The 71,041-nt window shown below is 45.6% G+C and overlaps 2 protein-coding genes across 2 annotated transcripts; one reads left to right on the top strand and one right to left on the bottom strand.

Annotated features, from left to right (window-relative positions):
• The first annotated feature begins 11,738 nt into the window (after window positions 1-11,738).
• Window positions 11,739-50,582, top strand: smarca2 (SWI/SNF related BAF chromatin remodeling complex subunit ATPase 2). Its single transcript, XM_086169492.1, has 34 exons — window positions 11,739-11,856; window positions 13,113-13,357; window positions 14,624-14,753; window positions 15,531-16,019; window positions 17,004-17,105; window positions 19,512-19,770; window positions 21,013-21,139; window positions 21,597-21,770; window positions 22,509-22,682; window positions 23,406-23,576; window positions 23,704-23,754; window positions 25,187-25,317; window positions 27,191-27,248; window positions 27,429-27,526; window positions 28,153-28,300; window positions 31,095-31,258; window positions 31,938-32,004; window positions 32,108-32,218; window positions 33,589-33,831; window positions 37,452-37,565; window positions 38,271-38,375; window positions 39,003-39,089; window positions 39,220-39,266; window positions 40,655-40,821; window positions 41,109-41,272; window positions 42,937-43,164; window positions 43,269-43,346; window positions 44,328-44,546; window positions 44,640-44,863; window positions 46,923-47,028; window positions 48,173-48,274; window positions 48,707-48,830; window positions 49,363-49,496; window positions 50,121-50,582. The coding sequence occupies exons 2-34, from the start codon at window positions 13,124-13,126 to the stop codon at window positions 50,148-50,150; spliced, it is 4,860 nt and encodes a 1,619-aa protein (XP_086025618.1). The 5' UTR covers window positions 11,739-11,856; window positions 13,113-13,123; the 3' UTR covers window positions 50,151-50,582.
• A 3,569-nt stretch (window positions 50,583-54,151) lies between these two features.
• On the bottom strand, window positions 54,152-58,103 carry nudt12 (nudix (nucleoside diphosphate linked moiety X)-type motif 12). Its single transcript, XM_086169817.1, has 8 exons — window positions 57,856-58,103; window positions 56,932-57,138; window positions 56,330-56,633; window positions 55,596-55,863; window positions 55,242-55,409; window positions 55,053-55,166; window positions 54,677-54,876; window positions 54,152-54,591 (listed from the first exon to the last, which is right to left on the bottom strand). The coding sequence occupies exons 2-8, from the start codon at window positions 57,135-57,137 to the stop codon at window positions 54,481-54,483; spliced, it is 1,371 nt and encodes a 456-aa protein (XP_086025943.1). The 5' UTR covers window position 57,138; window positions 57,856-58,103; the 3' UTR covers window positions 54,152-54,480.
• Window positions 58,104-71,041: the final 12,938 nt, after the last annotated feature.

The raw sequence follows: 71,041 nt of genomic DNA on the forward strand, positions 1-71,041 counted from the left end.
ATCGATAAAACGATCTTTTCTTTTCTTATTTCCATAAAAACCACAGAAATGATTGCAAAAAAAAAGCGGGCAAAATAAAAAAGATTGATTTAATAACCAGAATAGCCACGATAAGCCTTGTAAACATTATACCTCCTCTTATACATGCTACCAATCAATTTTCTAATAAATTCTAGTTGCAAATTATCCCACAGTGACAAGATTTTCTTTATTTAACTCAATATTTTTAGGGTAATTTCATCAATTTCTTAATATTAATTTTCAATATTGATTCGTCATGTATTTTTTAGAGGAACAGTTCATTACAGATAAAGAATTTTATAATTTACCTCTTTACCTCCTTTACACCCAAAAAAAGGAAAAATTTGGACTTAGTGTTACTTCACGGTAATGATTTTACCGGTCCGGCCCGCTTGACTTCAAATTAGGCCGTATGTGGCCCCCGGACCAAAATTGAGTTTGACACCCCTGTTTTAGATAGAGAAAGGCAAATGAAGTTTTACCTCTTTATTTATTTTGGCATTTAAACACAGGGTTTTAAAAGTCGACTCAGGGTGCCAGAACCCAGTTGTCATCGGCACAGACTGCACTTGAACACAAAACACTGACTTCGGCGGTAAAAGCAGCTTGTGTCTGACCAACAGGAAGTAGCGCTCCATGCTAGCAGGTGACAGCAGTCAAAACAGGAAGTGTTTGTTACTCATACACCAACCAATCAGATTTCTCTTTCTTATCCGCAATCCAAAGACCCGATCGCACAAGGGAGGGACGTGAAGATCGGCCTGTTTATTGGGAGCCCGGAAACATCAAATCCAGGATCTGCGTGAGTGGAATTAAAATGGTTTTGACTCGTTCAGTCCAGAATTCCCGGCTTTTGAACGCACCGGAACTCGGAGAAGTCACGCGACATTTGTAAAAAGAATATCAGAGTATCAGCAGGCTTTTTTTTTTTTGGCTTCAATTTCCTTTCCAGACCTCGCATTGGAATCGGAGCAACGCACATGATTCATTTAGAATAATTAAACCCCCCCAACCCCGACCCGCGCCCCGCACTTGACTTTTCATCCGCGTTATGTACGACTTACCTAATGGGAACGGACTGGCTGGGTTTACAGATCCTTTGAATGTTGGTCCAGTTGCTCCGGTTTTTCCTTGCGTTGTTCCGGCTTTGTCCAGGTCAGATTGCTACACATATTCCAGGTCCAGACCTATAAATATTTTCACAACAAAAAAAAAAAAGCCTTTACTCTGTCTGAGTGTCTGAGATAGTCTCCTCAGGCGTTAGCAGGTTGCTGGAGACGGCGGCTTCAGGACCTCCCTCCGGGACACCTTTCTCAAATTCAATTTTTGGGGTCATCCAGTCCAGCAGGTGGCGCTGCTTTGCTCCGAAACCCCACGTCTGCAGATTCGAATCGACGTTGGCGCCTGAAGCCTGACGGCGAGTTCAGGCGCAAGTATTGAAAGGTTTCATTAGCATTCTCATGCTAGCGTTAGCATTCTCGTGCTAACGGAAGCTATGTTAGAAATAGCGTGCTTAGCAGAGGTTAGCTTTGGATCGGACAAGAAACATTGGACTCGTGACATACCCAGTAGATTTTAATGTAATTGCTTCAATAAAAACTCCCAGTTTTCTCCGAACCCTGGTATCCGGTTCCCGAATCCGACAGCCGAAACGGATTAGGTGATAATCTGCAAACAATCTCCAATGTATAGAATTAGGATTACATCCATACGCTTTTATTGTTTCAGTATTTATGACGCAACCCAATTTGTCTCGCTGGATCCCGCGACGGGCGGATTTGGGTTTGGTTTTTTGTTTTTGTTCCCTTCTTTTTGGCTGGTTCTTTTTAAAACCTGACTTTGCCGTATGTTTCTGGAAAACCTTCAGAGGGGAGCCGGCCTGTTTCACCTGAGGGGAAAGTTATTTATGACACTTTCCATGTCAGACGGTCAAAGCCGGAATTACGCTGCTATTCGTCTCCTGACAGTTTGCGCCGAGGATCTGGGTTGCTCGTCTGAGACGGAGAAATAATAATAAAAAAATAAAAAAAAGAATAAATAAAAAGATAGCCATTGTTCAGAGGCGTTCCGGCTGGATCTATTTTTATTCCCGTATAACGTAGGATACAGGAAGGAACATCTCCCCTGAAAAAAATGGAGGAAACAAAACCCAAACATGTCTGATGGCGTCAAAAGAGATAAGTTTTCCAGAGGTTTCCGTCGGACAGCTGGGATGAGTTTGAGTCCGTCGGTGCATCGAAAACTTACCCTTCTACCCCGGTAAAAATAAAAAAAGACGTCTGGTTTGATGACTGTCAGGAAAAAACAGCCCCACGATTAACCTTTGGTCCCTTAAGAAAAATATTGAATGGTTATTTTTATTTTTACAATATCTGGGGGTGGACCAAACCAAACCAACGGACCGAACCATCCGAACGTTATCATGCGATTGCGACAAAAACGCTAGCCTGTAGCGCTAATACCCCGGTGAAGACGACAACAAAGAAGAAGAGAACCGTCTGACGGAACGAGGAAAGGAAAATGTAATCTTAGAACCAGAACATTTAAATCCGTGGCTGAATATCGTGGATCGTTCGTTTATTTCCCGATTCCCGCGATGCGCTGCGTTTTTCGCTCCATCTCCATCCGCTCATCTGAGCCATAGGGAGACCTGGGAAAAAAAAAAAAAGAGGAATAATAATGGGATTTGAGTAGAGACACGGTGGGACTTAAGAGGAACCAGGTGGAACCCCTTGGAAGAGCAAGAGGGATAACAAGGCCCCTGTGGCTTGGCTAAGTGTGCCCTCATTTACCACGAGCGCCCACATACGTCATTAACAGGCGGTTCAGCCCAAGTTCAGCCGTCCCGTGGAAGCCCGTTCACATTTAGCTTCTTTTCTTTTTTTTTTTTTTCACCCCTTTTTCTTCTTTTTTTTTTTCTCCCTTCCAACCACACCAGAGACACTGACCAAATGTTATGGTTTACTTGTTTCACACGGCTCGCCGAGAACTATTTCCTTTCACCGGGAGGAGAAATCAAACGGGGTAGAGTTGCAAATAATGGCTTATTCTCAAGCCCGGGTGCTGACACACACACACACATGCACAAATCCCTCACTTGCAAAACGATTTAACAAGCATGACATATATTAACATTTGCAAAAAAAAAAAAAAAAAAGAAAAGGGGGCAACCCAATCCGACGATCCTCCTGCAGGCGCCGTTTTTTCTCCGCTCTGCCCCAAAATAACGATTGAGGGCTTCTATCGAATATCACTGGCGATTTTAAGTGGCTCTGTGGCGTCTCGGCGTCCCCGGAACGCCTCGCCGCCGTTCGGGGGCCAGCGGGAGGAAAGTGAGCGCGAGCGTGCGCGCTGCTAATGAGTAATAGCGGATGGTAACCATTAGACTTTTCAAAACAGTTTCCAAAGGTGAGACCGGGGGCCGCCAGATGCAGGGAGAGCTCATGATTTCAGAAATGAAATAAAATTAGAACATTTATTATGACTCCGTCATAAAAATAAGCAATAATCTATGTGAAGGCACACGAACGTAGAGGTCACAGCAAGAAAGTTCCTGGTTTGATTCCGACAGGACGACTTCCTGTGTTAAATTCCTGGAGAAACAGATCAATTGAAAGACGTGGAAAAGAAAGATGTCAAAAATTCAGACTTTTTATTTAGGTTTGGTTTACATACAGATGCATCTGTAGACGTGACACTCGTGGTTTGTCAAAAAATGACTATATAAGGGTTCTAGTGCGTCGATAGGTGAGGCTGAAGGAGCCTTCGGTATTTTATAAGCTGTTGATGCATTGGGAGCAAGAACGGATTCACTTATTTATCACTTCATGTCCAAAAATTAACTCCAAAATTGTTGTAATATATCAAATGTGAGTGGAGTGCTGTGAATTCAGCCTTAAAGAAAACCACCTTATTATATATATATATACATGTGTATACATATGTATACATATATAAACAGTATACATGGATTTTACAAAAATATAGTTCTACAGACTGTCTCAGAAAATTAGAAATGTTGATAAAGTTCTTTATCTTTTGTAATGCATTTACAAAAACCAAAATGTCATACATTCTGGATTCATTACAAATCAGCTGAAAGAGTGCAAGGTTTTTATTATTTTAATATTGCTGATTATGGCTTATATCTTAAGAATCTCAAAATATTAGAACATCAGGAAAAAGTAATTTTTGTTTTTTTAATTGCATTACAGAAGACAGTCTGAGACTATTTTTTGCATAAAAATGAATGTCTGAATAGGTAAATTAGCCATTGATTTGAAAATTATTGCAATTACTGGAGGAAATAGAAAATTCTTGAAAATACCAGAAATTAAGAAAAATAAGAAAAATCTTTCTGATTGATTTTTAAAAATTCAAAGGGGACCCGACCTTGGGAACTTTCACCACCGCCCTTGTGTTTCGAAACACGCGGCGGCTTTCCCCCCATGAGCCGCTCCTCTCACACCCCACCCTCCTTGGGTCTCGGCGGCGGCGGCGGCGGCGGCGGCGGTGGCGGGGGGGCTTCGGCGGCTTCAATTTTTACAGCCTTGGCAGTCGCCCTGAAGAATGACACCACTTTAAAAACACTACTTAAGAAGTGAAGTGCAGACTGGATTAGGAGTCGCCCTCGGCGCAACAATTACTCCTTTCAGGGATTGGCTAATCCTGAAATATGGGCCTGTGACTAATGGCGGAATTTAGCAAGAAATCAGCTCCGGTTTCAGCGGGTTTTTTATCGACGGCGAGGAGGGACGCCGATACCTGGGGCTGTGATGAACGATGGCGTGGGGCGGTCCTGTACCCTCCACTTCATCTTTCACTGTCTCTTTTGTGCAGGTGAGCATGAAGAGTGTCAGTCGAGGCCCGGCTTGTTCGCTTGTCAGAAGGCGTGTTGAAATCGTTGGCCTGATTTCCTGTGCAGGGCGCGGCGCTCTCAGAGATGTGAGTTTTGTTAAGAAAAAATAAATAAAAATGATTCTAGCGATCCTGCAGCGTCCTGTCCTCATATGAGGACTTTGGAAATCTTTAAAAAAAAAAAAATCTGAAAATATTAACTGAGCCAAATATGGAAAGCTGACCTTCCAAAAAAAAATCAACTCTTCTGTACTCATACGAGGACATCGAAAATCCCTCTAAAAAAGTAGAACAGAAACAAAATATTTAAATGTTAACAAATTATTTATGCTAAACATCTGCAAGAAGTTACTGTGAAAGAATTTATTTATGGAAGGTTTATTTCAGCCGAAGTCCCACCAACATTTAAATAATTTATGATTTATTTCTGTACCATTTATGCTTTATATCTGATATGTCTGTGGTTTCTAGTTCATGTTTAGTTTATTATTTATCTCTAAAGTAATCTATCGCCTATCTGCTGTCTATTTTTATTTTTTATTTAAGTTGATTTTTCAGAGTTTTCATCGATTTTATTGATTTGATATTGATTCAAGTTTTTTTGTATTTTGCTGATTTTAAGACAATGTCATTTTTTGCAATTTGATTTATTTAATCTTTTATATCATTTTTGTATTTATTTACCGCTGAATTGAAGGTTATTTGTTTCTGATTTAAACATACCTCGTTGTGGCTGTATCATTTGTTCTTCATGTTTTTTGACATTTATTTCTCCTTTACGGCCAAGTGGACTCATGGGCGACTGGCGTCTCCTTGGCAACGCCGCCATGACCCGGCGCACCCCTCCGAGCCCCTGGACTCGGCTGGACTTTTCCTGAAGATGAGGCGCAGATGGCGAGGACGAAACAGCTCGCACATGCTCAACAACTGTGGGTGGGGTATGCAGGTCTGAAACACACACACACACACACACACACACACACACACACACACACACACAAATACCCCCACACAACATCTCATTTGATTCAAGACTGCCAGGGCCAGCAAATGACACAACTCAATTATTAAAACCCACACACACACAAAGACACACACACACACACACAAAGACACACACACACACACACACACACACACACATACACACACACACACACACACACACACACGTAAATGCCCATTCAATGTCTCATCTGAGTCAAGCCTGCTGGGTCCAGATGATGACATAACTCAATTATTAACACACGCACAAACAAACATACACACACACACACACACACACACACACGCATCACACATGTTAACACATGTAAACACCCATACAATATGCCGGTCTAATTCCAGGCTGCTGGGTCCATGACACAACTCAGTTATTGAAACACACACACACACACACACACACACACACACACACACACACACACACACATACACACACTGAGCCTTCACATGTAAATTTAAAAAAAATTAAATCACAATTTAAGTAATGAATTGCTAAACTTGCTTTTTAAAACTAGATTACCTTAAACGGTATTAGAACTTTATGCAGTTTATCAGCGCTCTATAATCATTAATTCTTATTTTCATTATTATTGTTGTTAAGATTATTATGATTATTGATGTTGATTTTTTGAAATTATATTACATCACACTTTATGTGATGTAACTACATAACTTTATGTATTTAAATTAGATTACATTGCATTACATAACATTACTTTAAATTAGAATACATTATCCTTGTTTAGATTTAGATTAGATTAGATTAGATAAGATTTAACAATCAGCATCAAAAATTGCAATCAAGGCTTATTAAATCCAACATTTCTCTTCCAATCTTCTAACATTTCTCGCTTTCTCCCCAGCAGTCGTCCGATCGCTTTCCAAACCAGATTGTTTTCTTACCCTCCTGTCTTCCCATCCTTTATTTATCTATCAATTCTAATCGGCGTGACGCTGTCACTGAGCCGCTGCAGATGTTCTGCAACAAGAAGACATGACGCCGCGGAGCTGCGTGGCTCCTGGTGGTCACCGATCGGGGGGGGGGGGGGGGTTCGGACCCCGCCGCCCCCCCGAAGCCCTTCCCTTCCCGGGTCCCGTTGGAGCTGCTGCTGTGTCCTGATACCAAACAGCAGGCTGGAACACCTGCAACCCTGGCGACTTCAAAAGGGGCTTCCTCCTGACAGCGTTTCCTCCCCCCCAACCCCCACCCTACACCATCTTGGAAACAGATCCCGGGGCCGGTGCTGCCGACCAGACACCCAGTCCCTCGAGGGCCCTCAGACTGAGAGGGCGAGGGCGGTGTGAGTGAATGAGGAGGAGGAAGGGGGCTCGCCGCTGCACCTGCCCGTAAATCTTGCTGGACTTTTGTCTTTTAGTGGGAAGCACTTAAAGAAGAGGGCAGAAAAAACACAAACAGACGAGGGGGACGGAAAATAAATACAGAGGTAAAGTAAGGAAGGGGAAGGGCGGAGCCCACACCTGGGGAAGAAGCTGTCAAATGCATCTTTGCAAAGATGCAGATGTGAAAGAGGAGATGAAAACAGCTTATTTGTCCATCGATCTCAAACAAACAGTACAAGGATCGCCCTTATAACAAAATAATAAATGATAAAAATGTGAAAAAAAAATGCCAAAGAATCATTCAAGACCTGTATAAAATTAAAAATCTAAAAAAAAAAAAAAAACAAAAGTTGGATTAAATGTCGCCAAAAAAGTGGATGTAATTTTAAGTTATAATATAATCATATCCTTGTTATTACATAATTAGCAGGAAAACAATCAAGGAAATCAACAAATGATTTTTTAAAATTTAGCGGAGGCGCAACAGCGAAACGCACAGCATTCAGAGAAAGTTGAGATGCAACAGCAGTGTTGAAATCATTTCAAAAAGCGGGAGAAAACTTGGGGTGAAAGACAGAAAGACAGAAAGTAGCAGGGGTCGTAATGCATTTGGAGTCAGCGGTTAATGACAATAACTTTCTTGCCCTGTCGTCCATTTTAATGCAAAATGGAAACATTAATAGCGAGAAATCCAATATTTGCCACTGTTGTCTCCTCCCTGTTAATGCGTCCCCTTTGTTATTGAAACGCCGCCTCGGCACCCTTGTTTAAACAGCCTCGCCGTAGAGTCGGGCCGGCTTAGTCAAATCAAACGCTCAGATAACGCCGAGGAATCGCTCCAGAAATTAGAACACACCCTTGTTTGCGCACACCTGGATGACAACACGGTGTGTGTAAATGCGGTTGTGTGTCCGTGCTTAACACTCCATTAAATCAAACTCAGGCAGATTCAAAGGCCTGCTTTGACCCTGCAGCGGCTCATAAAAAGATAAACCTCATCCTGGTTGATTACAATGTAATTAAAAGGGGCAATCTTGCGAAATGTAGCGAGAAATGGTTTTACTCACAGTAAAATATCATTTTCTAATAAAAGATAATTTTGTTATTCAATAAAAGAAACAACTAATAAAGAGTGCTTTAAGCAAACTGATGGGAAATGGACACCCAGTTTGAATCAGAAAATTTGCCTGATATTATAATTTTTCTATAAGTATTTTAAAAATGACTGGAAAATTCATAGGAAAATGAGTTAAAACCTTGCAAAAAAAAAAAAAATCTGTAACACTGTCCAAATGTATGTGATAAATATAAAATCCATCATTATTGTGAAAAATAACAGAGCAGTGGATGGTTTTCCAGACACTGCAAACATTTCCGGGGATCAATGCGAGGGCTCTGAGTTCTTCTCCTGCACGTTCTCTTGACACGCGGCTTTTCCAGGATCCAAAATATTTCGCCTCTCTGGCTACAAATGAAGCGAAGAGGAGCGAAGAGGAGCGAAGAGGAGCCTACGGTGCATCCGAGGCCCCTCTTTGCATCCGTGACTCTTTGTTCTGTTCAGGCGGGGTTTCCACGAAAAACCCCGCCGCCGGCGATTCACCCACCGGGGCTTTTAACAGGCTTCAAGGTGAATGGAAGCCGCAACCACTAGTCCTTTCACTGCCAAATGACTGCGGCCGGGCCTCTTCCTGGCTGGGTGAACCCGGGGGGGAGGCCGGGGGGCTGCGACCGCAGGGCGACACGGGTGTGTTTGTCGGGGGCCGGGATTTACATGGGCTGCCTTTGGAGAAGCTGAGAAAGAATTGGGTGTGTTGAAGAGGGGAAGTTCAGTTCAAAGTGGAGATCGGGCCTTTTGTTTATTGATCCGAAGTGTATTCAAATGACGGGCGGCCGAGGTGGAGAGCTTTGAATGGACGGAAAGGTCACCGAAGAGCCAGTGGACGGCGGGATGGAGAGGTGGATAGATGCATCTATTCATGCATCCGTGCACGCATCTGCTCGTGCACGCATGCAGAATGCGCATGACGTCCCTCTGTGATTGACAGCCGAGCCGTCCCGGTCGGGCCCCGCCTCTCACCGCCTGCGTCAGGCAGCTTGGATTCGTTCAGGATCAGATGTTCAACGCCGTCCAAAACAACAAAATACCGTTTGCCTCAAGTTGTTTTCATTGCATAGCAGTAACAATAACATTTTGACTGGAGTTTATTAATAACTGCATAATCAGTCAGTCAGTGTTATTATTTTTTGTGCAAAATGCTTTACACATAACCTACACTTATATTACCGTTGACTATCTCATTATTGCATGTTTTTTTTTGCACAGCTTGAGGCATTTCGATCCCTCTATTAAGAAATCCAGTCACATGCACAAACCTTTCACACACACACATACATGAATAGAGATGTAATCTGCACTCATCCCTAGACTTACAGTCGTAGGGAATGGAAACGTCTGGATCCCACCTGTCCAGAATCACCTGTCAGGTGCGTCTGGTCGTTTACTGATTGAATTGCTGGCCACTGCTGTCCTCTTGTGTTCACTCCGGGAACCTCATGTGTGATGTAAAGGGTGAATGCAATGAGTTGAGTAACTAAATTCTGCTATGGGTTATTTTCGGTGCTCAAAAACAGCTCTATTTAAAGTTCTGTGCAATTTATTCGCAAATGATGGAGTGTTTCACCTTCCGCTAGGAGGTGAGAAACGTGCAACAGGATGTTCTACAACTTCTTGACACGCAACTTGTTCACATATGTTTGGAAGATGAGGAAAAAAAATAATACTGTGAGGAAAAAACTGGTAAAACACTCACACGTATACTGCGGAAGTCACATCAACAGTCAACGCTCATGTGACGTTGGACGTCAAAACAAAAATAATATTTTAAATAAATTTGATAAGGAATCGATTGCCATGCTGCGAACAATGTATCTGACTCCACCCATACCCCCCAAGGCAAAAGAGACCCACTTTGAAATTATGAATGACATCTACCCATTTAAGGAATTATTGAGGGCATGCTTTAATATTGAAGATAATATTTGTACATTTTGTGAAAACAACATTGAAACCACTGACCGTATATTTTTCTCAGGCGAAAAAGTACAGGGCTTTTGGGCTAAAACTCAAAAATGGGCTAAAGACAATTTTCCATTGTCACCAGTTTCCTCCTCAAGTGATGACATAACATTTGGTTTACTTTTAAGCAACAAAAGAGATGTACTGTGTGTCAAGGTTATTGTAGGCCTGCCCAAGTTCTTCATTCACAAAAACAGAACGCAAAAGTGTCCCCCCCGATTTTTCGTGCTTTATAAACGATTTAGAATTATATAAAAAATCTTTAAAACTTATGGAAAAATTCAAAAACCAAAAAATATACAGTTTGATGTCTGAGATTCCTTGTGAACCACCAGGTTAAATACAAGTTATATTCCCCTTGCATGTTTTTTTTTTCCTATCTATTTATCTAGTTATTTTCTTTTACTTTCTTTTTCGTCTGGTTTCTCACAAACCTCTAAGAATGTTAACTTCTGATTATATACAGAACGAAATTCCTTATGTCCTTTGCTTCCTCATCCCCAGTTGTTTCATTGATATTCGATTCTGCCTTGCCATGTTTATTTATACATATGTGTATTTGTTTATGCTATTTGTGTTCAAAAAAAAGGAAAAAAAAACACTCATGTGACGTTTATGAAACAAAACAAATTAAGCTCTTTCAGTGGTAGACTGATACCACCGAGTAGCTCCACTGAACGCCACAGGAGGTCTTTCCTACCCGAGGCTATCAGACTTTTTAATTCCTCTCCCTTCAGCCGCAGGGAATCTCAAAATCTTAAACCTTAAAAAAAAAAAAAAAAAAAAGAAAAATCTCACCCACTCACTGCAAATTGTAATAATTTATCTGTATATATATTCATAACTGATAACTGCAATATTTCATTTCATAACAGCTGCGTGTGCAATATTTTTTCATTCTCTTGTGCACTCCTTATCTTGAACCTGGTACTGAAGACCTTAAGACACTTTATAGCCTTGACTTGTTACTTGGACACTTTATAGTTATATTTGTATTTCTCACCCCCCCCTTTTTTTTTTTTACTGTTTATACAATTTTCTACTATTATTTATTATTGTTATGTTTTACTTGAAACTCCGGCACAACAAATTTCTTCAGGATAAATAAAGCTGTTCTTATTCTTATTCTTGAATAGATGAGAGAAGCCTGATGATTTATAATTTGATTGCTAAAGTCATGCAAACTAGATTCAGATCCTCCTGCAAACAACAAGATCAAGAAACCCCCTTTTTTATAGACTCCATTAACAGTGGTGCTGTTTTGCGCAGGCGCGGTTTTGTCAGTCACAAAGTTACAGCGACGCTTTCAAAGCACATAACACACCCAGGAAAAGAAAGGAGGAAAAAAAATGATTGGCGTGTCCTCCGACCAATCAACACGGACTGAGGCGGGGCCTCCTGTGACATTGACAAATCAGTAATGACGACACTCGGCAAACTTTAACATGTCAGCAAAACAACGCTGAGGGGGAGTGAACTTGTGGACTGCAGTCATATTTTGGAGAAATATTATATTAATTTCGCCTGTTTGTATGCAGTTAGACTTCAGCCGAAAGGTAAACTGACTCTCGGGGCTTTTCATTCGGTGCCCATTGGTATTTGACCTCGTACCGTGTCGCTAGCTGTCAAAACTTTCTGACGTGGCGACAGTTAGTGAATCTCGGGGAGTCTATAACCAGAACCAGCGCCACCCAGCCTAAGCTAGCAGGCTCTCGTTGCTACGCTAAGCTAGCTAACGTTAGCTAGTCGTCCGCGCTGCTGCCCGATCTGCTCTTTCTCAAAATGACCTTGTTAATATAATTACGGGACCGTATCGTTTTGAACCTCTTATACTTCTTCATCAAAGTGTTAGTAACCGAAGCCGTGCCATCAACTTGACTTTCTTTCAAAAGTATATGTTTTTTTTTGCCCGTTATGGCCACCAGTTTTTGGGGAAGCCATGATCCAATCAGAGTTGGCTGCACAATGTGACAGTTAACCGAGCTAACCTTAACAGTAACCGCAGTGGCGGCTGGAAAAAGCAACATCTTATTATTATTATTTGCATCCCTCGTAGTTAGTCCACAGCGGATTTGTGATCATGACATGTTTAGACGTCTCCCTGTCTTTACCTTATAAGGAAATTGTCAGCGTTTATTGTTGCTGCAGTGTTTCGACGATCGCTCATCCTTACTGCTTAAAACATGTACCATTTGAAAAATAAAGGACACATCGCGCCACCGTTTATGTGCACAACAGTGACTCGATGCATTTTTTCATATGAAAATTGCCACTTGAGACTTACTGTTTGACTCCCGATTTCAAGCAACTCCATATCTTTTTAGTGCAGATTTTTCTTCTATTATTTGATCATATAAATACACACGGAGTTTCAAACTGCAGACCCCCGGGGATCAATTCCAGCCCACGCACGAGAGAGCTCTCCAGAAATTGTTTTATGAATGAATAAAGTGGTTTCGCACCCATATAGATCTATACCAATTCAAGGCACATTTCAAATAAAAGCACTGTGTTGCAAAATAAAAAAATAAAAATGAAAGGGTGGAGAAAAAAAAATTAGAAGAGCTCTTATACATATGTTTATATATATTTATATTTGTTTATTTTCTACAATTCAACTTTGTGGCTCTTGAGTGCCACCACAGCTTCTCTTCAGAGAAAAGCCATCAGCAGCTCAGAGCAGGTTTGAGTTTCAGACCCCTGCTGAAAAGTCAACAACCAATGTTTGTAGTTTTTTTTTTTGGTCACTCTGGGATTAAAATCAGTCCAGATTGTTTGACATGAATAGACCTGTTTGTTGTTGTCCTTTCAGCAGTCCAGTAGATGTCCACCCCTTCAGACACGCCAGGTGGTATGTCCCATCCCGGCCCATCTCCAGGGGCAGGCTTGTCCCCGGGTCCCATCCTGGGCCCCAGCCCCGGACCTGACCCCTCACCAGGCTCCGTTCACAGCATGATGGGACCCAGCCCTGGGCCCGGGACGCCCAATGCACCTCATGGCATGCAGGGCCAGGCCCAGAGCGAGTTCTCTCAGGACAACATCTATTCTATGCACAAGGTTAGTTCGCATAAATACCAGGCTGTCTGTCTGTGAAGGAGACCGAAGGAAATATATCACACCGTCGATGGGGTGCTCAACTTTACAGGCTCTTTCCATAATCAAATAATTTAGTTAAAAAAACAAATCCAAATGGAGAACAATATGTAAAATTTACTTTGAATTTCATAATTTCATACAGTAATCAAGAAATCATCTGGCAATGTATAATGTAAAAACAAAGCATTATACATTAGGTATACTCCAATGAATTCACAAATTGTCTTGTAATGTAATTTAATAGCTGAGGGGTCCAACTCAGCCAGCATAAAGAGGCATGATATGATGTAAACATTGTAAAGTTATAAAGACAACCAAATGGGTCTTGTTTTCCTGAGTTGCACCTCGACGTGTTCACCTTGTGCCTGCAAAGATAACTGCTTTTGGGAAGCTCCCCGGTCAATATTAGCATGGAGGGTCAGGTTTGGCATGTCAAACAGAAAGGCCTCTCATTTTTGCTTTGCAAAAAAGTACAACTCGTTCAGATAAGAACGTCCTGTCCCGTCTCCGTATTAACGCTCTTTCCGTTTCCCACTCTGCGCGTTTGCACATCCAGCGTTACACGTTTCAACAGGAACGTCAGCCCCAGAGTCACAGTCTGACTCAGAAGTCAGAGCAACCTCAGCAACCCCATTGATTCCACTTGTTTCAGATATATTGATAACTCCATGGCATGCACTAACTGTTGCATCTATGTATATATTTTTCAAATGTTAATTTATGAAAGTGGAAAACCTGAAAATGAGTAAAAAACAAAAAAGGACAGCAGTGACATGTGAACCGTATAGGGGGAGCAAAAGAGCCATGCGAGCGGTGTGTTGGCCCTCTCTGGCTTTAAGATATAATCTCAGCTCAGTTTAAAACATCTGAAAACATCTGATAGAGGAAGACTTTCTACTTTCTGCAACATTTCAATATTGATTTTTTTATTGGCAGTTTTATGGCATTTTTTTCATCTTTTCCATAATTGTACAAGCAACCAGATGCTGAGGATAATTAGTATCTTGCACATTAGGTTGGAAGAAAAACATCAAAAAGGAAGCAGAGTTATAACTATTAACAATTTCCAACTCTTAATTTTTTTTCTCAGCATGACGTGACACATGGAAGATTTTGCTCCCCATCTTCTATAATTGTGGTATTTATTGTAGCGCTGCAAAGAAAAAATAAAGTTTGCGGGTGGAAATGTGTTTAGTTCACAAAAGGATTTCTTCTTACTTCCCCCAGCCCATGGAGGGAATGAATGACAAGACTATGGCAGACGCGATGCACTTTAGCCACATGAAAAGCGTGGGGATGAGGTCCCTCCACAGCGGGATGGGGCCCCCGCAGAGCCCAATGGACCAGCACAGCCAAGGTTTGGCAGTAATTTTAAATCTCATCCCCGACAACAAGTCGTGATTTCAGTTAAATATCAGGTCAATGCAGCGAGCATCACTGTGTTGCATGCATACCGATGTACCTGTGTTACTATCTATCAACCTGAAGTAATTTTCATTATTTTTCTTATATCACTACTAAAAGTACAATTCCACTGAAGAATAAGGCATTTTTCTGAACAAAATTGTTAGTGCATATATTTTTTTGTTATTGTTATGCATTGAATAGCTTTGTTCTGCATATATATGTAAAATAATTCTTTCCTTATGTATGCGTACACCCGAACCTAACCATTTTAGTGCAACAGGCCACTTTCATCTCAAATTACTTTTTTGCAAATAGAGGGAAGGTGACTGTTGCTTTAAACCCTTTTAAGTACTACTCTTGGTATTTTCTTTTAAATGCAGCTCTTTTTGCCAACACTCTGAGACCCTTCTGGTGTCTCATCTTTTCACATAAGCTCTTCAGTGACAGTTGTTGTGGGCCATTTAAGTGAGGGTTAGCTTCCTGACTTAGATGCCGAAAATCCCTTTGACCAAGTCAAGTGCAAGAGTGAAAATACTTACTTTCCCAAAAAAGAGACCCCTGCACTCCATAATTCTCTATTATTGCCCATGAGCTAATAGATGTCCAGTTTTATAACCCAAAGATTTTGAAATGTTCTCTGTCACCGGGCGCTATATTCAGATTGTAATAAACTGAATTGAACTTTTAGCGATCCGTAATTACAAACAGGCCCTCTTGTAATCCGCAGGATACATGTCCCCCCATCCGTCCCCCATGGGAGTCCACGAGCACGCTTCAAGCCCCATGTCAGGTGGTGGGGGACCCACGCCGCCCCATATGCCTCCCTCGCAGCCGGGTCCCATGATGCCCATGGACCCCCAAGGAGCCATGCCCAACATGTCTGGCATGGGTCAGCAGGGCCGGGGCCCCTCCGCTTTCAGTCAGATCCAGCTGCAGCAGCTCCGCGCTCAGATCCTGGCTTATAAGATCCTGGGCCGGGGGCAGCCGCTGCCCGAAAACCTTCAGATGGCGGTCCAGGGGAAGAGGAGCCTGCCCACCCTGCAGCAGCAGCAGCAACAGCAGCAGCAGGTGCAACAGCAACAGCAACAGCAGCAGCAGCAGCAGCAACAGCAGCAACAACAGCAACAACAGCAGCAGCAGCAGCAGCAGCAACAGCAGCAACAGCAGCAACAGCAGCAGCAGCCACCCAATGCAAGTCCTTACAACAGGCCTCAGGGTAGGAAGCCTCTCAATACTCCCTGCGACAATGCGATGTCACCCTCTTTGTATATCTGAGAGAAATGTAGAGATTCCAAAATAACCGTTCTTTGCTTACAAAATGTCAACATCAGGGCAACCATACCTACAGCTTCCTAGTGGAAGAGAATTCTTGTTAAAATCTTCTTGTCGTGGCAAGTGTTCCTGAATTTCTTCAGTCTTCCAGTGAAGGCATTAATGTCCAGGTGCCACAACAAGAAAATTTTGACAAGCTGCCATACCCTTTAATCCATTCTGTTCATGTCTTGATGACAATTGCACAAATTTGGTTTAGCAACAGGACAGGCTAAAAGCATTTCTAAACCGGTTTTCTTTGAATTTGGAGGAAACTAATATTGCCTGTTGTCAAGTGGCAGTCTTTTTATTCACTTTCAAACATCGGGGGAGTTAAAGTCAGGCACAGAATAAGTACGAGTGCAAATGTAGGAACGCGCCTGATGTTTAAACTCTCGGTTGAGGTTCTATCTGTTATTTCAGGTGCATTTTCATGGGTTCGATTTTAGTACGTGACAGCGGGGGGCCTTCAAGGTCTTACATACAGAAAAGGAGAAAGCATTTGTTTGGAGTTTACAATGGTTCCAGCAGCAGATCGTTGCAAATGTGAAACACCCAGGGTATAATTCAAGATATCTCATTATTGTGCATCCGTGCTGGAATCTGGGATTGGGAAAAGCTGAAGGAAAACAATTGAAAATCTGGGCTGGTGTGAAATGGACTCAAGCTTGCTGAAAACCAAAATCTTTTTCACGGTAAAAGTAACATCTTTTGTCGGCAGTTGGAAGCGATGGATGTGTTAAATTATTACGAAAGATGGGATTCCGGTTTTTCAGCAGATCAACAAGAATCTTCATCAAATTCTGTCTTTTAACACGGCGGTCACTGCCCGCGTCCTGAGGAGACCTGGGTATTATCTCATGTTGAGAATATCCCGTGTCATTGACAGGCATGCCTATGGCGGGCATGGGCGGGCCCCAGTCCAGCCCCTGTCCCACTCCAGCCCTGCAGGGCCTCAGTCAGAGCGCCGGACCCAAACCCTGGGCTGACGGTAAGTGAACGGGACAGTGGTTGTGTGAATGGCCGGTTGTATGAATCCGAAATCCCGCTGGCATCAGCAGTGTGAACTCATCGCCAACCCCCCCCAGACACACACATAGACACTCGGCCGTTTGATGCGCCGCCAGGGCTCCGAGGCCTTTTTCAAAGGACACTAAGGCGAATCGTCCGAAGATTTTTGGAGGAAGTGGGAGACGTTGACTGGCTTTGAAGGTGGTTGATTATTTGAAAAAAGGGGGAAGATCTACCCTGAAAAAAGGTGTTTGCGAGTACCTTCGTGACTGCATCTCATGACAGATTCGTTCCTCAAAGCCCGGAATAAAGAAGCACTTGACTTCCGGCGATGGAGGTGTGGACTTTGAAGTCTGCCGGCGTTTCAAATCGTTTTTATGTCCCATTTCTGACCTTTGCCACTGGCCGACGTACTCGGTGCGCCAACGAAGACAAAAGATGTCAACAGCTTCCTGAGAACTGCGCTTGAAGTCTGTGAGAAATTCGATTGACTTTCCGGTCTTTTCAAAACACAGCTAATGCGCATTTTTCCTCACCGTGACATTAGACATTTTTATTTTTGTCTCCTAAATCCAGCGGATTTGTTCAGCCACACCTCACCACTTAGCTTTAGCAGCAGTCCCGCCGTTAAACGCCAGTGTCGGCTGTCGAAGACCCCCCCCCCCCCACTGATCCCCTACGACCTGTTTCTCGCCTTGTCCTTGTCAATCATAATATCAGAACATTCCTCAAGGTCTTCGTTATGCCTCCCTCCCCAGCTTGATGAGAGTTTTGGCACTAAAACTAAATCCGTCACACAACGCCGCCATCAGCCTTTTGGTCAAATAGTCCTCAAAACAGCAGGATAACCGACCCGCCAGTCTTCAGAATTAGCTCAGTGACAGCAACCCCAGTAAACCCCAACCAAACCCCTCTGGTTTGGTTCGATCCCAACTGACTAAATCCATAGACAATGATTAGAGAAGTGTCAAGTGCTTTAAGTTAAAATACCGACCGCCTGGAACAGCCCATAAATAAAACCTACCTCACCCTATTCCATCCAGAATACTGATGAAATGCATAAGGAAAACAGCGCAGCTTTTAACTTTCAAAAACACAAGTTCACGCCGTTTATAACTTCTGAACAAAGAACAAATGATCAGTTGGCCAAGACTGGAACATTTTCCCGGGTGCGTTGAACCATGGAGAAAAAGAAAAGAAAGAGGGAGGGAAAAAAAAAAGGCGGTTTGAAACATTTGCTTGTCTTTTCTTCCCCGCCCCCCCCTCCACGCCTGGCCACGTTGCGCTCTGGATTGTAAGGAAATGATTATCTTTCTCCAAGCTCATCCCCGTGAGCCCGAGGGAGGCCTCTGGTTTGCGGTGACGGCGTCGCTGCTCGCCCCTTTTCCGTGTTACATAAGAGACGACGTAGGGAACGAAAAAAAGCCCGCAGTTGGATCTTGTCCTAGAAAACCCCAGAAAGGCCATACTAGGGTTAAGTGTGGGTTTTATTGACCGGCTTCAACGCCATTTGCAGCTTGAAGCCCTTCTGTTTTATCACGTCGAAGGAGGAAGCTTTACCCCCCGTCACGCCGAGTCGAGCTGACGGAGGGCATTTCAACACGCTATTCAAACTCTGAACTTTCCTCCCCCGCCCGTGTTCGCCAATGGTTCTTCCACCCGCTGGCTGCCGGGATGTTTCTGCGAGGCCGGGCCCATTAGAAGGGAGGACCCGTTTTCAAAATGTCCCCCGAGAGAAAGCTCGGAAGAACCTGACGTGAACCAAGGCTAATACGGTTTTATAATGTTTTAATGATGTGCAATTACATCCGCAGGAGCCCGCTGTCAAATCCACGGACTCAGATATTTGTTATATTCATACTTGGCATTAAAAATTCATTTTTCATGTATTTCCCCAGTTTTTCCAATAAAAATGAACTAAAAGTTGTGAAAAACAAAGGAGAGTATTGAAGAAAACACAACATCGAATGGAAGGGGGACTTTTGGAAGGGCCCTTTTGGTGGCACCGACCATTTTCATGCCGAGCGGGGCAAAAAAGAGACGTGTAAATGTTACCACCACACTTTATGGTATGGACTTTTAATGATTATTAAGTGATTACCACCCCAATATCCAGTAACTGGTCAAACACTCATCCTGCTTGCTTGTCAATCAGATCTCGGCTCGTACCTAAAACCAAAATATCTACCAAGCGACTGCTCACATCTCAAAAAAAAAAACAAAAACAAAAAAACTCATCAGTTGAGGTGTAGTAAGTCAACGTTCCACTGTATTAACATTTCACACTTGAAACGACACTGGGCTGTGTGTGTGTGTGTGTGTGTGTGTCCTCTCCCCCCCTGCAGAGAAGTGACTTTCTCTCTTCCCCTCGGTTTCTGTTCTTCAGGGCAAAGTGGTGACAATCAAGCGAATCTCCAGAAGCATCTCGCCTCTTCTGTCAGCGGCCGCCCCTCCCCCGTGCCCCCCCAGGCCGCCGCCGCCGCCGCGCTGGCCGGGCCCCTGCCGGGCGGCTCGGCCGCCACCCCGCCATCCGGGCAACAGGTGTCTCCCATGCAGCAGATGCAGCAGAAGCAGAACCGGGTCACGCCCATCCAGAAGCCCCAGGGGTTGGACCCGGTGGGGATTCTGCAGGAGAGAGAGTACAGGTACCGACCGTCCCGTTCTCGGACAACAGCCGCAATTGTGTCTCATTTATATTTATAGCGTTGATAAATTCGCTCCGAAAAGTCAGCCGTTAATCACAATGATTTGATTCAAATCACGCCTTTTTTTTTTTTTTTTTTTTTTTTTTTTTTATTCGCACGTATCGGCCTTCATGAATAGTTATAATTTTGGTGCAAACCATCCCCTGTGTTTGCACAGTCTCCCCAAGAGGGGTTGATGCAGTGCTTTCTTTTCCTGTGCTGTATTTTTTTTTTAATATAATTCCTCTTTAGCCTGGAAATAAGCCAAAGCGCGGAGGTGATATAAGTTCACATTTGGCACGCTGTGTCCTTTCGGAGATGCTGTGTATCTGGACATTGCCATCTCGGGGGGGTGCGACAGCGGGACGCCTTGAAGTACAGACGTGACGATACCGCAGCTACACGGGAACACAAATGCGGTTCAGAGAGATGAGTATTTGTGTCAGAGCAGCAAAGGGAATACAAGGTTCTGTTGGCTCGGATTTCTTTTGGACGTTCACAGAAAATACACAGCCTTTAGTCATTTTCTTCCGAGACGTGCTGCGTCGCCGGCGCGTTTCCACTCAGCAAAGGGTCAGAATTAAAGCCGGAAAGCATTTCTTTGTCGCCGGAGCCCAAGTGAAGGTGCCTTAAGAAGAAAATAAAAGACAAAACACCACTGCCACGCTGCCACTCCACTCTGCAGGCTGAGTCATCTTCTAAAGGTGCCGACCTCAATCTCGCCAGGGCCCAAGGGCTTGTTTTGCTTGTTTGCTGGACTCACAGACCTCCCCACGCAGCCCTTAACAAGCCGCGTCGGCCAGGAAAAGAAAGGAACGTCCTCTTTTTGCTCAGTTTGACAGAAAAATCAGCAAACAAGCAACATTATAATATCCATTCGGCAGAAAGTCAATATGATCAATTCTGTTCAAGTAATGTAATTGGCGTTTGAATCGCCCTCCATTACTTTGTGAAGCTCTCAAGTTTATCCAAAAAGTAATGATTCACACTCCTCCAGAAGGAGAGTTGTGAGAAGTGTAAAGGACGGCTGCTTCTTGAAGCTGTTGAATCCGACTTTATTTTAGCCCGCTGTTTCGGAACTGTATAGAAATGAGATATCGCCTCAAAACCCGGAGGTGTGTATTTCCAACTCTGCCGTTTTCACACCGACCCCAGTGTGGGCAGTATTTCGTTTTCAACAAAGCTCCCGCGCTCTTTCTCCAGACTGCAGGCTCGGATCGCGCACCGCATCCAGGAGCTGGAGAGCCTGCCGGGCTCCCTGCCACCCGACCTGAGGACGAAAGCCACCGTGGAGCTCAAAGCGCTGCGTCTGCTCAACTTCCAGCGACAGGTGAGGGCGGAAAGATCAGGCCGGGGTGAAAGTATGAGAAAATGCCGGCGGCAAAAAAAAACACATCATAAAACCTTTTTTTTCTTTCGATCCCAGCTGCGCTTTTCTTTGCCCGTTCTCTTTCGCTCTCCCGCCTGAATTAGGTAAACGGCTGACATAAACAACGATTTTGAAAAAAGATTCCCCCCGAGAGAGGATCATTATTGCAACTCTAAGAAAGAAAATTACACTCCTTGTAACAGTCGAGCAGCTTCGCATCCAGGCGACAGTCTAAACCCAAACAGGTCTGACAGCTGCTGCGGTGATGAATCACTCGCCAACTGCTTCAGGAAGTACTTAAGATGGAATTTATAATTATTATTTTTATACATGTGTCGCTGGACTCTCCCGTTAGAAGCGAAAAGATTTTTTTTTCATGAATTAACAAGCAATTTGCGCCCCCCCCCCCCCCCCCTAGCTGAGGCAGGACGTGGTGGCGTGCATGAGGCGCGACACCACCCTGGAGACGGCGCTCAACTCCAAGGCCTACAGACGGAGCAAGCGTCAGACGCTGAGGGAGGCGCGGATGACGGAGAAGTTGGAGAAGCAGCAGAAGCTCGAGCAGGAGAAGAAGCGCCGGCAGAAACATCAGGTTACGTATTTCTTTAAAATGTATTCATTCCTATATTTTTGACATGCGTTTCAAATCGAAGTTGGGGAGGAGTCGGGAGGTCAGAGGTCCCCTCCACGTGCCGAGGAATTCAAAAAAATGTATAAATGCAAATGCATAAATTCCAACTGTAAAATACATTAACATGCAAATGTTTTTTTTTTTCTGAAATCTTAACTACGCGGGATAAACACAGTCTCTCATCCCACTAGAAAGTTATTTAATCTTGCACTGGGGGCTTCACCTTACCTCACTCTTGAGTTTATAGTGAGGGATATTTAGAATAATTAAACCCCTAGGATTAAACAGTGAACTTTGTGTTCCTGTGTGTGTGTGTGTGTGTGCGTGTGCGTGTGTGTGTATGAGGGGGTGGCGGCTTTCGAAAAGGCAATTCCTTCACGGCCCTCAGAGGACAATTGAGATTAGGTTGTGGAGCGGTGTTTTTTTTTCTCCCATGTGCTGTGTGCTCTGCAAGCAAAAGGTTGACGGTAGCAAGAACAATCCAAAACAAAAGACGTCTGGGTGATAGAAAAGCATAAAAAAAAAAAGTTTTTAAAAATCGTGACTTCATTCTCCACATGTTGATTAATACCTCTGGTGTGGAGCGCCGTGTCTGGCAGCACAGGGCTTTTTTAATGAGTTGCGTATTTAGTTTCTTGGTTCTTTTCTCTTGACTTGATGTTTCCTGCTTTTATTAAATGACTGTATTTGTTTCTCCAGGAGTATCTGAACAGCATCCTCCAGCATGCCAAGGACTTCAAGGAGTACCACCGGTCCGTGTCCGGGAAAAACCAGAAGCTCACCAGGGCCATCGCCACCTGGCACACCAACACGGAGAGGGAGCAGAAAAAGGAGACGGAGAGGATCGAAAAGGAGAGGATGAGGAGGCTTATGGTGAGGAACCAACGTCGCTAGGTGTGCCGAAATCACAGTGGCTGCACCGTCCGTGGTTGGGTGCGCTCTGGACTGGTGCGTCCCGGCTAAAACACAGATTTATGTCAATTCACATTGGACACGATTTGTCCACCGACACTCCAGCAGAAAGGAAAAACTACCCATCAGTTTTTGATGTTTTAAGAGCTCGATCGGTTTCCCTATCTCTGCTTTCCGAAGAGGACGCCCGCGTTTTTGAGACGCTAATATTGAGGTACATGATGGTAAAAGGCGGTAAAAAACAATGGGTCTTACTTACACAAAACATAGAGTGACTAACAAAGTTTGTTAAAACTTTGTAAACCGACTAAACACGGGAGAGGTGCAATCGCCGATGAAATTAACGTTTCTTGGCTGTCCGACATATGAAACCTCCCCAAACTTAGGATCGTAGTTTGGCATTAGCCCCGGCTTAGGTCGCTTCCACGCTGCCCTTTCCTTTCCTTTCTTTTCCTGTTGTTACAAGTGTGTTTGTGTTGTCAGTACAACGAAGATTGGGGAAAAGTGACACGTCTCACTCTGAGCTTCTTTAGTTGGCCAGTGATTGAAACAGTGATTAGCATTACTTTACTTCCAATCTTGAAACGGCAGCAATCGGACAGCTGATAAATCAATATTGAAATATTCAGCACCCAGAAATCCAGTGTAAACGTTACTGCTATATTTGCTCCTTCCCCAAACCAGGCTGAAGACGAGGAGGGCTACCGGAAACTCATCGACCAAAAGAAAGACAAGCGTCTGGCCTATTTGCTGCAGCAGACGGACGAATACGTGGCGAACCTCACCACCCTGGTGTACGAGCACAAAGCAGCCCAGGCTGCCAAGGAGAAAAAGAGGAGGAAGAAGAAAAAGAAGGTACTGGGAGGGTGTTGGGCTAATTTTTGAGCAGTTTTTAGTGCTTTCAGTTTTCATGATTAACTTTGCTAATTTAGTCAAGAATGTTTCGAAACATTGTAAGATGCGCCTTGTGTTTGATTCCTAGAGGGCGGACGGAGACGGTGAAGGCCCCAGTGCCCTTGGACCCGATGGAGAAGTAAGTCTGACTTTTGTTCAGATGTTTGAATTGACCAAAAGGACGTTTCCTGTGCGAGCATCTACCTCTTGTTATTGGTTGTTGCTCTGTGGAGGGGAAAAAAAAAATCACCTCCTGGAACAGGAGGTCATGAACACGAACGATTCGAGTAAGAATTCGTTACCGATTGACCCTCATGGTGCGGAAGGGGTATGACCCAGGAGAGGCTGGAGAAAGCCGTGGCCCTTCTGAGGCTCAGTGGCGGTTGGTCGGCCGACGCGGCCGACGGACTCCCGCTGCAAGCACAGCTACGTCGACAGCGCGACAACCTCATAACGATCATGACGCTTTGGCGGCTGTTTACGAGTGTGCGGTGGAAACAGGAAACCGACAGCGCTATCCGATCGATCGACCCGATCGATGGGCCGGCTCCTCAGTTTCCTTTGTCGGTCGTCCACTGGTGGAGCTGCACACGTTGCTGTTGTTGTTGAGAGGATGCAGGCCTCAAACACTTCCAAAAAGCACCAAATAACAACACGCCGAGCCAATTGCGGATCATTTCTCAGAAGAGGGTTTTGAAAGAAGAGATCCTCTTTCGCCAAAGGTTTTTTTTCTTCTCTCCTGTGTCGCTCATCCCACGTGCCGAGAAAAAACATGTCTAGATCCGCAAACGATGTGATTCTGCCCCACCAGGGGGTTGAAAACAAAAAAAAAACGCAGGCGAAGACAAGGAATGAGCGTGTATGGAGTGGGAGCAAAAAAGTGTCACCTGCTGCCAAGTGGAGTGACTGCATTTAATGGTCCCGCGATTACTTCCCCCCTCCTCTTTCCCTGTAAGAAGAAGTGACAGGTAATTTTGGATGAAGCCCGATTGCTAATGTCTCTGCAGTCGCTAATCTGAAACTCGGGGGGGGGGGGGCTGATGTCCAAAACCGTTGATTGTAATGAAAGGCCCGCCGCGGGTTTTATAATTTTAAATGGATGAGTCAGTGAGGCTAGGTTAAGCTGAATTGGGGAAAAATTCGGAAAACTGCCCGGAAGCGTCGTCCGTCACCATGGCGATTCACCTCACATCAATCGTATTTTTAATTTTCACCATTTCTCCCCTGGGGATTTTTACTTCGAAATCAGCATAAACAAATCCCGATCTAAAGAATTCTTCCAGATTGCATGTCAGTTGTACTCCTTGTTCTTTTGTTTGGTTTTTGGGAGGGGATCGAAGTGAATGAAAATTTGAACAATCGACAGAACGCTGGTATTTAAAGAATCTCAATCTTGCTCTCAAATAAATAGGGTTTAATGTCATGAACAAAGTAGTTTGGACGACTTTCTTCCAAGCTAACTTTTAGCCTGAGAGAAGGGACGTTTTTTTCGAAGCGAAGCCGCTTGTGTTCTGTCGTAAATCACAGTGACAGAGCTGAACGGTTCCCCTCTCTCTCTCCCCCCCCTGCAGCCCATGGATGAAAGCAGCCAGATGAGCGAGCTGCCCGTCAAAGTGATCCAGACGGAGACCGGGAAGGTCCTGCAGGGAACGGACGCCCCCAAATCCAGCCAGCTGGAGGCCTGGCTTGAGATGAATCCTGGGTGAGGCGGCGGAGGAGGGTCGGGGGAAGATGTCGGACCTCTCTTTGGTGGTCCAATCCAGTCCGGTGCACTGCGTAGTGGCGAATAATTGGGCTGTTTCGTTTTTTGTCTTGATAAATAAGTCCGAAAAGAAGCTCAGAACTTGTTACAGGATTGGAAACATTTATTAGCGTTTACTGGGGCTACAATGTGACTGCCGTGATTGATGAGATACACCGTTTCTTCCCAGCAGAGCTTTATTAGACCCTTCCGAATGTAAGCAACATGGCCGAGTTAGCAATGGATGTTATCCTTCTCTCTTGCTCGCCGTGTCCCAAGCGGGCTGCAAGTCCTGTTGGTCAAAAGATAATTTGCTGAAAAGGATTTTCTGGAAAATTAGGTGCTCCGCTGACCCATCACTGCTCTAGAACGGTTTCTAGAACGGGGCCCGGGATTGGTCCCCGGGCAATTATTGTTTGAATATTGAGCTGTCAATCGACATAATTCTACGAGACTAGATTCCCCTCCAGTAAATACAGCGGGTCCTCGAGTTACGTCAGAGATCTGCTCCGATGGATTTCTGTAAGGTGATTTTCGACCTAAGTCGGAACAACTCACTGACCCTTTGTCATGGCGCGTTCTTCCGCCGCACTCGCAAACAAGTTTGCCAGCAATTTTTTTCTTTTTATTTTTTGCCGCTTCAAGTCAAAATTTATTTTGAATATGATTTATGGGATTATTGCTTTAAAGTCGAAACACCACAAGTTGAGGACCGCTCAGGTTGAAGACACCTGTATATAATAACGGTTAGCTAACACAGCGAACGTGACTGAATGCAGCTTAACAACCGTGATTTCAGGAGTATTGAGCGGACCTGAATATAAGCCGCACCGGCAAAAAATAACTAAATAAATATATGTGTGCATATATAGGCTGCACTTGTCCATCAGCCGCAGGCGTCCACGTTGTGACATGAGATATTTACACAGAACGATGTTTCACAGATTTACACATTTTTTTTAAGCCTTTGATTAAATATATCCCGGTAATATCCACAAAATGCTTTTTCTTCCAAACAGTGCCTGTGACACGGCTGATGGAAAAAGATTAATATTAAATAACTCAAGGAAAGTCCATCCAGTTTGTATCCCCATTTTGTCATACTCCAACTGAATGCTATCTTCCTTTTCCTCCTGCGCACTAAAACCATTTAAGTCGTCTTCCACAGTAATTTCACCGGTCCAATGTGACAAGGCTAAATGTTTTGGCGGCATGAAGCACGATAAGCCAAAAGAATCCATAAAATAGCTGCATCATTGTTTAAGCCGCTGTGTCAAAGCATGTGAGAAAAAAGTAGCGGCTCATAGTCCGGAAATTACGGTAGAACCCATCTCACACACAAAATCCACAACAAATCCCTGCTGGTATAATGCTATGCTTGTTTTTTTTTTTTTTAATTTTAATTTTTCTTTACACAGGATGGAAGCACACATACTGCATAATAAGCCCCTTCGGAATGTGATTATAGAGGGCGTCGAAGCATGACAGGTAGCACAGCAGCAGCAACCCCCCGTCTGAGGCACACATCCTTTCGTTGCCGTGCTTGTCCCGCAGAATGAGATCTTAATGACTTGCCTGTTTAAATTAATTAAAAAGACAAGCTCCCAGCTCTGTAAGGGAAGGCTGAAGTCCTCACCGGTGTTGTTGTTGTTGCCGTAACAGCGGGAGACAGACGTCTGAAACACGTGACGCAGACAGAAATAATCGGTTTCATGCTGGGCTCGAACAGGCGAGCCACAATTTCGAAAAACTAATTCCATCGTTTTTATTTTTTTTTTGTGTTTATTTTTTTAATTCATTTACTCATCTCGCTCGTTTCTCCTTTGACACGCAGGTACGAAGTCGCCCCGAGGTCAGACAGCGAGGAGAGCGGCTCAGAGTTCGAGGAGGAGGTCGGTACCTTCCTCCTAATTGGCCCCAACAGGAACATGCTGTCGATACACACAACTCAGTCCACCTTGGGGGGGGGGGGTTTCAAATTTTCAGACATGTTGTTACAGCTCGGGCGCCTCCGCTATTCCACAGTGCTTGTAGTCTTTTGTAAAGCATCCTCTCCAAATCTGCTCTGAAAGGAGGAAGAGGAGGCGGGCAAGGTGGAAACCGATGAGAAGAACTCTGGCGATCCCAAAGGAGACGGAATGGTCTCAACGGCAGCCAAGCACATCATCGAGTACGGTCTTGCTTCCTCCGTCTCCTTAACTCGTGGCACCTCTTAGCAAAACAGGCGCTTCCTTCTTTATCGCCGGTGTGCGGCAGCAGTACCGTCCAATCAGACCACAAGTCAGGCTAAAGGTCACCGTCTTCAAATGTTAGCGCATTCCTAAAGTAGTTATACGAATAAGATAATCAAAACGAATCGGACGTTGCGAAAAAAGTAATGAAACAAAAATGATTGCGGAAAGGTCAGAAAAAAGTAAATGCCAGTAATGTCAGTAAATGCAATGCTCAGAAAATGTCTACGAATCGGGGAAACGTAGCTCGCAAAATAGCGAGAAAATGTTTACGAATAAGCAGTGATGCAAATGTGATTGGGAACTCAGCGAGCAAAAAAAAAAGAAATTGCTTATTCGCAAGGCAAACTTTCACACGGATAGCATTTTATCAATCCACCTCTGTCTCAAAAGGGAATGAATGTGGAGGATTCATTAAACGTGTCATGAAAGTACTAGAAAATCAGTCGGAAACCTTTGGCAGAGGCAGCGGCGGATAGAAGTCTGCGGGTCAGATAGGTCATGTGAAGATCAGCAAAGTTTGGGTCACGGCGATTGACCTTTCCGGCGAACTCTGGTCTTCCAGGTCGGCCAAGCAGGACGTGGACGACGAGTACAGCGTCGCCTCAGGACAAACCAGTTCCCAGTCCTACTACGGCGTGGCCCATGCCGTCATCGAGAGGGTGGAGAAGCAGTCGACGTTGCTAATCAATGGCATGCTCAAGCAGTACCAGGTATACGCACACACACACACACACACACACACACATTTCCTGGCTTTTCACATCTCACATCACTGCTTTCTGCCCTCACCGTGGCTTGTTGAGGTTTGAGTCCTACAAAAATTTCACAGACAGATGGGGTAAAGAAAAAGGAATTTTACGTCTGAAAAGTTTTGTTTGTTGTTCTTTGTGTTTATTGTCAGCTGTTGGACTTTGGTCGATGGGCTGCTTTAGTCAACCAACATCCCACACACTCGGAAAACCTTTTAATTCCATTTCAATTCCAAAGCTAACCGTTGCAATGGTTCTCGATCGTAAAGTCTGCGAATGAGGAGCAAGTAAAATATCCCATGGTGAGCGACAAACGCATTAAATAACCGACCCCGAGGCCCAAGATGTCTTTGAGTCTCCGTTGGCTCATCCCCATCCGAAAGTCAGCCGGTCTTGGCCCGGATCCCGCCTCCTAACCGCTTGGATCGAAGCCCGCCGGCAGAAGGCGGGCTCGCAGCAGCACCGGCCAACGACTTTACAGCTCAGTTCTTATTTAGTCAGTTTATAAACATATACCATATGTTCTGTCAGGCCTTGTTCTTGTTTTTTTTTTTTTAGCAGTTTAACTAAATCAGACATATTGATTTGGGGTGTAGGGGCACCTTACTGGAGAAATGGAACCGGCTACGCGGCCGGCGCTAACATGTTTTTGAATGCAAATCAGGCTTCAGTCGTCACCCGGCTCTGATTAACGGCGTGCCAGGTTTCAGAGATATGGCGACGGCTCTGTGGAAGGAATCGCTAAAAAATTCCTGCGTCAAAGTAATTGGATCAGTTGTCTGCACTGCAAAGAGACACACGGTTAACTAACCTGGATTGCCAACCGCAATTTACTGAAGCTATTTTTCTTATCTAAGTGTGCTTGTTTCTTTCTGTGTGTGTGTGTGTTTGCATGCATGTGTATGGATTTGCGCACACTCAATTCTCTCCTTTTGGATCAGCCGTTATAGAAGCTCCTGCAACACTTCACTGCTTTAAAAGCTGTCAAAACATTGTTGCTTTCCATTATATGTCAAAGGCATTTCGTGATAAATAACTAGCGTTAGCGAGAGTGCGTCATTTCCCAATTTTGTATCCGGGCAGTTGTGTTTGAGGAGTTCCAGTCAACGGCCTTCTAGATTTCCTCTGGGGGTCAGGGGTCACCCGTCACAGCCAATCGTCTGCCTCCGTCTCACCTTTCCTCTGCATCCACTTTTCCCACAACAACTAACTCTGCACCCACTTTCACAGCTTTAATACAGAATTGTAAATGCCAAAAAAATAAAATTCCCCTCCACCTTGTCTCTCTCATAGAGATATGAATTTGTACGTGACCTGGCTTTATCCACCTCCTCTGCCAGCGTTAAAAAAAGTTTTGTTAATTTCCTAGGTTTTGCTGTTTCAGCTACTCTTTGATTTTTTTCACTAAAATGGGAAAGAAGAGACAGGCAGAGTATAAGAATGGTAGTCCTATTATATGCCATCCGTGTGCGTGTGTGCGTGCGTGCGTGTGTGGTTTGGAAGTTATTTTGAAAACGCCTGATTAATTTTACCATCCCGCCAGCATCTTCCTTCTCGAATCCACCGCCGTAACACATTTTAGGGAAATCACAAAGATGTCAGTAATTGGTTGTCACCCTCTCCTCCCCCCCTTTTTCGCCTCTGCCCTTTTTCTCTTTCCCACCACTGTCTGCCACTCGCTGATTACCCACCAGTCACCCGCTCAGGTTTTTTTTGTTGTTTTTTTTTTACTTGACGCTCTCCGACCACTCCGAATGCGAAATGCCAAACCCTCGACAAGATGAAAACGGCGTCTGAGAGCTCATTAGGAATCGCACCGCGGTGATTTATGCAGAAGGTTGGCCTCCACGGTAACTACCAAGATGCATTCAGGTGCTCTTATGTTTCTTTCAATGATGCAAGAAGGGGTTTCGTTTTGGAGATGTCAGCCTGCTCAGTAAACGGATAATAAATGATGTACAGTGGTCCCTCGCTATGACGCGGACTACTGTTCACGGTTTCGCTACTTCACGGATTTGCATCGCGCATTGTGTTCTGCATTCTGATTGGCTAAAAAGTCACTCCGCCTCCTCTCTACCCGTGCGTCAATAACGTTGCAGTTTTATATGTACACGTACGTAAAACCGCTTGCTAAATTTACATTACGTACGTGCGAATTCTCTTGCAATTACGAGTTTCTCTAAAACCCATAATGTTGACAGGGCAGGGCCCAAAAGGCAGCGGAAGATGCTATCTATCGCAGATAAAGTTAAACTTTTGGACATGCTAAGGGAAGGTAAAAGCTATGCGGCTGTAGGTCGGCATTACGGAATTAATGAATCTTCCGTTCCTTCCATAAAGAAGGAAGAAAAAGACATAAGGACGACCGCAGCAATAAGTTTCGCAGCAGCAATAAGGTCGCAGTGGGCGGTGCTGATCACCGCAATTTGAAGCCTTCTGTTCACATTGATGATTAAAATGATTATTTGACACTACAGTACAGAAATTATTTGTTGAAAAAAAACGTTTCTAAAGTACAGTACTTTTATTTGTGAAACAAATGATTAAGCCTGTAAAATGGTTTGTTCTTTCTTTTCAATGTATAATAGAGAATTTAATTGTATAATAATTATAAAAAAAAGATAAAGGTTTCTACTTCACGGATTTTGCCTATCAGGGGTTCTTTTTGGAACGTAACCCCCGCGGAAAAACAAGGGTAAACTGTATTTTATTTCCTCAGGCCGGGCTTCTCATTTATTTCCTCTGTCCCGTCCAGATCCAGGGGCTGGAGTGGATGGTGTCGCTGTACAACAACAACCTGAACGGCATCCTGGCGGACGAGATGGGCCTCGGCAAAACCATCCAAACCATCGCCCTCATAACCTACCTGATGGAGCACAAGCGGCTCAATGGGCCCTATCTCATCATCGTGCCCCTCTCGTGAGTACCGCCGTGCCACGACCTGCACTTCTGTGGAGGGGGATCGGTGCACGCGGGGCGGTCATTTTGAAATGTAAGGTACCATTTTAGAGGAGTTAAGATGACGAGTTGATACTTCGGCAAGAGCAAGGGAGCGGAGGGAGGTACTGTGCAAGTGGAATTAGACCCATAGTAATTACACCCTGCGAGCTAACGTCCCCAATGTTTGACAGAACAGAAGAGAAGCGCGGGAGGGTTCTTTCAAAAATCTCGTCGTGTCGCTACCTTCACCCGAAAAGATCAACGGTCTGTCAGCCTCTGTGACACTCAGAGGCACTGACAGGATTATCGCTTGTAGACCGAGAACAATGGCGGCTCTTGTCTGTGGACGCAGTTGTCAAATGTTTTTCCCTTTTATTTCCTTCTTTTAACGGACAGTGAATAAATCGCCCTCTTTCCCTCCCGGCTTTGTGTCAGGGAAATTAAAATAAACAGGGGCGGGGAGATCAATCTGCAATAGAGCCCTGTCCTCCATTTGTCTCCCTGGGCTCTATTCAGCCCTGTCAATCGCCGCTAGCGCTGCGCCACGGGGCCTTTTTCTCCTCTCAAATTATATCCAACAAATTATATCCGGATGGTTTTTTTTTTGTTTTTTTTTCCCCTCATGATCGTAATCAATTGCTTTCTTTTTTTTCCCCAGAACTTTGTCCAACTGGGTCTATGAACTGGACAAGTGGGCTCCCACCGTTGTGAAAATTGCTTACAAGGTAATAAAAAAAAAAAAAGAAAAGGAAGTCCAGTCTTCATTTTTTCTTTCTGTGGCTTTTTGACAGATCTTTCCCCCTTTTTTGTGGTTTCTGCACTCAAAAGGGCACCCCTGCTCTGCGCCGCGGCCTCGTGCCTCAGCTCCGCAGTGGAAAATTCAACGTCTTGCTGACCACTTACGAATACATCATCAAGGACAAGCACATACTGGCCAAGGTGAGCGGCATCACAGCTTTGTCCCTGCTTTGTCTTCACACACACACACACACACACGACTTCACACAATGAGTGAGAGTGTTATTTTTTTTTTTTTGTCTTCTTTCATCTGTTGTTTCTAGTAGATGACATTTCTCCCACAAACTTGTCACCTCAAACACCTTGTTTTCCCCCGGCACTCGCGATGAAATTCTTTAAAGGGGCTGATAAAGATCTCGACGGAGACCGATCTGAAGCCCGGCCCCAGATTATTTGTGCCTTAATGGAAAGAGGAGATATTGCTGATATTTGGGGGGGGTCAGAGCCCATGGTGCTAAGATATCAGCATGTACAAGGTTTTTTTCATGCGCCCCCTTGCTTTATGCCATTTAAAATTCTGCAGCGTTAGCTCTGCGCCGTAATTGGCTGATTCAGAGGACGGATCAGAGACGTAGTCGGCTGTCGTCGAAATGAAAATGAATGCAAAAGCCTCTAAAGAAGAAAGTCCGGGTCTGATTACCTTGGCGTTCCTCCGACGGAGATACATATCACGAGCATCACATATTATGTTATTGGCGTTTTGCATCACGTCTGCAGAGCCGACGGCGTTTCGCCGGTATGCCCTTGAATCGATGCAGATCCACCCACTGCTCCCCTACACAGCACTCCGTACGGAGGTGTTTCTCGGAGACTCCCCGAGTGTGGAGCGCTGCCTGACTTATCTGGCTGGAGTGCAGCCAGACGCAGCCTCTGGGTTAATAGAAGAAGGGGTGCTCATCTTTCTTGACCCTCTTCGGGTCGCCAGAGCCAACTGAGCTCCTCGTACATCAGAGTATTCCCCGGACAGAAAAGCGCCGGCCGTCCTCGGCACTCTGTCCAGGGCATGCCTCGTAAATCTGCTTTACTCAGAGATTTCTAGAGTGTGAAGCAAAGCCTCTGAAGGTAGACCCCAAACTTTTCAAGGGAGAGAGACTGTCGCACACAAACTCTGCTCACAGAGAAATGAATAATCGCCTCGGGGAAGTCAATTTACATGCATTGTAGCAGAAGAAGAGTCAAGAACCACCATCCTCTCCTTTGACCACCAGTGGCCACCAATCAGTGTCACTGATCAAGTTTGTTTTTTTCCCCAGTCTTACTGTCCGCTCTCAGATGGCCATCATTTTGGGTGTTTTTTTTCAAAATTGCAACTTGATTTGATCATGCATTCCAAGTCTGTGGTGATTTCAACAACATTCCTTGTTTGTTTTCATTCATTCTTGGTGTTTTTTGAGTCTGTCACAATTTTTGACACCCTTTACGGCATAAAGTCAGATTTATTTCGATTTACCGATATCTTGTTGGATACTGTGCGAAACGTACCAACACACTGAATTCCGTCTCCTGCGCAGATCCGCTGGAAGTACATGATTGTGGACGAGGGCCACCGCATGAAGAACCACCACTGCAAACTGACCCAGGTGCTGAACACCCACTACGTGGCCCCCCGCCGTCTCCTCCTGACTGGCACGCCGCTGCAGAACAAGCTGCCCGAGCTGTGGGCCTTGCTCAACTTCCTGCTGCCCACCATCTTCAAGAGCTGCAGCACCTTCGAGCAGTGGTTCAACGCCCCCTTTGCCATGACGGGAGAGCGGGTACGGAGAAGTATTTCAGATTCTTCTGTTTTCGGTTTAGGTCGGACATCGATCATAAAATAACACAGTAAGACCATATGCCGCAGAGTCAGAACCCCACACACTTCTGGTTAGCTTAGCATAATGAATGGAAGTGTATGGTACAGCTAGCCACCTCTCAAAGGTCGCCACATTCACCTTCCGACATCTTCATGATGCTCACGTCCACGTTATTGAAACTATTCTCAATTTCATTTTTTTAACAAGGCTATTCACCGTGGTAGTTACTCCGGTGTCCTCGGTATCGGTTTGTGATCAAGTGTTCTAAAATTTGTTCCACCAGGAGAGGTTTGTGTGATGGAGGATACGCTAACTCTTACTATGACCTGCCGACTCTTGTGCTTAGCTAACCAGCGAAAAGATGAGCTTCGGGACACGAGCGGACAGATTCATTTCTCATCGCACAGTCGGGTTCCTTACAATACCACCAATCTGTTGAAATCAACAATCTGTTGATCTGTGAAGGTTCCAAAGTGTAAGCCAACTTTCAGTTGGCCAGCGAAAAACTGCTGGTCAACACGACAAAGGCTAAGAGGGAACCGTCCACTGCCAGCGACAAACCACTCTAAAAGCTCATCTGCCACTCTAAGCTCTCCTGAATATAATTGGCAAGGAAACATTTTCAAAATATGGAATAATATAACTTTTTTTAATGAGCCTGACTGAACAAGAGCTGTAAACACACCGTCAGAGAAAATATATTGAATTTTGCCCCCCTCCCAAAAACAGAAAAAAAAATTAAAAACCTCTCAAGCCAGGGACAAATGATGTGTTTAAATGCTAAACATATTCCTTGAGTTCAGAGTTAGATTTCTTCCGTGACAAAGCCCGAATGTTGAATTAAATTTTCCCATTAAAATGAATCGAAATGCTGTTCATCCGATCCAGTGTTTTGTTATGTGTTTTTGAATAAGAAAAAAGTAATTTATAATAACGAATAATGTATCGAAAATTGTGATGCATACTAGAAGAGAATTAAAGAAATAATCTGTACTTAATGCTACAATGTATTGCTAAATTAAACTATGCTCCACTTTATTGCTAAACTTAATTTAGTGATAGAGTGACGGCTCGTGTCTCGGAAAATTCATAAGTTGATGCACTCGTAAGTCAAGGTTACATTGTATTTATCTATACATATACCGAGTCTTCTTGATATTCAAAATATGTGATGTTTAACCTTGCATTGCAGCGTGGACACATATGCTGCAACTGTTTCCTTCTTGGTATCAGCCAGATTTGGACAGTTCGCACAGTAGCTGCTGGTAGCTGGCCTCAAAACACATTTCCAGTTATCATCGGTCCTAATGGGATGGTGTTTGGATCGAGATCTCAAGACTAGCTGTGCACGACGTCAGTAGAGTGCCAAATGCAGAAGTGGGGACTAATGATGGGCTGACGGCTATTTTTTTTTTTTTAATGACACACAATCCACCAGTGGTGCGCAGAGGTCTGGTGAGGCCTGGGGCAAACCTTGTATGCCCCAAAGGCTTACATCCACTGAGAAATATTATGAGAATGGAAAACGTATATAAACACAGGGCTTTATTTTATTTGAATATGAATGAATCACATTCATTCATTTCATTTACCAAAATGATACGTCCTGACATAAAAACACCGAAAATACTTCACTTTTTACATCGTCTGTGAGAATTTGTTTTTCAAAGGATGCATAGTGGACAGTTTCTCCTGTGACATAGAAGGCCTCAGATATGTTTTTATTCGTTTTAGTGAGCTTTCACGGCTCGCGACAGAAAACGCGATCGTAACAAGTAATCTGTATGAAACGGTGTCCGTTGAAAACATCCCACACAAAGATTTTATTAAATATCAGCCAAAAATTATAGTTGCACCTAGAGCTATTCCCTTTTCCGAGTAGGTAAAAGAACCAATGTGCACAAAACAGCTGGAGAAAAAACGAGTTATGACTTCAGGAAACGCGTGAAGGAACAGCCATGGACATCTTTTGTATGCGTGTGGGAGGATGAGGATTTTTTGGGAGATCGAAAGGTCATGCCACGTTAAAGGAATAAATGGTTCACAACTGCCGCTGCTGTGCTCCTCCGATTGAACGCCCCCATCCAATGGATGCATCCAATGCACTGTCACCCCCTGCTCAGGCTACCCACGCTACCTTTACCATAGCGTATTCTGTGGCTCGCGGTTCACTTGTGTTATCATTGCACAGTTTTCTGCAAGCGGAAGAGTTTATCTTGAAAGGCAGGACAGTCACGGAGATCGACCCACGTTGCCTTTGCGATCTATATTCTGGTCACCATTGCCTTATATTTACACGATTTACGTTGGCACACTTTGATCGACTGCATGAATCAATACAACTCAATCCTTTGGGTTGGACAGTAGCTGCTGGGAAGTTTTAAGAACGGGGCGAAAGGAAATCGCCTCTCCGGATTCGGCAGAGATGAATAGGAATAATAGATTGCCTGATCATTTAAACCGAGTCCTCACAATAACATTGAAAGTTTTTGGTTTCTTACTTTGTCCTGCTCTCCCCTCACTCGTTTTCTTTTCTCTCACATCTTTAGCAGATATAAATTGGAAGGCGAAGCGGGTCACTTGGCTCGCGGTAGCTTGTGTGCCGCGTGTTTATTGAAGGGAAGAGATCTCAAGCTCGGCCAACTGTACGTCAGTCAAATGGCGAACGCAAAGTGGGAATAGATGATGGACCAACATCTTAAAAAGAATGGTTTTGAGGCACTTTTACTGGACGATTGATGCATTGCCCACCCCTGGTCCAGACTTATGTCTGTGCTTCATCTTTGGTTTTAAACCTGTTCAAGATTAGTGTTAGTCTTTTCATGGAGTTAAAGCCTAGACTCCTTACAGTGGCTCTAAAAAGTGAGAAAATAACAATGTGTGTGTGTGTTTGTGTGCGTGTGAATTCTTAGCCATGCGATTAAGACAAATGCTTTGTTATTGGTTGAGCGCTTTGGGAAGATGTTTATGCTGTTTTTTTTTTTTTCTTTTCCATTTTTATTTCTCATGCTAAACCTCATTCTAGCAGCTAATAGTGCCTTTTTCTCCTGCGCTCATTGAACACTAAGCTGTTAAGCTGTGGACGGCGTCCGCCCACGACTTATGCGAACCCATTCGTCCCATTCTGAGCAAAAAAAAAAAACGTTGTTTCCAAACATGCAAGTCAAAGCAGCTGAATTCCAAAGCCTAGTTTTAATCCCATTCCTCGGCAGAACCGATACGCTGCCTTTTGCAGGGACAGTGATGTTTGCTTCAGCCTTGCCTCTCGCCAAACCGAAGAACACAGATGATAAAATGTTCTTATTTTGAAGCAGCAAACCCAGTATTAGAATCGGATGGTTGCGAAAGGACAATGACCTGTCATGGATGAGCCATTAGCAGAAGGCAACCGTTCAGCAGTGCCATGGGAAGGGCGGCTAGGACAAGTGCTTGGACAAATATGAAATTGAAATTGGCCGTAGCATGGCGACACGCAAACGGAGCTCAGGCGTCATTTTCTCGGTTCAGAGGGCAAAGTGCTGAAAACGCCGTTGACCTCTTGACCTTCTGACCTCTGACCTCCTGACCCCGCCTTTGTCCAGGTCGACCTCAACGAGGAGGAGACCATCCTGATCATCCGCCGCCTGCACAAGGTGCTACGGCCCTTCCTGCTACGTCGACTGAAGAAGGAGGTGGAGTCCCAGCTACCGGAGAAGGTGAGATTAAACAAATAAATCAAGTTTTTTTTGTTGTTGTTGTTTGTTTTTTGCATGTAATTCTTTGCAGAAATATAAACCAACCGGGATTTAAGCGGACAGACATCTTTTTCAAAGCGGTCCAATTTCCACTGTAGTAGACGTTTTCTCCTTAGCGCAAAGCCTAGCCTTGCCACGTGCCCCCTAATAGAGACCTGAAATTAAAACCAATTTCTTGCTCGGCTCCTGCTTTTGAGCTGCTCAGCGTCTGCGTGGGTGCATTAACAGCAATCCTGGGGCCAAGCGGTCACAGCAATTCTTGATGCACTCCACAAGGTGTTCTTCACCGCGGCCTCCCTGGGTTTAAATTAATTTCAACACGAAGGCCCCCCCGCCCACCTCCACATTGGATCTCCTTACCAACTCATCTTGTTGTTTCCTGATGCCGAACGGAGTGAATCTCCCCGATTGCTGGGGACTCCCTCCTCATGCCCCCAGCCACTGGTTAGACGCCCCTGTTCGACCATCCGTCCAGCACTCCGTTTATATCCCGACATCTACCGATGCCCTTGCATCCTGACACTTGAATGTACCTTGTGGGTTAAAAAAAAAAAAAAAAAAAACATCCAGCGCTCCCTCTCTCTCTCTCCTTCTCCCTCCTCTGGTGTAAAGTCATCCCTCCTCCGAACACGCACTGAATCGTCCGCCCTTTTGTCCCCCTCTCAGGTGGAGTACGTCATAAAGTGCGACATGTCGGCCATACAGAAGGTTTTGTACCGTCACATGCAGAAGGGCATCCTCCTCACCGACGGCTCGGAGAAAGACAAGAAGGTAGACCCCGCGGTTGTTTTGTTTTTTTTTTACCCGGCGTCCTTCGAATCGGCAGGTATCGCATCGATGAATCGGGAAGGGGAGGGTGGGAAGTAGGTCAAAGACAGCCGATGGACTCCAGGCCAAAAACCGGACATTGAGCGCATTGCAGAGACTCCTGCTAGTGTGTGTGATGTGAGGCGCCGTCGGAAGAAATGTCTCCCCGTCCCAGCAGAAGTCTGCTGGAAAACAAGCTAAGCTATAATCTTAGATTAAGAAATTAGGAAAATAGGAGGAATATCGGTAAAAGAGATATTTAAAAGATTAAAGTTTTTTTTTCTTTTGATTCGAATTTGAGAAAAAAAAGACATTGGGATTCAGCATGAAATCAGTTGAAAGTATCAGCAACAGAAACTCCAAAAACATTGCGATAAAAATTGGGTTTTCTGGGAACGGATCCATCGATTTAAGCCATATCTTACCAATGTTTTAGAATACTTCTATTATTTTGCTTGTTTGTTTTTTTTTTGTTTTTTTTTATTGTGAGTCTTTGGAACACCGAGTATTGATCCAAACATCAGGGCAATGGTGTAATTATTAACCTTTTATTTTGCTGACATCTTTTTTTTTTTTTTTTTTTCGTAAAAGGGCAAAGGAGGGGCGAAGACCCTCATGAACACCATCATGCAGCTGAAAAAGATCTGCAACCACCCGTACATGTTCCAACACATCGAGGTGAGCTGCTGCCGTTGCGCCGAAACCAGATTTGTAATATTTAAAAAGCTGAAGAGATTCGCTGGGTAGAAAAATACTGAAACCCAACATTTTTATAGTCTTTGCATTGAAATTACATTCTCCGCCGCAGGAATCTTTCGCGGAGCACCTGGGCTACCCAAACGGCATCATCAACGGGTGAGTCGGACCTTTTTTTTTTTTTTTGTGAGAATTTTGACTTTTAATACTTCCAACTGCAGATCATCGACGCCCCAGGACCGATTTGGTGCGATCGAAGAGTGGCAAACGATCGAGGAACCTTGATCCTTTTGAGCCCTCGCGGAAGCAGACTAGGCAGAAAAGCAGCTGTGCTACTTAAATACGCCACGCTCCAAGTATTTGTAGCCGACAAGCCACAAAGTACTACAAACAAAGAGACGGTGTAAAAAGACACACGAGGCTCCAATGTGGGAAGTCGGCATCCCGGATAAAAAGCTTCATCTCTCCTTTCATCACCTGAGAGAACTGTTACACTTCAGCCCCAATAGCAGAGCTAAAAACCGCAAGACGTAATGTTGCAATTCTAACACAGTAATGGACTTTTTTTTCCCTTATTAAGTCTTTTCAAGAAGAGTCAAACAACAAAGAGACAAGGATGATGAAAAAGTGAACCCAGTGTGTTTACAGACTCATTAATGGCCGTGTGATTCATAATAATGTCAGAAGTTTAGGCGCTTTTTCTTTTTGTCCTCATTATATCCTGCATCAAAGGGTCTTCTCTTTCTTTCTACGTTTGAATCCTGGTGCATAAATAGACCGACTGAAGGTTGCACGTACTCCGATCTGTGTTTATGAGGGAGGGGATGTAAATTATATAAGATGCCCCCTCAGGGCCGCTGATGTAAACATCAACATGCTGTTTGTTGCCGGGCAGATCAATTTCCCTACAATAGTCAAGGTGGGGGCTTCATTCATTCATTTATATCAGGGTCAGAACTCGCAGCACACGAAAAAGCATCTACTGCATTTGTGTGATCGATTACATGAAAATAAGGAAGTAAACGAGAAAGTCTTCGCCGGACATTTGCAAGAGGCTGCCCGAAAATCAGCTGTACCCTCCAAAACCATCGGGGGAAGAAAAAGTGTGTCGGGAGTTTGATTGGAGTGTGTAGGGTGTGCAATATGAGTTGGGCAGGAGTGAGAGAGGATTATGGCATGAGTGTATTGGTAGTGTGTTGAAGAGTGTTGGGACTTTGATGGGAGTGCGTTTGAGGTGGGACGGGAATTTGTCAGGAGTGAGGCGGGAGTGCAACAGGAATTTGAAAGGGGTGTATCAGTAGTGCAATATGAGTTGGGAGGGAGTGAGCATAGCACTTTGTCAGGGGTGAGTAGTATAGCTGGAGTGTGTCGGTAGCGTGATAGTACTTTGACTGGAGGCTGTTCGGAGCATTTTCGGAGTTTGACGTGAGTAAGGCGGGCGCGCTACAGGAGCGTGAGTGAGGAAACCAATGTTTTTAATCGCCCCTGCCTCTAACAGCGGTGTTATCCCTCCCCACCCCCCATTCCTTATCCACCACCACCACCAGGCATGAGCTGTACCGAGCCTCCGGGAAGTTTGAGCTCCTGGACCGCATCCTGCCCAAGCTGCAGGCCACCAACCACAGGGTCCTGCTCTTCTGCCAGATGACCTCGCTCATGACCATCATGGAGGACTACTTCAGTTACCGCAACTTCCAGTACCTACGTCTAGACGGTAAGGTGAAACTACCCTGTGTGTTTGGAAGAAATAAAAAATTCAGACAGAGTTTCTGAGTTGCGAGAATGTGGAGGTAAGACGTATCCCCCTTCACTTTGAAGGAAATGACTAAAACCGGCAGACAAAATGGGCTCAAACGCGCCTCTGAAATTAATTGAATGGGGCAAAGATAAAAAAAAAAAAAAAACAAAGCAAAAACCAAACACCGAAAAAGAATGACAAGTACGAGCCGCTCTCGTAATTCTCCCTGCAGAAAAAAAACAACTAAATCTCCTTTCTCTCAGGGACGACCAAGTCGGAGGACCGAGCCTCGCTGCTGAAGAAGTTCAACGAGGAGGGCTCTCAGTACTTTATCTTCTTGCTCAGCACTCGAGCCGGCGGCCTCGGCCTCAACCTGCAGGCCGCCGACACCGTCATCATCTTCGACAGCGACTGGAACCCACATCAGGTACGTGCACCTGGTGGCCACTCCGGCCGGGTCGGGCTGGGAAAAAGAAAACTCATCCATCGCCGCCTCTTTGCCGCTCCTGAGGATTTATTTCTTTGTTTGTTTATCTACTTGAATCTGTAAATGAAACACTCCTGGGGTGGAAAACTTGGATTAACACCAGAACCGCCAGCGGGTCAAATTTACAAGGATATGGCAATTTTTCGCACAGTTCGTTTCGCGCTTAAGGGTCAGAATATTGCATGTTGCTCCGGCAACCCTTATCCCCCTTGTCCCCACGAATGTTTTGAAGACAGCGCTGCTCGATAAATCCACAAGCAGCAATACGGCATTGTAAGTCAGGTGTTACGTTTGCCAATTCCAGCGAAACGAGCGAAGGAGAGCGAGATCCCAGAGCCTCCCTGAAGAGTCAGGCCATTAAAATCTCAGCCCTCGCATTCATTTTACGGTGAACGGTCCCCACTTTTATAGTGCTTTTAATCAACCTCGCGGTTCCAAAGCGCTCCACATGCTGGATTCGCATTGCTTTACACGCGCAAACGGCAGCAGAGCCGCCATGCAAGGCACCGCACTCGCCAGGCCATCAGGAGCAATTTGGGGGATTTAATGTCTCCGCGGGATCGAACCGCCATCCCATTGGACGGACGCTGCCTCAACCGGGATCGTGAAAAACAAACGCCGATACGCTTCCTAGCTAAATTCCCTCCTGCGCAAGGACGCGTCTTTTTGGAAACGCTTCCTCAAAGCTGTTGAAAAGTTATACGTATAAATGTAGAAACGTTCGGAAATATATGTTTTATGCACCGAGACCAGGGGTCGGCAACCCGCGGCTCTTTCATCTTTACACTCCGGCTCCGAGTGGCTCGGGAAAATGAATTATAAATATTTAATTGAAGTGTATTTCATTTGTGTTAATTCCTTTTTTTAACTTTTAGTTCTAATTTGGAAGATTATTGTGATCTTGAAAAATTAAATAGAATTATATTTATTATTTTTCTCCGCACACAATGACGTCACACTCGCGGAAGCCGGTATACCCGCCAGCCGGTAAAGTCCCGATTCACAGATGCCGTGAGCAAAAGTTCAGGAGCAGAAGTCCCATAAACTAGGTAAAATAAATATTCATGAAGATATTTTGCAAATATCTATTTTTTATTGTTTACTGACACAGTGATTTTTTTTCCCAATTTATTTTTAAAATTCAGGTCAAGGCTCCGCTACACGCTCTGAAAGCCCAAAGCTCAAAATGAGTTCATTACATAAATAAAATTTAAATTTCTCCGTAATACTTTGTGAATTTCAGAAGCAACACACTACACACTTGTTTATACAAAGTGTAAAGGTAATAAAAAGCAATATATACAGTGGTACCTTTATTTTAGACGACAAAAAGTAATTGCGGCTCCCAGAGTTTTCTTTTCCGAGGAAACCGGGTCCAAATGGCTCTTTTGGTGTTACGGGTTGCCGACCCCTGACCTAGACAATCACCGAGTTTCATTCGCAGGTAAATATTTTTCGTTGTGAAGTGAATGCTGGCGGTTCTGATACGAACACAAATTCTCTTTGAGTCAACAGCTGCTGATCCCGCTCTTCAAAAATCCCCGTTTATGTGGTGGATATCGTCGTAATGTCTTTTTGTTTTTGGGGTTGGGGGGGATATGTAGGACCTCCAGGCCCAGGACCGCGCTCACCGCATCGGCCAGCAGAACGAGGTGCGCGTGCTCCGCCTCTGCACCGTCAACAGCGTGGAGGAGAAGATCCTGGCGGCCGCCAAGTACAAGCTCAACGTGGACCAGAAGGTCATCCAAGCGGGCATGTTCGACCAGAAGTCCTCTAGCCACGAGCGCCGTGCCTTCCTGCAGGCCATTTTAGAGCACGAGGAGCAGAACGAGGTGGCGCGTTCGTTTTTTTCAGCGTGTTCACGCCGATTTTGGCACATGGTTGATCTGCACCTGTTCTGTATTTGGCATAAAAAAAGTTCTCTCTATTCTCCCAGGAGGAAGACGAGGTGCCTGATGATGAAACCCTCAACCAGATGATAGCTCGTGCTGAGGAAGAATTTGAGCTCTACATGGTAAGGAAAAAAAAAAACAAACAAACGCGGAAAAATACGAGCGCGCTTATCCCAATATCGGAAAACCTTTTCTTTTAAATTTGCACCAAATAAAAGTATCGGATTAAATGATAATTTGTCAAAACAAACCCTAACATCGAATTTGCCGAAAATGCTTTCCAAATGATCCGAAAATAAGTAAGAAATTACCTGAAAGGTGAATGCGGCGCCGCTGGAATAAACATTTCCAGCAACAACCCCCCCCCTCAGCTAGATTTAAAAAAACTCCCGAAACGTCCTGTTACAGAAATATTGTTTACCAGCGGGTGAGTAAAAGCCCCACGTCAGTCAGCCTTGTCGATATATTGAGCGGGCTCCATGTGTCAGGCCTTCGGAAGCAATAGCACACATCTTGTACACCCACTTTCGTAGCACTCAGTACACAGTTGGGTTTTTTTTTTTTTTTTTTTTTCCCCTCACACCTGAGGAGATTTCTCAAAGAGTCAGCAAGGTAAATGGGAAAGTTGGAATAGAACTGCGGGGTCACATGCTACCTTGCCAGCTTGACCTTCATAGTGGTTCGCAAGAGAGAACGTTCAGTGCCTTTCGGACGCTTTTAGAGGTGATTTGTCAAGCCGGAGCAGGAGCTCCCGATTAACCCAGCGGGTTGGGTGCAAATGTCCGGGGAGTTTTGTCCACCGCTAGCTCAGCATCCAGCCCCACATTTCCCATCCAGAACACACTAGAAGGTATACATACCCCCTTTCGCCCGGGTTGGCAAGCATACCGACTGCCATGGTGACACCCCTTCGGATATGTTGAAGAAAATTGTTTCGGTTGACAGGCGAGGACGTTTTCCGGTCTCTTCCCCCAGTTTTTGCCGCGGTGTCAATTATCAATAGTATAAATGGCCGCTTCAGTCCTCCAGGTATGTCTGCTGCAGCACTTGCCGGTTCTCCCCCGACGTCCACGGTGTCATTGTCCCCCCCCTTCGTCTTGCAGCGCATGGACATGGACCGACGGCGGGAAGACGCCCGGAACCCCAAGCGCAAGCCACGTCTGATGGAAGAGGACGAGCTGCCCTCCTGGATCATCAAGGACGACGCTGAGGTGGAGCGGCTCACGTACGAGGAGGAGGAGGAGAAGATGTTCGGCCGAGGATCGCGTTGCCGCCGGGACGTCGACTACAGCGACACGCTCACCGAGAAACAGTGGCTGCGGGTAAAAAAAAAAAAAAAAAAAAAATCCGTAAGTGGCCGCAGCGACGATGACAGACATCGTCACGCGTTTTCGGTTGTTTCTCCCCATCGTCAGGCGATCGAGGATGGCAACCTGGAGGAGATGGAAGAGGAGATACGGCTGAAAAAGCGCAAGCGCAAGAGACGTCAGGATAAGGAGTCGTCAGGCAGGGAGGAGTGGGGCGCCAAGGCCAAGAAGAGGCGTGGACGTCCACCCGCTGAGAAGCTGTCCCCAAACCCCCCCAAACTCACCAAGCAGATGAACACCATCATCGACACGGTCATCAACTACAGAGACGGGTAAGGAAGCAAGCCATTGTGGGTAAGCGGCGTAAAAGTTCTTATTTTTATTTCTTACAAGCTTTGAGAATCATCTGAAAATAGGGCTTCCGGAGTGTGGAAATTGTTATTTTTTGTTAGTTTTTTTCTGTGTTCGTACCGTTCATCGCCTCCTGGAGTATTTTAAAATGCAAAGCTACAAGCGAAGGAAACCATTTCTCCTACCGAGGTCCAGTGAGGTTAGATTTCAATTTCATCGCACCTTCGACCTCAAGCGATTCCCTTCTTGATATTTTACCCAATCAAAGGTGAGCATCCCCCCTGTCTTTTATTTCTACAGCAGGCTAGCTTTTGTTGATGTTTAGAAAAGGTTGAGGTTAGTTCATCCTGGCCAAGCAGATTTCTGAATTTGTCTGCCTCCGTAAGAAATAAAAAAAAAAAAAAAGAGAGCGTGGAGGAATGCGCCGTCGTTTCTGACGTCGCGCGATACTCCCGAAGTCTAGCCAGCGGAATCTAGCTGGTGTCGGCACAGGCGGCTGCGGCTTTTTGAACCGAATTAGTTCTTCAGCTTTATTTCCCTCCGGTGCCCCGCTCCCATCTGTGGGAGAAATTAAAAGGGGGGGGCAGGTTGCGTAGTTAGGGGGGGGATACACAATATCTTGCGTCCAGCTCGACTGTGACTCAGGCGCAGAGTTATGTGTCGGCAAGGTTCCCGCGGATAAGTAGTGGCATCTGTGGCCCGGGAGACAGCGTTTAACAACAACGATCTCCTCCAGGTCCGATCTGGGAGCGCGTTTTCTGTCTGAAGTGCGGGAGACCACAGACGCAGCCGCAGCCGAGACGCTCTCACTAAGCTAAAAGACACACACACACACACATACATGATAACTTGTCGGGGTAGGGGGTCATCAGAGTTAGCATCTTTGCAGTTCTGTTGTCGCTAAGGCAACCACCGTGCGCCGATCGCTCCCTCTCGAGAGTCCTAGCAGTGACGAGATGGAAGCGGCCAGGCGTCAAGAGTCGAGACGTGTGTGTGCGTGTGTGTGTGTTTCCTCTCTGGGCCACACGACATCTCCACACTGTGTCTCCGGTGTGTGTCGGTCGAGTATCTTTTCAGTAGCAGGGGGGGTTAGACTCTCTTCGGGCTTCCCCGCGGCCAAATGTCTGCCTCCGTCTCTTAAGGAAAAAAAAAAACCTCTCGACGGTCGGTGCGTCTCAAGCGCGACCCAGTCTGGGAATTTCCGCTCTGGTGACGCTCCTTTTTTCGCCTCAGTTCGTTTCCCTCAAATTTCACCGCAGCGAAGAGCCCTTAACCCTGGGCGCAGCCGCGATTTGACCCCGAGCGTACTCGACTCTTATCTCCTCGCCGGAGTCCGGCGACAGCGCCTTCTTATAAACTAGATTAGGATCCACAATAAACATGAGGAGACCCGCCGGGCCCCTTTGGATGCGAGTCAGAGGGGGTTTGACATCACCGCGCTGTTTTATCGGACGCCATCGAGAGGTCCCCGGCTCAAACCCTCCCGGTCACGTTTCCGTTAATTCCACTGCCTTCCACACCGAGGGGACGGAAAAGAAAACACTCATTCAAACACAGACGTACTCGCCGCTGTCATCTCGGCGTGGCTTGCACAGCTGATGCGAGCCGTGTGCCGGCGCTGCTGTGTGTTTGCAATCCCTGCAGCAGCAACGTGACCTCCAGACGGAAGAATCGATCGTCGATGCCCCGACTCTTTGTAAATAAAAGCATCAGAGTGCCTCACATAGCGAAATTGGGCTCTGTCTACTTTTTGGTTTATACCAGAATCATTACGATTGGTATTTATGATATCAGTTGTGAAAACAATTTTTTTTTTTTTTTTTTTTTGGAGGGGCGTTGAATTAATGTTGTGCCTCTTAATCGCATTATTCCGACGTCAAATCGGCCATCTAGTCTTATCTTTTCCCATCCAAAAGAATATTTTTGGATGCCTGAGATTTGCCCTCCAAGGATCCAGCTGTTCGCTGCAGCTTCACACCGAATCCATACTTTACATTTAAAGCAGGATAACGCTTCAGAATTCTTCCTCTCCATCCGCAGGTCGGGCAGGCAACTGAGCGAGGTCTTCGTCCAGCTGCCCTCCCGGAAGGAGCTGCCGGAGTATTACGAGCTGATCAGGAAACCCGTGGACTTCAAGAAGATCAAGGTAGGCCAAGACTCGTCCGGTCGTCATAGATACGACCAGGAAGGCGAGGCTCAAGCAAATGTTAAGAATATTCGGACGAACCGTCATGCTTGCAGACATGTACTTGCTGTTAGATCGTACTAAAAGAAATTGAATTTTGAACTGCATCACAAAAAGTAGTGATACCTTGACTTACAAGTTTAATTGGTTCCGTGACCGAGCTCTTAACTCAATTTGCTTGTATATCAAATCAAATATCTCCATTACATAATTTGATACGCTGTTCATTCGTTCCAGCTCCCTGCTTTTATTACATGTTTCCAAGAAAGAAATAAGGAAGAAAATAAGAAAAATGCATTTTATTAAAGTGCCTTTATAATCTATAGATTATAGATAAAATGGTTGGCAGAGGAGGATGGGGGAGTTTTTCATTTTGTGCTCTATCGCTTCACTTACTCCCGACAAACTTATTAATAAAATATAGCTTGGACACGATAATACACTTAATCACTAACATAATTTAGTATTACTTACCTTTATGATCGCTGTGTCTGTTGCATGAACTTTTTTTTCACGACGTACGGCTCTCACATTCGGATCGTCACGTGTGACTTCATCCTTTGCTTCCTTTGCACACTGTCTTTGTGGTTGTTTGTCATAGCCCAGAGCAAATAAATGATAATGATAACAATAATAATAATAATGATAATAATAATAAAAGAAATTTCACGGTTTTTGAGCACAAAATAAAGATTCAAGTTTTGTTTGTACTGCCATGGTCCATGGGGATTCCTGTCTAACCTCATCTGTCAGCCTATCCATCACCATTGCGAACAAGAAGGGGCTCAGAGCTGATGAGCTAAATGAGCTAGCACACCTAGCTCATTTACTTTGACGATTTTCTCTGGGCTACCTAGTTGCGGGCGCCGTGTCCAACTGTTTTTAAACGCCACTTCACGGACAGCGGAAGCAACATCGAGCGTCAAACGCTCATTACTCAGATTTCAGCTCGTATCTCAAAGCAAAAATTCGACCGAGTATCTTGGAAAAATAAGTTGAGCATTTACGACTCAGGGATTATTTCCCTCATCCGACAAACCCAACCATATTTGAGACGCTTTTTACAGAAGCCGATTGTTTTTTGTGTGTCTGTTTGGGTCAACAGGAGCGCGTGAGAAGCCACAAGTACAGAAACGTGGGCGACCTGGAGAAGGACGTGATGCTGCTCTGCCACAACGCCCAGACCTTCAACCTGGAGGGATCTCAGGTCAGACGCCGGTCGTGTATCATCTCAGCGACATGGCACTTTTAAGTTAACACAACAGGGGTTTCACCGCTCCTGTGGCTCGAAAGATGCAGGGTTACAAATCTTTTTTATCAGCGAGGGCTGTCCTCATGCTGTCACAATTGTTCGCAGCACTGAAAATACACCGCTACACCATCAGGAATAGAAGAAAATCGTTACTTAGTCTGGGATTGGCCTTTTTTTTTTAAATTTTTTGTCTTGCCGCAGTGCAGAGGTTGCGTCGTCACACCCATTCGATTAGCGTTCGCGCGCCGATTTCGGGCTCAGGATTTCGGATTGTACTCAAAGCGCCGGGTCTTGTTTTGATTCCCGTTTTCCCCACGCGCACCTCTCTGTTTACCGGGCTCTCCGTCAGGCTGTTAACACCAGGGTTTGCTGTTGAAACCCCCGCAGATATACGAGGACTCCATTGTCCTCCAGTCTGTCTTCAAGAGCGCCAGGCAGAAGATTGCCAAGGACGAGGAGAGCGAGGACGACAGCGAGGAAGAGGAGGACGACGATGAATCGGAGGCTGAGGGTAAAAAAAGCCGTGTTATTAAAAAAACATCACAAACTTCTGTCTAACCTCATCCGCGCTATAAACCCCGGTGACTCTTCCTCGGGTATGAAATTAATTTCGGCGCCTTCGAAACTGTCGGTGAAAAAGATGGGAAAAGGGGGAAGAAAAACAAAAGCCAAATGGCCATAGAAAATGATCCTTCGGGTCAGAACAATAAAAATAAGATGGTCGTTTTCAGGAGTTGGGATCGGCTGCAGCCAACGGGTGTAGAAAATGTAGGTTCCCTTAAAAAGTAGTTTTTTTAAGGGATATGCGTCAGAAAATTTGAGAGCCCGAGCCCAGTGACAAACAATGAAATAATAGCCGCGCTCGCTCCGAGAAATCCAAAGCGCATTATCCAGTGTCATCATTTAAATCTGACACAACAGGCCGGGGTTTTTTATCTCCGTCACGATCGGCCACCGGGGGAAACTCTTGACAGGAGTCAGCCCGAAAAAAACCCCAAAACAAACGGTGTTTATGACACCTCTTTTCCTGTCGCTCCCCACAGCCAAGTCAGTGTGGGTGAAGATCAAGCTGAACAAGGAGACGCGAGGCCATGACAAGGGCAAGAAGAGACAGAGCCGGGGGAAGGCCAAGCCCGTGGTGAGCGATGACGACAGCGAAGACGACCAGGACGCGAACGTAGGTCCCCCCCCCGACCCCGATATGCAATCAATAATGCTGTGGTTTGACTTACAAGTGCATCACATTACGAGGCGCAACACATTTTTTGGGGGATTTGGTGCAGCAGACGCGACATCGGAAGAATCACTGGTCTGATCATTTTAGAAAAGAGGCCCAGCGTTGACACTGTCGCTAAAGTTTAGCGACGAAGCGTAGCATAGCATTCAAGTGACATTTAGCAATACATTGTAGCTTTAAGCGTGTAACGAGTAAGTTAAGCTAAGCGATTGAACATCAAATGAAAAAATCCCCTCCTCTGGTGTCCTCATCTGATCTTTGCGGCGAATACGCTTAATAAAACCAGTTTATTATCCCTCATTCAGTAACTTGACAATGTGTCGCAACAGAGAGTCATTTGTGAACACCGCATACTTTGGATTCTGCCCGCCACTCGATCTGGCGGGTTTAACGCTCCAAATTTCACAGATCTGCCTCACCCAAATAAATTCGAAAATCGGTCTCTCCCTTCCTCGCCCCGCTAGCGAAGACATTCAAAATAAAAATGGAAATGCTGGCTGACTGTTTCCCTGTGTCGATATTTTTAATAACTCTTTTTTTTTTTTTTTTTGTCCCCTCCCGCAGGATCAGTCAGACAAAAGCGACGAAGACTGAGGAGGAGGAGGAAGAAGCCGGGGCGCCATGACCCGAATAGAGAACATCCTCCATTAGTTATTCAGGTTCTTACGTCCCTGTTTTGTTTTAATTTTTTTGTTTTGCCCCCCCCCTCCGCTCTCGTACCCCTCTCCAAGTTGTCTGTAGCGTCCCCCCCCCCCCATCCGCCCCCCACCGCCGCCGTTTGGAAACTAATAATCAGATAAGCTACACAAATACCAGTCTGCATATATTCCTCTTTTTAAGGCCATTTTTTAAATCTATTTTTTAACTCTTTAAAAAAGGAGATATAAATTGTCTACGGAAAAGAAAGACAAAAAAAAAAAAAAAAAAAAAAAAAAAACACGGCCACTCTATGCTAGCTTTTCTTTTTTTTTTTCATCATGTTATTTGCTTGCTTGCACTTAAAGTAAAAAAAAAAAAAAAAAAAAAGTTTAAAACTAATTTGCCGAAGAGATCAAGGCGACTTCCCCCTCCGCCTCGCACAGTGCCAAGTTTTCTCAGTCTGAGGAAACCAACGTTTTTATTTTTGTTTTGTACCCCTCGAACCCCAGCAGGGGCAGCCAAGCTGCCCCCCCCCCCCCCCCCGGTCATATGAAAGACCAAGTCTTCTATCCCGACATAGTCGGATTCATCAGAGACCCTGTGGCGAGACCCCGGGTTTGAAACCATCTCTGTCTGGTCCGTAAGCCAACTACGCCCAAAAACCCTGAAAAACATAGCTTCCGTTTCGGTCGCGAAGCAACCGTCGATTTCAGTCTCACGAACGGTCAGCGTGTCGCTGGAAATATTGAACGTGGAATTCATGGTTTGGCTCTCTTGAGTGTTCCAGTGGTTTGAGATAATTATTTTATCACTATTTGTTTTATTTGTCTCTGATGTTGGGAAAAAAAAACAAACCATATTGCGGCTCTTTGACTGGAATCAGTGAAGTAACAAGTAAAGATGATGAGGCTTCTAGCAAAAGCACTTTAAAGTGAAGAGAAACGATGTTTTTAAAAATGAACGGGAAAAGAACACGGGGTGCCGGGAAAAGCTGATCGGAATGATCAGATATTGGGAGGAAAAAAAAAAACTAGGAGGTACAAACAAATTTGCATTTGAAAAAGAGCCCACCGCTCCGGCCTCCTGGAAATGGCTGCACTCTCCGCCGTTCTCCTCATTTTTTTTCCCGTAGCGACTGAAAAGAACAACGAGAGACGACCGTCAGCCGACCGAGTCCCAGTTGTCGCGAGTTCTCTCGAGATGGTTATCGGTGCCTCTCGCCCGCATTTCTTCCCCCGACATAACTTCATACTGCAGGCGCCGCAGGCGTATTTAGCATTCCCTCGCTGCCCGCTATCATTTCCATCCACCTGCCCAAAAATCCCCACGGGGTAAAGCCAGCATCTCAAGGCAGTAGTAGGTCTGCGTGAAACCTCCCCCCCCCCCCACACCCGCCCCCCTTTCCCACGAGACAAACTATTTCAACAAAACAGCAGTATTATGGGATAGCGAAAAATAATTCATGTATTTTTGGATTGAGGTGCTTTTTTTTTTCCCTCGTATTACTTACCTTTTTGATCGCTGTGTCCGTAGCATGAACTTTTTTTTTTCACGACGTACGGCTCTCACATTCGGATCGTCGCGTGTGACTTCATCCTTTGCTTCCTTTGCACACTGTCTTTGTGGTTGTTTGTCATAGCCCAGAGCAAATAAATGATAATAATGATAATGATAATAATAATAATGATAATAATAATAAAAGAAATCTCACAGATTTTGAGCACAAAATAAAGATTCAAGTCTTGTTTGTACCTGATGCCAGCTGTCTACAACACACACACACACACATACACACACGTGCACATCTAATATAGCTTAATCCTGCACCTGGCCACTGTTAGCATGATAGCAGGCCGAACCAACAACCTGTAATATCAAGAATCATAGCATTTCACCTCGAGAGTTCAGTCCGCAGTGGAAAAGCTAATGTCAGTCAAAGTGTGAGTGGGAGAATCTTGCAGGTTCGAGACCAGCGGTTAGGCTGCACGGAGGCGAGGGGTTCCAGACGCGTGCCTTGAGGACCTTCTCCAGGCAGGAGGTCCAGTTCAGACTTTATTCCAGTGTCACAGTGACTCCGGTAAGAATCCATTACATTATTACACACTTGCAATGCTGAATGACAGGATTGTCTCAGAGCTGTGGCCCAGTGGCACCTCAGTTTTCACACACTATTCCTAAATGGGATTTAACAAAACTACATTTTTGCTCAAAAACTGAATGTTTTTTTTTTCAGTTTACCGCTGCTACGTCCCCACACATGTCTGATGAAATTTATCCCCCCTCCGTAGTTTTGTGTTAATAAGTTAAAACGACGAGCGGCACCCAAAAAAAAAAAAGGAAGAAAGAAAGGAAATAAATCACTGTCCTCGAAGGAGATGATAATTAATGGTGGTAAACATGTTTACTCGCTAATCTTATCAGCTCAGCAAATAAGAGGCTTAAGGAGTTTAATCAGGGTTCCCTATTTGGAGAAAATCATCGCATAACGGCACGCAGAACAAGGAAGTTACTTAAACCTAATTGGAGTCAACGGGGAAAAAAGCAACCGGGGAAGGCCGCCGGCCAAGTTTCAGCTTCAAGGTTGGAGATGCACACAAATGCAGACAAAATCTCTTTCAGAATTAATAGTGTGAAGTCATCTAACTTTTAAGATAGAAAAGTTTTTCCACTGGATTGAAGACCAGCTTCATTTCACTTATAGCCAAGTGCACTTGACAGGCTCCAGACCTGACCTTTAGATCTCTGTTTCTACTAATTTAACCACATTTCTCATAGCCGTTCCTTCGTTTTTCCCCCCGCCGAAGAGCTTCTACTCATTTTTGTGAGAATGTCAGCTAAATTAAGTATGAAGGAAACGCTTCGGTTTGTAGCATTTTGAGCTCTCCTTCTAATAAGCTGGTTGCTGTTCCGCTTGTTGCCACTAAGAGGTACAGTGAGTTGCCAGAGATGTTGCATCGCACATCATTCCCTCAAACTTTATGCATGGGTGGGTGTTACCAAGCAGTAACTCCTGCAACCGGCACTTTAAAAAAAACACTTCTTGGGACAGGGGAGTGGGCAAACGACATCCAGTGCACTTTGGAGTAACCATGGCAACAGAAACAACTAGATAAAGGAAATTGGGAGCAAATGAGGATTAGTTTTTGGGCTGCTCTGCAGGGATGACGACTGAAAAACCAAGCCTCTTGTTGGAGCAGGAGCCTAATGACTTTTGAGACATTTCGAGTAACCGTGGCAACAACAATCAGCACACTCTGGTGCAAAAACAAAAACATCTTGAAATTCAAGAGTCAGGCTTCACCTGCCGCATCTACCTGCTAACGCCGACCGTACTTGTGTATCTTAATTGTGACATTTCTGGGTAGGGGGTTCAGGGGTAACCATGACAACGGTAATACCCACACCTCCTGAAAAAAGAATGAATAAGAATGAGGGGAGAGGCTTTGGAGCTATTTTTGTTTTTTTTTTTGGTGTGGATGAAAGTGGGCAGAGAATAGTTTTGGATGATGTTCGACGGGTGCGTGACGAGATATCCACATTCCAGATGGAGCTCTGTGCGTGCACGTGAATTTTCAGTCAGGACTCGTGCTTGTGGGCTACTAAAAGTAGATAATGACTGGCGGTCCGGGCAGCATCCAGTATGAAATTTTTAGTCAATAGGCCCCCCCTGGTCTCCATGGTGCTGGTCGTTTGGAAGACGTGGGAGGGGGTCAGAGGTCAGAAGTTAGTATTTCCATGGCTTGGAATAGTCTTCGGCTCAACCGAGTGGCGGTCGTCTTCTCTCCAGATCTGTCGGAGGCTGGAGATGAGCCACGGAGACGAGAGACAAAGTGGAGATAGTTCATTGTTTTCTAGAATTAAACTATTAACTGTACCCTGTATGGTTTAGTGTGTTAAAGTGAGAAGAGTTAATTAGCTGTTGTGAGAGTCACTATAAAAAGGAGCAACTGCAGTCAAGCGTGTTAGGCTTATTCTTTAATTAAAATTCGATTCAATTATAATTATTCATTTCCTCACACTTTCATGTCTGGTTTAACAGGAATATATACACATCTTTATTTTTGATTATTGATCCCCTGAAGATGTAGTGGACATGGAGGTGGAGATTCACATCTGGGTCAAAGGTGAGCAGAATGTATGTTTCTCTCTCTCTCCTTGATTTTTTTGCCATGCCGACGGCGGCGGTTCATCGAGCATCTCGATGTAATTCAGTGGCCGGCTGAAATCAAATTAAGACTCGGCCCACTTCTTTCAAAGGGTTCAAGAACACAGGATTTGTGTCGGGTCAAAGGTTCGCGGTGACGCCGATCCAGTGTTTAATGAGCTGGTGAGCGATGGTCTGCTGTGGGGGGGCCACATATGCCGGACTGGAGCCTTGGACCAGCAAGTCCATCGCCTGCCGGAAGAAAGACATACTTAAGAGTATTATTGTTTAGAAAAAATGAGACTACTCTTTACTCTGACTATTGATTTCAAATGACCTGTTGCCGTGAGAACCAGCGGGCTTCCTCAATCTCGTTCTCGTCCACGGTGATTTCGGTGGAGTTGGCCGCGGCTAAGCAGCCCACCATCAGGTTGGAGGGCATGGGCCACGGCTGGCTGGAGATATACCGGACCGCCCCCACGTGCACGCCGCTCTCCTCCTCCACCTCCCGCCTCACCGCGTCCTCGATGGTCTCCCCTGCAGCGATGACATGCTTGTCATAAACAAGAACAGAACGATTTCAAGTGGGGGGTGTTTTTGTCTCCCCCTGGTGGACGGTAACGGCACAACTTAGCCAATTTACGTGAACCGTTGTCTCACGGTTCTTCCAGAAAATGAAGTTAAAAATAATTAAAAATGTGTGTGTCAGTCACCAGGCTCAACAAATCCAGCCAGGCAGGAGAACATGCCGGGTGGAAAGACCTTCTTCCGCCCCAGGAGACACTGGTTTCCGTCAGGGTGAATCACCAGCATGATGACGACGGGGTCTGAGGCCGAGAAAGAGGCGACACGTCACCGCGTGTGGGGGAAAATACCGCGTGCCGACGGGTGGGGTTTCCTACCCACTCGGGGGTAGCAGGTGTTGTGCACCCCCTGAAGGCTCCGACAGGCGGACGCAAGGCAGCTCCTCTTGTGTCCTGCCTCCTCCGGCTTGGTGGCGCCGCCGCACGTCGGGCAAAAGCTGTAGCGGTCGTGCCAGGCCAGCACCGCCCGGGCCTGGGCCACCACCCCTGCGAAGCAGACAGGAAACGCATCACCCACCCGGCCCTCTGACAGGAAGAGAACTAGCCCTGCTGGGGTTTCAGGATTATTTCCGCAGCCGACATATGCGTTAAAACCAAGTGACTCATTCAAAAGTGGCTCTGTATGATCGCTGCGTCCTGATTGGCCCATCATCAGAGCAAGCTTATCCTCACCGGCGTCATCCTCGCTGAGTTTCAGCAAGTCCCTGTTAGGTGTCTTTGGGAAGATGCAGTTCTTCCCCGGGCAGCGTTTTAGAAGCTCGGCGGCATCTTCGTCCGTGCTGACAGCGAACCAAGCAGGGGTAGAAGAGGAGGGGGAAGTGGAGGAGTAGGAAGGTGGCGGCTTCTCCCTCTCCACTCCAAGAAAGACGAGAATGGTGGACGGCCTGTGGAGGAGGTCTCTGATGGCGTCGTACCTGAACCGACACAGTCTGATTGGCCCCTGATGGGAACACAGATGCAAACTTAACATATAGACTGGCTGCTACAGGGACGGCAGCAAAATGCACCTCCTGCGGCAAGGAAAAAAATATAAGGTATGGCGTGTGAAGAACAAAAAGAAAAAGTCGCCCTGCACGCTGAGGCGTGTGCTCTGGCCTTGAGTCACTACTTCTCCATCTTCAGCCAATTCCTGCAAACTCCGAAACACTTATGGCTGCATCTCAGGTCGGCTTTACTTTTAAATCGTCATTGATCTTTCAGATCTTTAGCTCTTAATCTGAATTATTTTCACTGATTTAAAAAACAATCCCAGCAGTCAAAGCAACAATGCGTCAAATTATCAACGCAACGATCTGAAACAGAAAAGCAAAGTCACTTTTCTAACACAAGCGTGACTTGCACATCTTGTTTAACAAACACATAGTTGGTGTTGGCTCATGCTAACATGCACCGGTGTGAGTCCAGACCTGTGGCTGCTCCTCCAACGGGCTGCAGACCATCGGGCTCAGCTTGGAGAACAGGAGGTAGACGGAGTCTGGGTCTCTCTGTTTGTCCTCCTGCCAGCCCTGGTCCGTCCTCTTGCCGCTCAGCCGGTCCAGCGTTTCCCTGCTGAAGAAATTATCTGGCGGGTTCTTCCCGTCGCCAGGAGGGAGGGGCGCACCGCCGCATCCATCCCTTCCGCCTAGCAGGGCGGCGATGTGTCGGTGACCCCAGAACTTGGCGATGTCGTGGGCCGTCTGGAACGAGCCGTTCACTGAGGATGTGTCACAGCTGGGGAGGGGGTTCGGAGGAGCTGGCTCAAATGATCAGATACAGAACTACAACAGAATTCATTATGCCATTATAAATAGTGTTCAAATTTAAACAATCTGAAAATAGCTGAGACAATACGCTAACAAACTAGCAAAACAAAAAAAGACAAGTTAACCTGTGATTATTCTTAATATTCCAATCAATTTTACCCTTATTTATATACCCTTATGAGCTGCTACGCCAGACGCCTCAGACATGTTTTAATTCCTTAAGTTTTTATCTATTTTGACTTTTCGGACACTTTGCCTTGCTGTACCCATGCGACAGCAGCGCCTCCGTCACTTGAAAGTGTCCGTTGCGAGCGGCGAGCATCAACGCCGTCCAGCCACTGTACCCAGCCTGGTCGAGCAGGGAGGGGGCCCGAGTCAGTAGACCCGACACTTGGACCAGGTCTCCCCTGGCTGCGGCGTCCAGGAACTTCTCCACCATCTCCTCCTTGGCGCTCAGCTGAGAGCTGGTCATCCTGGATGAGGGAGGGGGAGAAAGAGGAGAAAGATATCAGTTACTGTGTATATGTAGAATCAGAGCTCTTTTACTTCATCAAACATTTAGTTAATGTGTCAGAGAAAAATGTACAGAGGATTTGAAGATTGAATGTGCTCATCTTGCAAAACGTCCGGTTGTTGATCTTTGTATTTCACTTTAATTCCAACAGTCTTTAAATATCACAGTGGCCTCATTATACTACCATTAATAATCCAAATAAGTAAATAAAACAGCTGGCCAATATTTTGGAATAATAGATTGCTTTTCAGTCCTCTTGTTATTCTGGCTTAGTATTCACTTCCGGGATGGAAGTCTTTTAAGAATTGTTAAAAGATTTAAAAAAAAAAATGATTAGTGCAGACTAATCAGCAGATCAGGGAAATAATCTACATTTACTTAAGGCATTGGTTATATAATCACTGAGTCAGCTGGATGAAATATAATAATTCTGCTGTCAGTTTTTAAAACATGAATAAAAGACACATTTGATTAAAATCGAACAATTGAATGGAGTCAATCATTCAATAACAAAACTGCCGGGCCAAAAAAAGTAGGGAATACAAAGGTATAAATGCTATATTTATGACAAACCACTTCACAAACGCTAAGCAGCGTTAACGCTCTGTGTCGACATTTTTGCACGTTTCCAAACGCCTATTAAACTAGTCGTCACATTGTTATGAACAACACTTACCTAACTAGTCGTCCAGCTATTGGTTATAAACAGAAGAATGTCAAACTTCGGTCCGGACGGACGGAGCCCTGCTCTATGTCCCGGTACTATGTCTTCACTCGGATTGTCCTTCCAATCATTTATTTATTCATTTTCTTTCTTTACCTCTGTGGGAAACATCATGAGGTCAAGGAAAGACGTGGATTTTTGATTCTAATGAAAAGTTACACACCGAAGAGGATTCAACTACAGTCCCGGTCGTTACGTCATCAATAGTCGCCGGATGTTGTTGATTAGTTGTGAAACTACAATTCTGCAACCGCGGACTACAAATCGCGCACCTTGCCTCGCTGAGCGGTTTCCTATGATTTATGACGTAGTTATACGCAACAGCATTTGAAAGCGAATCACCCGCTAAATGTGCGTCACAGCATGTTCTCATTTACTTAATTACTACCTGACAAATAATCCGAAAACGTGGATTTTTGTACTATTATTTTCTGTACTTTTTTGTGAAAACTAATTAGCCCCATTGTGCTTTAAACAATATCACCGACAGCGTTAGCTAGCAGGCATCACCGCAAGCACGCTCATGTGTCGACATGCTGTTACGCTGAATTAGCCACACTGCCAATTGCCGAACAGGTGAACATGTCGGAGACCGGAAAAACTCCGAAAGGGGAAGCAAGAGGAAGCAAGTGGAAGCAAGTCCACGGCAAAAGAAGACGTTGTAACATTCCAGGCGGCTACAGCAACCAGTCACCTACTTGATGGAAAAAGAAACTTTGTCGGTAAGTCAAATAGTTAGCCCGTTACATCTCCGGTACCTAGCTGATGGTTGTTGTAGTTCCCGGACGTTTGCGCAGGCGCCGTGCGTTCCCGGGTGTTGTGATGATGTAAGTTGTTTGTGTGTGCAGCATCACCGGATAAAGAACCATATGTGATAGCATTCACTTTCCAGTGGTTTTTTTTTTTTTGGCATTCGCTCTTATTTTCTGGCTTGCTGGTGTGTTTCTTCAAATAAAGTTTGGTGTTTTTGGTGAAAGTCCACCACTGTGACCATGCCCAGTGGTGGGCCCAAAAACAACAACAAAAACAGCAGCTGTGCTTTTAAATAATTTCTGGCATCTCTCATTCAGCGCTCCGAAAGAGAACAATACATTATTTTCTACCCAAGCCAGGATTTAAAAGTTGGGAGGACTATGCAGTTTAAACTAGGGGTTGAGGAAGAGCATATCCAGGTCATGCTCACCAAGGGAGAGACATTTCCTGGTGTCATCGAAGCGGTCTAGACCTGAAACACTAATAAGCGAATGTAAACAGTAACAACCCCCCAAAAAAGAGTGCTAATTAGAGGCTATAAATCTACATGGGATGAGGCCAGCTGCTGGGAAAGATAGTAATTACATCTGATTTGGCTTGAATAGTCGAGGCTCGGGCGGATGTTGGATTGAAAGCGAGTATTGAGTGTATGAGCAATTAATTTCTCTCGTCTTTCACGGAGATCCAAAGGCTCTCATTAGTCTGTCATGGCTAACAATCATTTTAACACGTGTTAAAAATGTCATTCAGGCAGTGAAGAACCTCCTGCTGTCTGTAATTGGCTTCACGTCATGTTTGCGAGTTTTTGCAAAAAGGTATGTCAGGGATGTGTTTGTATGTATTTATTGATTTTTTTTTCTTTCTGAAAACTGTTGCAACTGTTGAATGCAAGCCATGAAGCATTGACCTTTAACCTCCCGACCCCTTCTCCCCGAGCGTTGATGCACTTAAGACACGCCTGCGTTGCATGTCCTCAGGTCGCATTCTGACCGACGGCCAGCAGGGTGCAACTTCCATGGTTGCACGGATTGGGTGAGATTCCGAAAAAGGCTGCGATGATCTCGAGATGCGTGGCCAGTTGCATTCAAGTTCATTCATTTCTTCATTCATTATCTATGCCACTAAGCAAGTAGTCACAGTCGTGGGGATGCTGTAGCCTATCCCCGCTGTCTCTACTAGGTGGGGTAAACCCTGGAATGATTGCCAGCCAATCACAGGGCCACATAAAGAGTCATGGAATCATTCATTATCTCATTCACGCATCTGTGTGACCGTCCTGCATGTCTCAGACTATGGGGGGAACCTGGAGAACCACGGAGACACGGACACTCCACACGGACAGGCCCCAGTGCCAGTATCAAACCAGGGACTTCCCAGCTGTGTGGCGGAAGCGCTACTCATGACGCCCTCCCCCAGGGGTCTCATTTGATTTTATTATGATTTGCATGCTGGCCAAGGAAACCTTCAGAAGTTATCTGGAAGCGCAGAGCTGCCATAGAACCGCATCAAGGGGCCCATCCCTGTATTGCTGTTGCCACGGATACAGTTACCACAGAGATTGGATAAACAAAACATAGTTTGATACCATGGACTGATTATGATTTGGCAGAAGGAGAGACACACACACACACACACACACACACACAAATCAGTCATAATCATAATAATAATAATGTAACGAGTAATAATAATAATAAGGAATGAGCGGTAGCCTTGTGGCGATAAATGAATGAAATCAGGGATTCATCACCAAATATTGTATTTCTCTCCCATGGTAGCTGTGCTGAAGGACATTTCAAGGTCATGGGTGAACTACATGGAGGGTCAACGTTTTTCTCGAGGAGTGTCCCAATCTCGGATGGAGACGGGGTCAGGCCAGGATGGACTTGAATTGAATTTTATCCGTCATTACTGTCACCGTGTCGTCTTCTATCTGGTGCGGAGGGGCAGCGGCGGCGGCCTTGCGCAGCCGGCCACACCCTCTGCACATCAAAACAGCTGTCCTTGTTTTTCTTTTTTTTTTTTTTTTTCTTGCCCTCTCTTATTTTTCATTCGTGCCACTTGAAACAGCCCGGCCGAAGAATGGCTGGCCCCTCTCGCCCCCCCCCCCCCCCCCCGTCCCCCCGGCCGCCGCCGCCGCCCTTCTTTTCATCTGAGCCCTTTGAAGCGCCGAGCTGTTGGGATAGACCTGAGCCCCCGGAAGGGCAGGAAAGGCGGGAAAAGCAGGAGGGGGGGAATTGGACGTTAATCCTCGTCTGAGCGCCTGAGATGTGAGCTGGAAAAAAGTCAGGTGCAGTGGCCCGCCATTCTCCTCGCGGCCTTTGTCGGCTCCGCCGTCATCACATTCTCGGCGTTGCCGCGGTCGGTCCCTCCGGGTCCCCGGGCCCGATTCGGGGAATTTTCCCGCCCGATGACTCAGGGGCGGTGATCTGAAAGGGCCAGGTGCGGGCTATTATCAGGGCCGACTCTCTGATCTGGTTTTGTGATGCTGTCCGCATTGACGCGGCCGCTGTGGCGCTAACTCTTGCACAGCTTAAAAGGAGGAGGCTTTTGTCTCCCTCGGGATTCCGGGGGTTCACTGTCGGTTTAACGCATGATCGAGGAGTGCCGCTTCCTTTTCTTCTCTGCCGCGCCGACTCTGAAGCCCGCCGCCACTAAATATATCGATTAGCCCGGAAAACTACAGACATGGGAAAAAAAAAGTAAAACTTCAATTTGTGGGTTTTGAAAGCGCATCAAAAACTCTGGCGTTCAAAATAATGATGGAAAACTTTTATTACTCTGATTCCTTCAGTGATTCATCTTCACGTTGTCCCCGTGTTCCCCAGTCTGGCGTCTGCACGTTCTCCTGTGTGGGTTCTCTCCATGTTCTCCCTGTGCCTTTTGGGGATTCTCTCCATGCCATCCTGGCCGGCGTCTCCATATTGATTTTCCTTATTTTCTCCCTATGCCTTTTGTGTTTTTTCTATGTTTTCCTGCCTGGCTGCTCCCTGTGGGAAGCCTCCATGCTTTTCATGATCTCCTACCTGGGTTCTCCTGCCCCGGTTTCTCTCCATGTGCTTAATCTTCTTCCCACCATCCAAAAACAGCCATTTGGTTCACTAAAGACTCTTAAGTTGTCTGTGGGAGTGAGTGAGAGGGTGAACGGTCCGATGTCTCTACACGATTGTCACTGTGATTGACAGGTGACTGTTAAACTCTGCCCAGTTTGGATTGGCTGCCAGCTGTTGTGAGCAGAATGAATTAATGGAAAGTCCACTTTATTTTGGAGCTGTAAGGCTAATGGAAAGGTGAGCGGTCCAGGCTAAACCCCGCCTCTCATTCTCAGATGTTGTTTGTGATTGGCTCCAGACGGTGACTCTGGTATTGAACATTTTTGTTTTTATTTTTTAGGATTAGGATTGTTGCTTTTGCTCTTTGAGAGTTTCCGTTTGTTTTGACGGTTCGAGGTCTGGACCGTCAGACTGATGTTCTCTGACGTTCACCTCCTCCGCCAGCCAGCCGTCAACTTCATTTAGCAAAATTTTGAAATGCGGCTCAAATCCGAAACATTTTCCTGGTAACTTTCAGGCCCAACGAAAAACTTTATGTTCAGATAGAACCCGGCGTTTTGAAAACAGAAAAAAAAAAGAAATAAAAGAAATATAAACCCCTTTGAAGCCACACTAGATGTTCTTTTGATCTGGCTGATGTTCTCCATCTTAGCCCAGCTTCATTAATCCACCTGGTTCTCCAGGTTCTGCGGCTGGGTGTCCGTGTTCTCTGGGGGGGGAACGTCGGAAAGTCACGTAGTTTCTCGTGAGGTCTGACGAAAACCCTCAACGTAGACTTTTTTTTTCCATCAGCTCCTTCCATGATCCCCCCTCTCACTTATTAAAGTTTGGCATAGGGCTGTGAGGTGTCGCTAAAATTGGGAAAATAAGGGGTAGTACCAAGAGCTGAATTTTTCAATTGACTTTTTTGCAGACAAATTGACTGTATATTCTAATTATCCGGTAATAACAATAATCTATATTGTAATTAACCGCTAATTGCAAGATTGGAGACTTGATCCGATTTCACAAATATTCTAAATAGTTATGTTTGGTTTAGAGCAGATGATGTTCCGGACTTCTTGCATCTTGGCTTGGATGCAGCGGTGAGCGATCCCCTCCCTCAGAGCGCCGTCCGAAAGCAGGGGGGGGGAAAGGGTCGGCAGGCGGGGGCGGGCGGGAGGGGTGGACTGGGATGAAAGGCGGCCATGTTGACAGTGTCTCACTTCATCTCCCCGCCGCCGCTCGGCCCTGATGTGCTCCAGAGGAATTTTGCCGTGTGAAAGGGGAGCGGGATTAGCGCCGGCAGGTGTCCGGATTGTAAACCGGGATTGTGAGCGGCCCTGTCAGACCCACCCCTCCCCCCGGGCCTCTGATACCCTGAAAATGGATCATCTGTCACTCAGTCCGGGTCCGCTCTTCCTGTCTCGTCCAGCCAGCTTCGTGTCCCGGCCCCCCCCAAGCTCCGCGTCTCACAGCGCTTTGTCCTTCTCCAAGCGTTTTGTTTTCATTTTTGTTTTTTTTTTTTTTCTTTAAAAAGAAGCGCCTCCTCATCATTCATCCTTTATCGCTTTCTGACAGCCGGAGCTGCCTGCTAGCTCCCTCCCCGTTCATCGGGCGGTGGGTGGAGAACGGGGTATCGGTCAGAGGCTCGCTGACACCCGGGTCGGAGGCAGGAGACATGAGAAATATACACATTAGCAGCAAGCAAGTAATTACAGATGTGTCAGGGCCCACGGTACAAAACAATCCTATTGTGCGTGTGCTTGTGTGTATGTGTTTTTTACCACTTCCCTTTCACGTATTAGTCAGCGAGCTGGCAAATGTGGTGTAGGCTTAACAGATCACACCTTTTTTTCGTTCTATGAACTCCCAAGCCAGGGGGACACATTGAAAACCGAAACAGATACACGAGTATCAGCAACAACAGAAACCCTGCTCGCTCGAGCTTAATACATATTGGCGGTGCGGCGGGCTTAAGCATGACCAAGATTACATAGTGCGGGTTAGCATACTACGAGTTAACATATCCCGAGGTAGCATGCAGCAAGTTATCATAGCAAGGGTAAGCATGATGCAAATATTTCATGGTGTGAGTTAACTCAGCATGAGTTAGCGTAACGCAGGATTGCATGGCGTGAGTTAGCATACTGCAAGTTGGCATGACGTGAATCGGGGTGCTGAAAGATTTCACAGTGCAAGTTAGCATGATGTAGCATGATGTGGCATTGACTTTGACAAGATAATGCCATACAGTACACAGCTTAATCAATCCTACTGGTCTTGTTACAAGCGTTGGATCCTCAAAGCATATTGTACATTCTACTCATGGATTAGTGATGACCGAGGCAAACGGCTAACGGGAAGCTAACAAGCTAACATCATGCCTTGAAGTGACTGCCTGCAAGGTTTTATAAAAATCCCAAACAATCCAATGAATTTCTTTGCTATTTCTATTTTTTAATTGTTGATGCGGGTGTTCAGTCGAGTGGTAGAAGCTCTCAACCTTGCCTAGTGGTTTCATGCCCGTATCTCGGTTGGATCAGGCGAGTTATCTATTATCCTCGAAACAGTTACTGATTAATAAGCTTAATATCAGCTTTTTTTTGTGATTTTTTTTCTGCACACTGACTTCACAGAGCACTGGCCAGTTTGCATCACTGCAAACCAGGTCACAAGCCGACATGCATAATTTCACCCCCAAATCATAAATTATATTTTTATTCTCCAATAATTCTGGCCACCACACGATTACTTGCAAAGAGCTGCTCTGTGTCCAATTAGGAGTTTGGACATCCATGACGGGTAGGCAGTGAAGCAGTGGATAATTTGGATAAAAGTTGTGGCAAGGCTTTCAGCCCCTCTCACATTTTTTTTACAAACAGAAATCAAACATATTTGACCAAAGTAGCAGGACGGCTTTTCATCTTGCTGCTGGGAGCAACGTTTATTCAAACTCAATATTTTCTGTTTGGGCCAAACTTGAGTCGACAAATTCAAAGCTCCCCTGTGCCGGAGTCTCTTGTCATTCCTCGAAATGGGGGGGATCAATCGAGATCATTGATCTGGAAGCTGTTGCTTTTTGGCCAAAAAAAAAACAACAAAAAACAGCCATGTAACTTTGAATGTGATTTTGCAATGAGATTATTTATTTATAATGAGTTTGTGATGATTTTCAAAGTGTGTGTCAGACCAGAAGCCATGGAGGGGAATGAGGGTGGAGTAGGTAATTTAGAATCCCTGAAGCGGCAAACTCTTAATTCCTTTGACCGAAGGTAGAAACGGAAGCTCATCTGCTTGAATCAACCGGATGAGCGACTCGAGACAACGTCGCTAATTGACTCGTGAAACTTTTGCTGTTCACGTCCTGGGTCTGGGGTGGATCGGGACGGGACCTGAAGCCCCCCATCCCACAGGGTGTGATGCACTCAGAATTATTGACTGCTGACTCAAAACGGTGCATGTTGGGGAACAAAGGTCGGGACACGCACGCCAGCTTGCCTCGACCTGCGTCGCGGTTAGCAAGAAGTGAATATTGACTCCAAGATAGAAAAACATATTGAGCCACTGAACAGGCAAATGTTAAATGAAGTACGACGGAAGTTTTTAGCGGCAGGCGGATCGCCGCACACCTCATCCAGGTGTAACCCCTCCTCCCCTTTCACACGCAGCTGTTTGAGCAAACCGGCATTTTTTTGGGGGGCGGCTCCAAGTGGATCGAAGCCCGGATTAGAATTCTGGACATGGTCCCGTATGCTCATGCAGCCGCCACTTCAATTTCTCCTCTGGAAGAGGCGGAGGATGCCGCCAGCATGGTAACCGAGCCGGTCGTTCATCAATGCCATCGGATGGAACAGCGATGAAACCCATTCATTACATCTTATGCTTTTTATTTCTTTTTCCTCGACGTCTCTGCCTCAGATGGGTGTACTGCTAAGTATTGTTCCCTCTAAAGTTTTTGTTATGTTTTGATTTAGTTTATGAATTTTCAGGCGCACAGGTCCCCGCGTGTTATTAAATACAGCGGCAAAGAAAAGCAGACAAGCTAATCAATGTCAAAAGGATCAGTCAGACAAATAGATCAATGATTGCCTCGAATGTAGCAATAGTTGATTTTTCCCAGTATATGCTATCAGTGCCTCACCGCTGCTTCTTTGGCATGAAAAGATGCGACGTGGAGCTGGAGCACCAGCCGTGACTTGTGTTAGGTTGGTTTCCTCCAGAGTACCCTGATAGAAGACTTAACCGGTCATTGAAAGCAAAATAAAGGAAAACGGCTGTGCCGAGCTTCATTTCCACATGCACTCAGTCACCCGCTGCAAGTTGTGCTGCAGATCTCTATATGTTGCTCTTTGCGCACTACGTGTTGGTCATTGCTCAGTACATGTAGCCATAGCCCGCTACATGTATGCCACAGTTCACTACATGTAGCTCTTTGGCCTACCTGTAGCGCTTTGCCTGCTACATGTAGCTCTCTGCCCGACTACAATCAGCTCTTAGCCCGCTACAGTCGCCCATCGTCCACTGTGTGCAGCCAATCGATCGCCAAATGCAACAACAAGTGCCTTGTAGCGTCATGCTAGCAAGCAGTGACTGTTAGCCCGCTGCTTGCCGATGGCGCAGTGGTTAGCATTTATGCCTCACAGCACGAAGGAACCTGGTTTGACCTTTCTGTGTGGTGTTTGCATGTTCCCCTCGTGTCTGCGTGGTTCTCCAGTTTCCCCCCGCGGTCCAAAAACATGCAGCACGTTAATTGGAAAAAAATTGGGGAAAAAATGATCTGGCTGTATACAGGGCTGTCTCAGAAAATTAGAATATTGTGATAAAGTTCTTTATCTTCTGTAATGCAATTGCAAAAACAAAAATGTTATACGTTCTGGATTTATTACAAATCATCTGAAATATTGCAAGCCTGTTGTTAGTTTAATAGTGCTGATTATGGCTTACATCTTAAGAAAACTCAAAAATCCTATCTCAAAATATTAGAATATCATGAACAAGTAATTTTTGTTTTTTTAATTGCGACCAGTCCAGGGTGTACCCCGCCTCTCGGCCAATGACAGCTAGGATAGACTCCAGCGTCCCCCTGCGACCCTGAGTGCAGGATAAGCGGCAGAGGATGGATAACTTTCTCCGAGGCGCAAATGCGAATACGGGCAACATAGCCGCCTCGGAATAGAGCAGGGTATTCCCACAGCGCTCCTCCGGTGAGGATATATGCGGCTCTCCAAGCGTGAATTTTGAAAAGAAGGTTATTTCAGGTAAAAGAAAAAAAAATCGTATTTCTTCTCGCAACTCCAGACAGACTCGGTCTTATCGCCGCCTCACAGAGAGAGATGATTTAGAGAAAAGGTAGAGCTCATCAGCGCCGGAGGTGCCAAATAGGCTGCCCGGATGGGCCCGGGGAGAGATGAGGCGGCGGCGGCGGCGGCGGCAGGCGGCAGGCGGACCCCAGTGTCTCGGCCTCCACACCACACTCCCTCCTGCCCAACTATTCCAGGCAGGCGTGCAGGCGAAACCATCCATCTGCATTCCTACAATCCTCCAGGGTCCGGCGGCGAAAGAAGAACCTCATGGAGATCACATGAGGGCCATGAAAGGAGACTTTCTGGAAGGAAATCAGCCGCTTCCAATGTGTGTGTGTTTGTGTGCGTGTCTGTGTGTGTGTGTGTGTGTGTTTCTGTGGGGTGGGTGACTAACCCCCTCAAATTAGTTTATTTTGAAAGACACGCTGGAGGTGAGCAAATACGTTTCGACCCAACGTCCGAAACGCCCTGACTTCAACCGTGAATGGCCGCGGTGGTGTGTGTGTGTGTGCGCGTGTGTGTGTGTGTGAGCATGTGGCTCTACAGACCATCAATTGAAAGCATTTACATTCTATTTAGCAGTTTCCACTCCTCGCTGTCTGAAAGTGTGTTTCTGTGTGTGTGTCTGATCACACATGGGAGACAGTTTGACCCCCCCCCCCCACACACACACACACACGTGCGCACACACATAAATACTTGTTCGACAGAATCGTTCCTCAAACTGTCAAAGCTGACATTGTTTTCCGGTCGCCTCCTTCTCGTCCCCTTCTCCTGGAGGCCTTTGGCCCCCAGGGGGCGCTGAGCGGCCCGAGGCCCCTCCAGCCCGACCCCACGCCAGCGTGTCCGCAGGACGAGGGCGCGGAGTCCTTTCACGGTCGACGGCGTGCGGCACGTTTGCTTTTCTTGCAATCATCTTGAGGACATCTGGTATTGATATGGAGCTGTTTATGGAAAAATCAAAGTTCTTTTGTCTCTCCCGTGTGTGTGAGTGTGTGTGTTCCTGTTTTGTGCGAGCGGGCGGGTTGTGTTTACGGGGCCCGCTGCGCGCCGGTGCCGACGCTATTTTTCATGTGCGGCCGCATCCAGAAGTGGCGAGGAGGCTCTGGGCTGGAACCGCGGCGCCATGGTGTCGGGGGTCCAAGACGATTTCACGCCGGATTATTTATTTCTTGAGAAAATCAAACCCGCAACGGCCCATTCTCTTGATCCCGAACGGACCGAAAAGATCAATCTGCGGGCTCCGGATCCAGAGGCCCCGATCTGCAGAGAAGGTTAGAAGCTTCTCCAGCTCGGAAGTTCATGTCGCAGGTGTGGACGGTTTGGGACTGTGGCGCCTCACAACCTGAAGGTTCCTCGTTGGATTCCAGCGGGGGGAGTGGCTTTCTCTGCGGAGGCTCAGCGTTCTCCACGTTTTTGCGTGGGGTTTTTCCGGTTCCTTCTACCTTCCTCATTCGGTCCAAAACCGTGCAGGAGGTTCGGTAGAGACCCTAAATTGCACAGACGGGTCAATGAGAGTTGAATATTGGCATGTCTCCTTGTGATTGGCTGGTGACTGGCCCGCCTCTCTCCATTGACAATGGCGATTGGCTCCAGCAATGAGTGCTGGATAATGAATGAAATAGCCGTTAAACTTTGGAAAACCTGCAAGCTTTTACGGCACAAAGGTGTAACCTTAGAGTAAAGTCTGCATGAAGGAAACTTAGACTGTTTCTTTCCTTTCCTGTCTTTTCCTCTCTCTCTTCTCTCATCTCCTCTGCTCTCACAGAGCCGGGATATTAGTCGTCTCATTTCGTCTTCTTAATTTGCTATTTATTTCCGTGGTGTATTTTACTTTATTTAATTTTCTTGAATGAAATTGATTGTTTCCTCATATTTTATTGACGACCCGCCACTCTCGTCTGGAGCTGCGGCTTCCGGGCGGCATCTCTGCGGTTCGTCCAGGTACGCTTCGGTCACATGCACTCTCTCAGCCCTCCAATTCACGTCACGAGTCCCCAAACTCAAGTCCCCGGTTTTTAATCAGTCTGAACATCATAGTAAATTGTTAACAGGCCTTAGGAAGAAGTGAAATAGCACAAAAACTTCTCTGACTTTAGTTTCTGTTTACAGGAAGGAATTACGCTATTATAATGATATTCACGCCGTGGATAGGACGATGGCACCTGCAGGCTATTTTTCAAAAAAAAAAAACAGGAAGTGTCTGGCGAAGATTCGCTTTGAACTGACAGAAGTAAAGAAGGAAGTGGAGGCACCCAGTGGACCAAACCAATGATCCTTAGCATTTATTTTTTTTGTCATATTCTGTCCCCCCAAAGCTTCAAAAAGGCAGAATCCAAAACGCCCTGTTTTTTCCGCTGTCGTCTCACCAGCGCCTGTTCTCCTGCAGAGCTGAATTGAAATCTGGGACCGGGAGAAGAGACCACCAATGAGGAAAAAAAGGCATTTGTCCAGTTACATCCATTGATTTTTAAGAAGATGACAGTTTGAGCATAAAGCTTCCCAAGATGACTGAGTTTAAAATCCACCCTCTGGCACATACACACCCGCTCAGACATAAACGACAGTCAATTAATATGAATACTCCTAAATGGTGTGTGCATGTGCGTGCGACAGAGTCAGTGAAAGCAGACGTCCGTAATAAACAAAAAAACCTAGATTTTGGAAGCCCGAGGCGTTGGTCCCGCCCCTCGCTCGACACGATTGGCCAACCTAGACAGATTGACGAGCGGAGCAACGCCAGGGAATTGAGTCGGAAAACGAGAAACATCTGAGGCCGCAACCCTAGAGGGTCGGGGTGAGAATATCTGAAAAAAAGACAATGAATCCACTCAGGATTCATACAGACGCTGGTATTCTCCAGAAAAGAGTTAAACATTGCTAATTAGCATGCAATAGCAAATAGCATTAGCAAATAGTATTAGCAAGCATTAGCAAGACCTTGCTAATAAAGAATAACAATAAAGATAACAATAGTTTTTTTTTTATTAAACAATACAAAATCAAAATCTGCATCTTCTTTTTTAATCTTAATTATCACACATTTATCCAAGGTAGAGGATCCTCGATTTTCATCTTTTTGACTCCAGCCGTTTAATACTGAACCCTGATGTTTGAGTTAGCGATGCTTACGCGTCCTAAGATGAGTGAAATTCTCATGAACGGTCGATACGTTTCTGCGGCGCAGGGACGACAGCCAAACAGCAGATAATTCTACGCAAGAGATGAATTTTCAGCGGGCGCCGTTTCCTGTCCGAGCGTCCTCCCACCTCCCTGAGCCGTGATTTGTGTTTCTGTGAAAATCCGTCGCTCTCCAAGTTCTTAGCATTCGCCGAGGAAGCGTCAGACTCGGCGGGGGCGCCGCGGGCCTGAACCCAAACACGGCCTCTGTCTCGCTAATTAGATTAATTAGCTGAGTCAAACGTGACACTACAACATACCAGCCGCCGCCGCCACCGTCAGCGTTTGCCATCTGAATGCGAAGCGCGACACAAGCTGTTAATCAGCCAAGGACTGAAAAGAATGGATTTGGGGAAGTGTGTGTTCCACGTTTGTTTACGCAACACAACAAGGGTTAGTAATCTTGTATTCATGCTCACACGGTACTTCAGTACTTTCCCCCTCATGTGGAGGTGCATCCAGACGGAGGATGGCGCCGTTTATGGTGGCTCGCCGCTTGCTTGATTGACAGGTGTCCGGTCTGGGTCAAGCCCGATCTCTCGCCCGATGGCAGTTGTGTGCAGGATTAGCGTCGTTCTCCCAAAACAGTGTGTTTTGTCACAAACCTTTATTTCTTGTGTCCCTTTTTTTTTTTAATTTCTTCCTGCAACCCCTCCTTCATTTCTTCTTGCATCATTTCCGTCATCACTTCTTGTATCACTTCATTCAACGCTTCCTGTATCACACTTTTCATCATTTCCTTCATCGTTTCCGGCAAATCCAAGCATACGTCAGTATCAACTAATTGCGTGAATGAGCTCAGAAGGAAAAGTTTGTTTTTTTTTGCACCATGTGTATATTAGTTTAAAGAATCCAAGGGGATGTCAT

Source organism: Fistularia commersonii, chromosome 22 (genome assembly GCF_037954325.1).
Source record: "Fistularia commersonii isolate RoL2024-O1a breed Wild chromosome 22, RoL_Fcom_v1.0, whole genome shotgun sequence".
NCBI lineage: Eukaryota > Metazoa > Chordata > Actinopteri > Syngnathiformes > Fistulariidae > Fistularia > Fistularia commersonii.

What these genes read in the sequence shown, in the direction of transcription:
- smarca2 (XM_086169492.1), top strand. Translation starts at nt 13,124, where the DNA reads ATGTCCACCCCTTCAGACACGCCAGGTGGTATGTCCCATCCCGGCCCA. An exon ending in ACATCTATTCTATGCACAAG is followed by an intron (nt 13,358 to 14,623) that starts GTTAGTTCGCAT and finishes TACTTCCCCCAG; the next exon opens with CCCATGGAGGGAATGAATGA. An exon ending in AGCGCCGGCAGAAACATCAG is followed by an intron (nt 21,771 to 22,508) that starts GTTACGTATTTC and finishes TTGTTTCTCCAG; the next exon opens with GAGTATCTGAACAGCATCCT.
- nudt12 (XM_086169817.1), bottom strand. Translation starts at nt 57,137, where the DNA reads ATGACCAGCTCTCAGCTGAGCGCCAAGGAGGAGATGGTGGAGAAGTTC. An exon ending in CACCTGCTACCCCCGAGTGG is followed by an intron (nt 55,167 to 55,241) that starts GTAGGAAACCCC and finishes TCTCGGCCTCAG; the next exon opens with ACCCCGTCGTCATCATGCTG. An exon ending in GGCTGGATTTGTTGAGCCTG is followed by an intron (nt 54,877 to 55,052) that starts GTGACTGACACA and finishes TCATCGCTGCAG; the next exon opens with GGGAGACCATCGAGGACGCG.